Source organism: Aegilops tauschii, chromosome 2 (assembly GCF_002575655.3).
Source record: "Aegilops tauschii subsp. strangulata cultivar AL8/78 chromosome 2, Aet v6.0, whole genome shotgun sequence".
Classification (NCBI taxonomy): domain Eukaryota; kingdom Viridiplantae; phylum Streptophyta; class Magnoliopsida; order Poales; family Poaceae; genus Aegilops; species Aegilops tauschii.
In genome coordinates, this window is record NC_053036.3 from 115,916,987 (window position 1) to 115,989,075 (window position 72,089).

Genomic DNA, 72,089 nt, shown 5'->3' on the forward strand with positions numbered 1-72,089 from the left:
CTACATTCTGGCCGATAAGTGCACCCGGGATGAAGAGGGAAGGAAGTACCCCGGTGAAGACACCGGCGCGGAAACCGACTCCTCCGACGAAGACGCCGCCGCCCCGACGAAGAAGGGTCGGCGTCGCAACAGGAAACGCAAGGGCAAGGCCGTGCTTGCCGTTGAAGAATCTGACGACACCGGCGTTGCCAAGAAGGTCAAGGTAGACGGCCCCGGCAAGGAGATTGCCGGTTGCGCTGCCTGTCGGGCCTTGGCAGCTACCGACAAGCCAGGAAGCTCCGGCAAGCAATACTGCAAGATCCACCGCACCAAGGGCCACGACCTCCAGAACCGCCAACAAGTCGAGCTGCTTGCTGAGAAGCAAAAAGCTGAGTACGAGAGGCGGGACAAGGAGAAGGACCAGGATGGTGCCGAGGGATCCAGCAAGAAGCGTGGCGGCCAAGGAGGCCGCCGCGGCAAGGACAACCAACAGGAGAGGCCCGCCCGGGGCCGTGACAAGAAACAAGAAGACGATGATCACGACGAGGACGACGAGTCCGGTGAGCAAGAGTTCCAGAAGGCTACAGAGGCCATGTGCGTCGATGGTGGCGCCTCGCTGCATACTTCTCACCGCCAGCTCAAGCAGTGGGCGTGGGAGATTACAACAGCGGAGCCGTCGTTCGACGCTCAGAAGCCGCTAAAGTGGTCCAGCACACCCCTCATCTTTGACGCCGAGGACCACCCTGACCGCACAACCGCGGTCGGGTGTTTGCCATTGTTGGTCTCATCAACAATATGCAACCTCAAGGTGAACAAGATGTTGGTCGACGGCGGGGCCGGCCTAAACTTGATCTCGCCCGTCGTGATCAAAAGGCCGCAAATTCCTGATGGAGACCTCGAGGAAACGGGCACGTTTCAAGGGGTCAATCCGGGGAGGAGCCAGCCGAAGGGGAAGGTCACACTGCCCGTGACGTTTGGACGAGAGTTGAACTACAGGATGGAGAGGATCATCTTCGACGTAGCCGAGATCCCCTTGCCCTACAATGGGATCCTCGGCCGCCCGGCACTAGCCAAGTTCATGGCAGCGGCACACTACGCCTACAACATGCTAAGGATGCCCGGGCCGTTGACCATCATATCCGTCCCCTCCGACAAGAAGGACGCGCTGATTTGCGCCGACCAACTCTACCGGGAAGCAGTGGCGGCAGCTGCCGTCAAGGCACTTGCTCCTGCCGTCGAAGGCCCGGGAGGGAAGAAGAAGCCCGGCAAGACCTCTCGCGCCCACTCCAGCAAGCGCACCTCCTCGGAGTGTTGCGCTACCGTCGAGGATGTGCCAGAGAGCTCTACCGACAAGAGCAAGAAATCCAAAGCCGAGCCACCGCAGACCAAGAAGGTGTCCGTCGGAGAGGATGGCACGGGAGGGGCCTTCACCATAGGCTCCACCCTCGACAGCAAATAGGAAGGCGCGCTCGTCACCTTCCTGCGGGCGAATGTTGACGTGTTTGCGTGGCAAGCATCCGACATCCCCGGTGTTCCCAGGGAGGTGATTGAGCACCACCTAGCTGTCTGCCCTCATGCGCGGCCCGTCAAGAAAAAGGTCAGAAAGCAGGCTCTGGAGAGGCAAGAGTTCATTACAGAGGAGATCAGGAAGTTAGAAGCGGCAGGGCTGGTGAGAGGAGTGCTCCACCCGACGTGGTTGGCCAATCCGGTAGTAGTGCGCAAGGCAAATGGGATGTGGAGGCTGTGTATTGACTACACAGATATCAATAAGGCTTGTCCTAAGGACCCCTTCCCGTTTCCGCGCATCGACCAGATTGTTGACTCCACGGCCGGGTGTGATCTGTTGTCATTCCTCGACGCCTACTCAGGCTACCACCAAATCTTCATGACAAGAGAGGATGAAGAGAAGACAGCATTCATCATCCCATGTGGTACGTATTGCTTTTTACGGATGCCTTTCGGGTTGAAGAGTGCTGGCTCTACGTTTGCAAGAGCAGTCCAAATTGGTTTTGAACCCCAGCTCCATAGAAATATGGAAGCATACATGGATGACATAGTAGTCAAAACCAAGGACGGGGCAACTCTCGTGCAAGATCTGGAAGAGACATTCACCAATCTGCGCAAGATCAACCTTAAGCTTAACCCTGAGAAGTGTGTCTTCGGCGTTCCGTCCAGCAAGCTTCTCGGATTCTTTGTGTTGCAGCGCAGGATCGAGGCAAACCCAGACAAAATCAAAGCCATTGAGAAGATTGAGGCGCCCAAGCGGATCAAAGATGTGCGTTGGCTCACCGGCTGCGTCGCCGCCATGAGCCGATTCATATCCAAGTCCGCCGAGCATGCCCTTCCCTTTTTCAAAATCTTGAAGAAGGCAGGCCCAATGGAGTGGACCCCAGAAGCCGAGGCGGCGTTGCGGGATCTGAAGAATACCTTTCCTCCACACCAATGCTGGCTGTGCCTAAACCACAAGAGCCGTTGCTGCTGTATCTAGCGGTGACGAATCAAGTGGTCAGCACCGCACTAGTGGCACCGAGGGAGGTCGACGAGGAGGCAGTGGCGACGGCAGAACCTGCGGTTGGCAAGCCAAAGATTCCCCCGGCAAGGCCTGATGCCGGCAAGGCAAGGCCCCCGCAGAGTCTGATGCCACCAAGGCAGTGCTTGCGCAGTCAGGAGAGGTGGTGCGAAAGAAGAAGATGATGCAGCACCCGGTTTACTTTGTCGGCTCTCTCTTGCAGGGGCTAGGTCGAGGTACTCCGGTGTGCAGAAATTGCTCTTCAGCCTCCTTATGGCCTCGAGGAAGCTGCGTCATTACTTCCAAGCCCATGAAATCACTGTTGTCACCCGCCTCCCATTGCAACGGATACTGCATAACCCAGATGCAACCGGAAGGATTGTGGAATGGGCCCTCGAGTTGTCAAGTTTTGGGTTGAAGTTTGAAAGTACCTCGACAGTCCAGAGCAGAGTCTTGGCGGAGTTCATTGCAGAATGGACCTCGACGCCCGACGAAGAAATAAAGGAGACCGCTCTCCCCGGCAAGGAAGCAAATCGCGACTGGATCATGTACTTTGATGGGGCTTTCTCACTGCAAGGCGCCGGTGCAGGCGTGCTGCTCATCGCACCCACCGGAGAGCACCTAAAGTACGTGGTCCAGATGCACTTTCCGAGGGAGATGTCCACCAACAACACTGCTGAGTACGAGGGGTTGCTTGCCGGTCTCAGGATCGCGGCAGACCTCGGGGTTAAAAAGCTCATCGTGAGGGGTGACTCGCAGCTTGTTGTTAGACAGGTCAACAAGGATTACCAGAGCCCATTGATGGAGGCCTACGTAGATGAGGTGAGGAAGCTGGAGGAGCGCTTTGACGGTATCCAAGCGGAGCACGTCCCCTGAGCGGAGAACGACATCGCCGATTACCTGTCAAAGCGTGCTGCATTCAAGCTACCTGTGGAACCAGGTACCTTTTTGCTCCGGTTAACTCAGCCATCCGTCGAACCATCAACAGAGCAGAACAAGCGGAGGAAATCAGGCCCCAGCAAGTACTTTCCCGCGAGCCCCCGGGGGCTGCCGGCAAGGATGTTGCCGTGGACCCTGAGCCTGCCAAGGAGCAACTGGCTCCGGCCAGGGCGTCAAGCCCTGGCCGTAGAGACAACCGCTCCCACGACAGAGGAAATGCCTTTGGTCCTTGCCGTCGAGCCCCAGGCTCCGGCGTGGGCGCAGCATACCGTCCGATTCCTCCAAACAGGGGAGCTTCCTGAGGAGCAGAAAGAAGCGGAAAAAGTAGCCCGTCGGTCTGCCCTATACCAGTTCATCGATGACATCCTGTACAGGAGGAGACCGAACGGTGTGAAATTGAAGTGCATCCCCCGGGAGGAAGGACTGGAGCTGTTGGCGGAGATACATGGAGGCATATGTGGCTCCCACATAGGGTCGAGGGCCCTCGCCGGCAAGGCGTTCCGGCAAGGTATCTTCTGGCCCACCGCCCTCCAGGATGCAATGACACTAGTAACCAAGTGTGAAGCATGTCAGTTCCATTCAAAGAAGCTTCATCAACCAGCTCAAGCCCTTCAAACAATCCCTCTCTCCTGGCCATTCTCGGTCTGGGGGCTCGATATACTGGGCCCTTTCCCAACGCTGTCGGGGGCTTTGAGTACTTGTACGTTGTCGGCGTTCTGGGAACGGGGGTCCCCAGACTTGCCTGCCTGCGGCCCACAATGTGGCTAAGCTAGCAGGCCGTGCGGCCCATCTCCATCAACAAGGCATCCAAGACCCTCGCGAGGGGCCAAGCCTCGCGAGGCGGACGACGCAAGACCTCCTCAGGAGTGGCCTAGTCAGGCAGGCTCGCGAGGAGCGGAGATATCAAGGCAGGGTAAACCTCACGAGGCTCTCGTGACGTGAGCCGTGACGATCGGCACCAGGCGGGCGCCAGCGCGCGCAGCGTCCTTGTTTCCTCTTTGGTGCTAGGGAAGCCAGCGCAGGCGAGGAGTATCGACGCATCAGGCAAAGGTTGTTGTATTGGTGCAACGAGACCAAGACCAGGAGGACGGCAAGACGGAGGTCATCGTGGAGCCCAAGACGGCGTCACCACCAGAGCTTTTCGCAGGCGAAGACCACTTTTGTCAGGATAAGCTTGTACTAGCTGTCCCCCTTCAAACTTGCCCGCCGTTGTTGGCTCCCTTCCCGCTCATTATTTGGGAAGAGGACCAGGGCCTCTATAAATAGGTCTAGCCACCACAGTAGTAAGAAAGGAGAACTCGAACAGATCGAGAGCGAACACTAGCACAAGAACACCTCAACCTCAAGAGGCTGTTCTTCCCCCTTGTACTGTTCATCATCAGCCCAAGAGGCAATCCACCACCACCACACTGGAGTAGGGTATTACACCACGACGGTGGCCCGAACCAGTATAAACCTCATGTCTCTTTGTGCTGCGAGTTCGTCGAGTTCGTCCGCGAGATCTTAGTAAGCTAGGGCGTAGATCAGTAGGAGGGAAAGACTTCGCGCGCACCCCAGTGTTCGAACCTTAAGGGTTTGCCGGAACCCCACATCCGACATTTGGTGCGCCAGGTAGGGATGCGCCGTAGCTTCCCTTCCATCAGCTCGTCGCTCCGTCGCTCCGTCGTCTCCATGGCAGACGCTCGCCGTGCTCGAGCTGAGCGTCGGGCTGCCCTCACCGCCCGCGTTGCTCAGACGGCTCCCGGCAGCGGGTAACCTTGTCGTTCTCCGTCTCCCGCCGCCAACGCTGCCACCGGCCCGGCGGGGAACGAGCAGCAGGCGTCCTTGCTGCATCGATCGGTGCGGCAAGACGGCCGCACCGCCACTCCATCGTTGACCCCAGCCGGTTCTTCGTCTCATGCTCGTCGCGCTCCCATGGAGGCACTGGCCGCGCTCATCGCCGCAAACGAACTCCTGCGCTACCGCCCAGTCGACGACCTCTACGAGGAGTGGCTCGACCGCGTCGCCGAGCTTGTCCGCGCCGCAGGGGGCTCTCCGACGCCGTCCCTCTCTCTACCTCACCCTCAGCCAGCCACGGGCGATGAGGCTCATGGCGCGCCTCCGCCACCTCTGCCCCAAGACGGTGCCTTGGCACCAAGGTGTGTGGCCCCACGGCGTGATCCACCACGCCCGGTGCCCGCGCGCGAAAAGAGAAGCTTCCAAGAAATTCCGCGGGCGCGAGAAGCTGCACCTGCGCTCCTCGCGCCGCCTCATCAAGACCGCGTACAGCCCGCGGCGGCGCCGCGCGGACCTCGTCAAGACCAAGCTCCACCTCCGAGGCGGGCGCCAGCAACCACGGCTGGCTGCCGCGCTTTCACCCCCGAGCTGCGTACCGTTGCTTGACCAGGCAAGTTCAAGCCGAATCTGCCTCCTCGCTACGACGGCACCGCAGACCCCGCGGAGTTCCTACAGCTCTATGAGCTGAGCATCGAAGCAGCCAACAGCGATGAGAAAGTCATGGCGAACTATTTTCCCATGGCTCTCAAGGATCGAGCACGCTCCTGGCTCCTGAACCTGCAGCACGGCTCGATCTCCTCCTGGGGCGAGATGCGCGATCGCTTCATCACCAACTTCCAGGGCACTCGTGACCGCTCGCCGGCAGCGGGCGACCTGCGCCGCATCAAGCAACAACCGGGAGAGACCCTCCAGAAGTACATCCAGTGCTTTAACAACACTCGCCTCAAGATCCCTAAGGTCACAGACGAGGCCATCATCTCCGCGTTCTCCGACGGCGTCCGTGACGTCAAGATGAAGGAAGAGCTCGCTATCCATGAGGAGCTGTGCACATCTCAGGAGCTGTTCAACCTGGCGACCAAGTGCGCAAGAGCTGAGGAGGGGCGCCTCTCTCTCCTCGAGCTGCCAGCTGCAGGAGCAGAGGAGAAGAAGGCCAAGGCCAAGGACGTGAAGCGCAAGGAAGCAGCAGTGCTAGCAGCGGAGCCCGACACCAAGCGGGGCAGAGATCAGCCCGAGTCATCCAAGAACAGCCGACCGTTCTGTGCCTTCCACAACCTGAACACCCACAACACCAGCGACTGTCAAGAGCTCGGAGCCATACGGGAAGGACGCTTCGGTCGACGCCCCGAGCGCAACGACTGGGGCTACGGCCGTGGAGGAGGACGTGGAGGCGGACGCTGGGACGACCGTGGCCCGCGCCAGGAATGGCAGGACAGGCCTCGCGAGGATCGCTGGCAGGACCATCCTCGCGAGGGGGCCTGGAGGGACCCACCTCATGAGGATTGCCCCCAAGGAAACGCCGGTCTTCCTCCACTGTCCCCGCCAAGAAGGAACGATGACCACCATCAGGACGAGGGGGCTGGGGGCTTCCAGGAGCCGCGCGCAATCGCCTGCATCTTGGGCGGCGCCCAGGCCCCAGCCTCTCAACGCTTCTTCAAACAGTTCGCTCGTGAGGTGAACGCGGTGCTCCCCAAACTCGAAGCCACGCGCCCGCTCAAGTGGTCCCAATGCGCCATCACTTTCAACTCGGCAGATCAGCTCAAGTGCGCGGCCACCGCTGGTGCCCTCCCGATGTTGTGCTCCCCAGTCATCAGCAATGTGCAGGCTACCAAGACCCTCATTGATGGCGGCGCAGGGCTCAATGTCCTGTCCATCGACACGTTCGACAACCTCCAAGTGCCATATGAGTAGCTCCAGCCTACCAAACCCTTCTCGGGAGTGACCGACGGTTCCACCACACCGATAGGGCAAGTTCGCCTGCCTGTCACCTTCGGAGAACGCAAGAACTACTGCACCGAGCTCATCGACTTCGACATCGCGCACATTCGCCTACCGTACAACGCCATCATCGGGTATCCGGCCCTGGCCAAGTTCATGGCAGTCACCCACCACGGCTACAACGTCCTCAAGATGCCAGGAAGTGGCGGAATCATCACGGTCCCATGTGAAGAGAGAGATGCAGTGTGCTCCCTCGAGCGCGCCTTCCAAGCTACAGCAATCGACGACCCCGACAGCAGGAGTGAGGGCCCTCCGGAGGCCATCCCCAAGAAGAAGCAGCTGCGCCACGCAGGACCTCAGGAGGATGGCGTCGCGGGAGGAGCCTCATCAGGATCAGCGTCCGTCCCAGGGGCGCCTCCCTCCATCGCATAGGAAGGCGCGCCCAGCGCCCTCCTTGGACAGGGCTTGAGGGCTTTCTTCTGGAGGGCCTCAGACCTTGCCAACCTCACGAGGGAGGCGCTTGGGCAACACTTGGAGGCGTGCTTCACGGCACGTTTCCATCAGGAGAACACAGGGCAAGGAGTGCCCACCACTCAAGAGTTCATCACCAAGACCACTCAGGAACTGCAAGACGCAAGAGCCATGCGCGGCAACGGCCGCTCACGAGGCGCAGCTCCCCATCCAGGCGAGGATGCTGGGCTACGTGTCTGCATCGACGTCCCAAGGCTCAACAGGGCTGCATCTTAGGAGCGCTTCTGGCCTTCGCGTGTGGGTCGCTGCGAGGGCCCGCCACACAGCTACATTCGCATGCCCTTCGGCTTGCCGAGCGTGGCGTCAGCCTATCAACGCAACATGCGACGTGTCCTGGCATCTCAGGAGGCCAGGTACCACGCCGTCCTGGAGGAGATGGAGGCGGTCTTCAGGGAACCTCCCGAGCCCCCAGAGCCTCCCGAGCCCCCAGAGCCTCCCGAGGCTTAGGGCTCTGGTGGCTCATGAAGAGTCACTCCTTTGACACATGTCTTCAGCTGCACCAACTCTACTTCGTCTACAGAACCAGGTGACATCTTCCAAGCTCGTTTAGCTAGGAGCGCCCCTCGGGCTGCATCATTCCCAGGCCACATGGGTCCGTCCCTGTGGCATGTACCCCTTTTGCTTATGTCTTTAGCTTACCTTGTTGGGGGCGCCCCTCGGGCTGCATCGTCCCAGTGGCATGTATCTTCCTGCATTTAACCAAGCTGATCTGCTTTCCATACTTAACCTGCCCACGGCTATCGCCTGCTCGATCACCGCCCACCACGGGCATGTTCATCCGATGCAATTCGCTTGCACGTTAAAAGGGGGGCTCCTGATCATCGCGACTCAGGAGCTCTTACTGGCTCTCCAGCCCTCACCCCCTGGCCTTGACCACGGCATCGCGACCTGGCATACCAGCGGCGACTGAGCTCGCTCGAGGGCCGGGACCTGAGGACGTAGAGTGCTTGCATCTAACCGCCTTGCAGGAACATACAGTCACCAAGACTCAAGACAAGGCGCAACCCGCCTTGAGGTAGGGCCTCGTGAGTCCCGTGCTGGCTCACGAGTACCCAGATACACCTCGCAGCCCTGCCGTGCAAGCCACGTGTCAGGACGGGGCTGTACACGCCCCGGGGGCTCCTCCCGGAGGGGGCCCCCCATCCCACGCCCAAGTGGAAGCACCATGCTCCGCGCTGGCTGTCGACACTGCCGAGGAATGGCTATGCCCATGCACAAGCGGAAGCACTATGCTCCGCGCTGGTGATAAATAACTGAGGGCGGCCCCACGGTCGTACCAACCTCAGGGAGCCCAGAGCTCAGCGCCCAGCCTCACCACAACGCCTCCCCTCGGGAGAGCCGCACGAGGGGGCTGGGCACGGGGGCTGCGCTTGGGTCACGCCCAAGCGCACACCACCCAACCAGGTCTCCCGGACCTGGGCGTCGCGCGCCCCTCCCGAGGCCTCGGCGAGGGCAGGTATGTAAATTGTTTGCATGTCAAGGGGGACTCCTGAGCATCGCGACTCAGGAGCCTAACTGGTCATGTAGCCCCTCACTCCTTGGTCCGTCCTGGTCTCCGGTCAGCTTAATGGCGGTTGAGGTATGCGCGGGGCCGGGCTCTGCCGACGTAGAACATTAATCTATCCTCACGAACTCTCCCTATATGCTGTTTGCGCGTCAAGGGGAACTCCTGAGCATCGCGACTCAGGAGCCTAACTGGTCACGTAGCCCCTCACTCCTTGGTCCGTCCTGGTCTCCGGTCGGCTCAATGGTGGTTGAGGTATGCGCGGGGCCGGACTCTGCCGACGCAGAACGCAAAACAAATAGGAAGGAAATCGCAAAATCACGAAGCAAATATTACAAACACATTGTCCTCACGACATCAAATGAAAAGTCTAAACGCCTCCACAAGGCCTGATACATGTCGCGGGAACGAAACGGGAAGAATAGCCGCGGGTCAACCCTGGACATCGCCATCGCCTGCGGAAGGTGCTCCTCCGTGGGTAACGGGAAGAATAGCCGTGGGTCAACCCTGGACATCGCCATCGCCTGTGGAAGGTGCTCCTCCGTGGGTAACGTTGTTCTCACCTTCACCACTAGCCGCAGGATCGGCGGCATCGCCAGACAAAGGGGCGGAGACGAAGCCGCGGAACTTCTTCAGCAAGGCCTCCAATTGACCTTGTACAGCTGCGGCGGCGGCTTCGCAGTGATCTTCAGCCACAGGCTCCGGCAGGTCGTCAAGGCGAGCGTTGGGGTCGCGGAGGTGCAGATGGCGGAAGACGCCAGTCAGTGCAGCCGAAGACAGGACGCGAGCTTCTGCCACCGCCATGGGACCGAGGCCATCAACGACCTCCTCAAGCGCCTTCACCAAGAGAGGAAGCAGCCGGGCGGGGCCGTCCTCATCAATGGCCAGCGACTTCTCCAGGCCGTGCTCGTAGAGCGTCTTCAGCGCCTTGCGAGATCTCTTCTCGAGGTCGGCAAAAGCCGCGTGGTCTTCGGATAGGACTCGCGCCTTGGCGTCGAGATCGGCCTCCCTCGTCTTCGCCTTCCGCTCCAACTCTTCCAACCGGTTGCGTTTGGCAGCCTGCGCCTTCCCCAACTCCACCAGCTCAGCATCACGGTTCTTGACGGCTTCCTCCTGGGCCTTCATCTCCTCCTCCTCCGCTTGGTGGCAGCGTGCTTCTTCGGCATGCTTGTCACGCAGGCCCTGCAACTCGTCCTCCAGCACCCGACAGCGGTCACGGGCGGCCTCGACATCTTTCAGTGCCATCTCACGATCGGCCGCGGCGTTGGCGGCACTCTGCTTCTCCTTCTCAGAAGTCGCAGAGGCCTGGCCCAGCGCCGCGCGAACCGCCAAATCAGAGTGAAGCCAGCCAGAGGCCAGCTCCAGACGCTCGGCCACCAGGCACGGGTCCGCGCTCAGGAGATCTGCCTGCAGCTGGGTCATCTCCGAAAGGGCACGCTCCAAGACGGCAGCAGAGGCAGAAGAACCAGGAAGCAGGGGCACAGCAGCACAAGGAGGCGACACCGTCACCAGGCCGCGGGAAATTGCAGGTTCCGGAGCAGCTGGGACCTCATCAGCCGCGCCAAGCGCCGGCACCTCCGGAGCCAGCGAGGCCATGGGGGCTGACTCCACGCGGCGATGTTCCTCTTGGCCCCGCGAGGACGACCAGGTTGGGGAGACGCAGGCGCTGCTGCCTCCTTTCTCTGCGGAGGGAGGCACGGCTGCCGTACCCTCCTTCCTCTTCTTCGCCGAGGATGACGGCCTGATCAACCAAGGGCGAGCATCAGGAAACGGCGAGTACAGACAAGGCCAAGGCAAAGCTCAAGACACCTACCGGTCCACCGCGAAGTACTCCACCTTCTGCTTGGGGAGCTTGAAGCCTGAAAGCGTCGGGACCTGAGGAGTAGGCGTGCGGGCTTCGGCGGCAGCAAGCAGAGCAGTGGCAGGGCCGGAGCCAGCCCCAGGAGGCGTCGGGGCGGAGGCGGCATCGCGAGACACCAGCGACGACCTGCCCCTTGTCGGGATGAGGGGTTGCTCCCTCACCTCCTGGCGGGCGTCGACCTCGGCGTCGTCAGGCAAGGCGCGGAGGATCTCGGCTTTGCTCAGAGGGGAAGTCTCCCCCACCTCTTCTAGAGTCTTCTCCGAGTCCACCTCCTCTTCCCCCTCCCCGTGGGACTCGTCAGAGGACACCTCTACCGGTTTCGGCGCTGCAGGGGCCCCCGAGAGCGCCGGCGGCACCAGCCCGCGTGCATCAAAGGTCGGCCTGGAGGCGACAAATTCCTCCCGGTCCCTGCGTTGGAACTGGGGAACGAAGGCACTTGGCGGATACTCCTGGTTGTCCCCAACTATGAGACACAGAACAGCGGCCAATTCATCGTCAGGCCGGGCCCCCGGCCTCAGGCGGGTCTTGTTTCCTTCTTCTTCAAGCTCCCACAGGGGGTGCGCGCGCCTGGAGCGGGGCAACACGCAGCGTAAGAACTCCCTCAGGAGCATGACCCCCGTCACCTTGGCCGCCCTCATGTTGCCCGACTTCAAGTCGGTCATCAGCTACCCCAACACCAATGATGCCCGCTCATCGGTGAGCTCCGCCTTGGGCCACCCCCCGTTGGGGGAGGGCGCCGCTGTTGGTAATGTCAGACGCGGGTCGGCACGCTTGGCGTCCATCATGACCCATTTGGATCGAATGTTGTCGGCCCTCTTCCCGGTGCTCGAGATCGAGTTGGCCTTGCCGCATGCGATGAAGTTAGTGCAGCCGGAGATGTGACCCTCGCTGACATGAAGGAAGAAGAAATGGCGCAGTAACGCCACGGACGGCATCACGCCCAGGTACGCCTCACAGTAGTAGGCGAAGATGGACAGGAGGAGGACAGAGTTGGGATGGAGATGCAACGCCTGCAGACCGTAGTGGTCGAGGACTTCATAAAAGAAATCAAAGAAGGGAGGAACCAACCCGACAGCGACACCGCTCGAGAAGAAGGGGAAGAAGGTGCTTTCCTCGGGCTCCGGCACGTCGGAGGCAAGCCGCAGCTCGGTCGCTCCCCACTCATTGCTCTCGCCCGCCGTCAGCAGGCGCACGGAGGCGAGGCTTTTCTCCTTGACGGTGGGCGCCTCAAGGGCCGGCTCATACAAAGCCGGTGCTGAGGAAGTCTTGACCTTGCGCGGCACCATGGATTGTGGATGCAGGATGAGATTGGAGCGGATCTGGAGGTAGCGGTGGCGAGGAGCAAGAAAGGGGATCTGGAGCGCGGCAAGGACAAAGCAATGAAGGCAAGTGCTGCCTGCGCCAGCCTTTTGTCAGGTCAAGAAGTTGCCGAGGCAGCGTGGGGAAGCGGAGACGCCCACGTCCAATCAACCGGCACGCATCAACCGAGACCGCAGGCTTTTGGGGCCCGCGGTGCTCCGTACTTGACCCTTGGCTTTGCCGCGAAGCCAAGCCCGAGCGCACCTTGGGCCCGGGGGCTACTGTCAGCGTTCTGGGAACGGGGGTCCCAAGACTTGCCTGCCTGTGGCCCACGGCGTGGCTAAGCTAGCAGGCTGTGCGGCCCATCTCCATCAACAAGGCATCCAAGACCCTCGCGAGGGGCCAAGCCTCGCGAGGCGGACGACGCAAGACCTCCTCAGGAGTGGCCTAGTCAGGCAGGCTCGCGAGGAGCGGAGATATCAAGGCAGGGTAAACCTCACTTGGCTCTCGTGACGTGAGCCGTGACGATCGGCACCGGCGAGCGCCAGGCGGGCGCTAGCGCGCGCAGCGTCCTTGTTTCCTCTTTGGTGCTAAGGAAGCCAGCGCAGGCGAGGAGTACCGAGGCATCATGCAAAGGTTGCTGTATTGGTGCAACAAGACCAAGACCAGGAGGACGGCAAGACGGAGGTCATCGTGGAGACCAAGACGGCGTCACCACAAGAGCTTTTCGCAGGCGAAGACCACTTTTGTCAGGATAAGCTTGTACTAGCTGTCCCCCTTCAAACTTGCCCGCCGTTGTTGGCTCCCTTCCTGCTCATTATTTGGGAAGAGGACCAGGGCCTCTATAAATAGGTCTAGCCACCACAGTAGTAAGAAAGGAGAACTCGAACAGATCGAGAGCGAACACTAGCACAAGAACACCTCAACCTCAGGAGGCTGTTCTTCCCCCTTGTACTGTGTTCATCAGCCCAAGAGGCAATCCACCACCACCACACTGGAGTAGGGTATTACACCACAACGGTGGCCCGAACCAGTATAAACCTCGTGTCTCTTTGTGCTGCGAGTTCGTCGAGTTCGTCCGCGAGATCTTAGCGAGCTAGAGCGTAGATCGGTAGGAGGGAAAGACTTCGCGCGCACCCCAGTGTTCGAACCTTAAGGGTTTGTCGGAACCCCTCATCCGACATACGTTGCAATCGACAAGTTCACAAAGTGGCCGGAAGTGGAAGCAGTGAGAAAGGTGACTGCTCAGTCAGCTGTCAAGTTCTTCAAGGGACTGGTCTGCCGTTTTGGTGTGCCAAGCAGGATTATTACCGACAACGGCACGCAGTTCACGAGCCACACCTTCATGCAGTACATTCAAGACCTCAGCAGCAAGGTCTGTTTTGCTTCCGTGGCACACCCACGTAGCAATGGCCAAGCGGAGAGGGCAAATGCTGAAGTGTTGTGAGGCCTGAGAACGAAGACCTTTGACAAACTGCACAAGAGTGGAAGGCGCTGGATTGATGAGTTGCCGGCAGTTCTTTGGTCAATCAGGACGACGCCAAATCGAGCCACCGGTCAGACACCCTTTGCCCTAGTATATGGGGCGGAGGCAGTTCTCCCCACGTAACTCATATACGGGTCACCTCGAGTGCTTGCTTATGATGAGCTTGAGCAAGAGGAGCTGCGGCAAGATGACGCAATGCTCCTTGAGGAAGATCGTCTTCGGGCGGCTGTGAGAGCAGCACGCTACCAGCAAGCCTTGCGCCACTACCATAGCCGCAAGGTTCATGCCCGAAGCTTTGAGGAAGGTGACCTTGTTCTTCGGCGCGTTCAGTCGGCCAAGAATTCCAACAAGTTGACGCCAAAGTGGGAAGGCCCTTATCGGGTAATACGAGTCACCAGGCCCGGTGCAGTCCGCCTGGAGATTGAAGATGCTGTCCCAGTGAGCAACTCCTGGAACATCGAGCATCTTCGCAAGTTTTACCCATAAGGCGCGGCTTGCCGGGCCTCCCGGCAAGCCACCTTTTGTACAAGCTTTGCCGACAAGGCATGTAACCCTTTGTACAAAGCCAGGCGCAGACCCTGAGCATAAATAAATGAAGCGCTGGCGCCCTAAGTTATAGCATGCATGCTAGGTCGAGTCTCTTCCTTGGTTAGGGTTGATAGTGCTTAGCGGCGACTAACCCCTAGCCTAGAGGTCGAGTGCGCATCTCTCTGTTTCCTTTCTGTCCTCTTTTGGTTCGCAGGGCACATGAGCACTTCTGCTGAGCTACTTGGAAGAAAGGGCACGAACCGGCGTCCCAACCCCGGCAAACCAAAGTTGCCGGGGGGCTGCAAGTACAAGGACCCAACCGCGGCGAGATGAGGCTGCCGGGGGCTGCAGATCCAGATAAGTCTTTTATCCTCTGTCATGCATTTTGTTATGAAACTGGGATATGTGAAACCTCGCTTTATTTCCAGGCCACCGTGCTCCCCTTTTCTATACCCAAGGATTATCTCATGGGCCCGGATTTGGTTGTAGTCGCGGCGGCAAGGAAATAGAATGAGGAGCCTAAGCCCGTTTCATCCCTGCCTCCGCCAAGGGCGCGAGAATGGTCGAGCGAAGTGAGGGGACGGCAAGGCCTATTGCCGGGCGGAAAACGTTTATCTTAAATGGTAACCAGGATTCACTCCTTGTCGTGGGTTCCATCCACGAACGAAAACCCCGGCAAACACCCCTTTTTCATTAAAAACATCCCGTACAGGTACAGTTCATACGAAATGAAAAACATGAACAAGGGGGATTACAAGCTTTAAATTTAACAAGGCCCGATGGCTTACAGATTAAGAAAGAGAGGAGATGCCCGTAATCCCTTTCTTGTCCCTCTCCTCAGGAGGCAGGTCAAGGAGTCGAAAGGGCAAAAGAGGCGCCTGGGCGAGCTACGAGCAGCAGAAAGCACCAAGAGAACACCTCGGTGGCCGCCCACGGATGGGCCGGTGATGACGGTGCCGGGAAAGGAGCTGGAAGACGAGGCGGCAGGACCGGCAATACGCGACGAAGGCGTCGGTTCCCGCGTACTCCGAGTTGACGGCCTTGCCGCCCACCCTCTTCCTCTTGCGCAGCCTCCCGGAGCCAGCCGCCCAAGGAGATGGCCCCGAGAAGTTCAAGGAGCTGGCCCCTCCCCCGGCAAAACTCTGCCGGAGGAGCGGCCAGGTGCAGATGCTGCTGCTGCCGCACCCGCCCAGGCACGGGGCGTCCGACGCCTAGTCGGACTCGTCCCCGTCATCTGCCCCGCTGTCCTCCTCATCACTTTCGCTCGAGGAGGAGCTTCCATCGTCGGAATCTTCGTCGGAGGAGCTCTCCACGCAGCACTTCAGGCGAGTCCCGAAGTCTTCGAAGACCTTGACGGGGAGCAGTCCGTCCTCCATTAATTTGAAGTAGAGGACGAGCCCCGCCGTCAGGCTGTGGATGCGAGCGAACGTCTTCCATCCACGACGGAGGTACATGACCCGAGGAGCCGGGAAGTCGACGTCGACCCGCGTGCCCCATTCCCACAGCCCCTCATGTGCAACCTGAGGGATTGGGGCGGGTCACGCTCCATCTCCCAAGCAAACGGGGCGGGAAGACGAAGACGGCGACGCGGAGGCCGGCGCAGCCTGATGAAGAACTCACGGGGCTAGTCTCCAACATGGCCTTCCACCGGAAAAGGCATCACTGGCGAGGGCAAAGCCGGCGCGCCGCCCCGTCCTCCTCTTCCTTGAGCACCACGACCTCTGCCCCGGCCTCGCCCCCTCCCCCATCCCCTCGCGGCCGGCTGCACCACCGCGGGCTCAGGAGGAGGAGGCACGCGCTGTCGAGCGGCGACCCTCGCCGCCACCGTCGAGGGACCGGGATTCCCTTTCTCCATGGCGAGTCAAAGGAAGAAGGAGAAGCAGGAAGGGATGGATGACAGAAGAGTGCAGAATGCCATCCCCCCTTCCCCCTCCTTATAAAGGGGCGGCGTCGGGGCTCGGCCGCCCCGCTCGGCCAATCCAGTCACCAGAGGCACGAGGAATCGAGACCGACCCGCTGCCCCAACCAGCGATGGCCCGGTTTCCCGCCTCCACCACTTGCCACCCCAAGCGCATGGAGGACGCGTGGCGAGCGTGCAGAATCGAGGGGACGGGTGAAGCGACCTCTCCCCACCCCGTGATCGTGGGGTGTGGATGCCTTGGAGACCGCGACCCGGCCCCGCGCAGTAAATGAGCCGCGCCTCCACGCCTCCCTCTTTTTATGGGGAAGGCGCGAGCCGCCTCTTTACCATAATGTGACGCATGCATGCGGAAACCGCCCCACGCATGCCGCCCACGTCACACGCACCCCTCCACGTCACGCATTCAACACGGGTCATGGGAAGCGCGACGCGCGAAAAGTTTTACCGCGATAAAAACCGCCCCGCCTGCCCGCGCACCGTTTTGGGCCTGGCCCAACAACGTGTCGCGCTTATGTGTGGCCCAGGCCCGGGGGCTCCTGTCGGTGTACAAAAGTAGGGGCTCTCCTTTCGACCCCTTTACTTGTGCACGGGCAGTCGGAGCCACGCGCCACAGCTGCACTTGACGAGGCAGGGGAGGTGAACCGAGGTAAAACCGAAGCCCGAGGCAGCCAGAGCAACGCCAAGGCCAAGACCACAAAGAGCAGAGGGACGAAGCGGGTCCCCCCGGCAGGACCCTTGCTGGGGCAGCCTCAGCGGCCCCGGCAAGAGCCCACAGTTTCCAACACCATCAACCACGTTAGGCCAGGGCTCGGGAGGCACCTCCATGGTGGCATGCAGATCTTTGTGAAGACAAAGAACACTCAAGATCAGATGAGGATTAGAAGACGACGACCCTCGGCAAGATCCTTGCCGAAGAAGGCCACCAGACCCCCGGCAAGTTCCTTGCCGGGGACGACAGCGCGCCACGGCAAGACCCTTGCCGGGCCACCTGGCAAGGCCCTCGCCGAGGACGCCAGCAGGGCCACTTCCAGGCCCGCACCAACCAAGTCTCCGCCGCTGTTCGCATGCACCTGCCAGCTCAACCAGCTGAGCGGGCACCTGCGTGGCAACATGCAGCTCCCAGGCCAACTCATCAAGCGCCTGCGTAGCGGCATGCAGATCTTCGTGGAGGCTCCACCGCCACGCCACCTCAGCTGCCTGCCTGCCTACATGGCGCCGCACGCATCACTGGCCGGGGCGCGTGTCGAAGCAAGGAGGAGCGGCGACGAATGGGACGGGCCTCGCCCCCATCCCCGATAAAGCAAGGGGACACCTCAGCAGCGCATTAAATGCGTCTTGTCCTGTAATACGAGCGATAAGCTCGCAATACTGTACGCCTTTCCACCTCCTGTATGCCACTGTGGCAGCCCCTTTCGACTATAAAAGGAGGCCCATGGCATACTGGAGAAGGATTCGGCTCTTTCGAACCACGCATTCACCATAGCTAGTTCGAGAGCTCAAGCACTCTCTGAAATACACCCACCAAAGCAGGACCAGGGTTTTACGCATCCCCGCGGCCCGAACCTGGGTAAACGATCCTTGTGCTGAGTACTAATCCTGCTCTTCTCGCAACCCTGCGCCTCGGCAACAATAGTAGGGATTCTTGTGATCCCATAGGTGTCATTCCACACCGACAACGGTGATGGTTTGGATGAGATTTATCATGTAATCGAGTTTGTTTTGTTAGGGTTTGATCCCTAGTATCCACTATGTTCTAAGATTGATGTTGCTATGACTTTGCTATGCTTAATGCTTGTCACTAGGGCCTGAGTGCCATGATTTCAGATCTGAACCTATTATGTTTTCATGAATATATGTGACTTCCTGATCCTATCTTGCAAGTCCATAGTCACCTACTATGTGTTATGATCCGGCAACCCCGAAGTGACAATAATCGGGACCACTCCCGGTGATGACCGTAGTTTGAGGAGTTCATGTATTTACTATGTGTTAATGCTTTGGTCTGGCACTCTATTAAAAGGAGGCCTTAATATCCCTTAGTTTCCAATAGGACCCTGCTGCCACGGGAGGGTAGGACAAAAGATGTCATGCAAGTTCTTTTCCATAAGCACGTATGACTATATTCGGAATACATGCCTACATTACATTGATGAATTGGAGTTAGTTCTGTGTCACCCTATGTTATAACTGTTACATGAATGATTGCATCCGGCATAATTATCCATCACTGATCCAATGCCTACGAGCTTTTCACATATTGTTCTATGCTTAGTTACTTTACCGTTGCTACTGTTACAATTACTACAAAACTGCTACTGTTACCGTTACTATCATACTACTTTGCTACTAAATACTTTGCTGCAGATATTAAGTTATCCAGGTGTGGCTGAATTGACAACTCAGTTGCTAATACTTGAGAATATTCTTTGGCTCCCCTTGTGTCGAATCAATAAATTTGGGTTGAATACTCTACCCTCGAAAACGGTTGCGATCCCCTATACTTGTGGGTTATCATTGATCTTCCTGCGAGTGACAAACCCAGCCAGTGGTATCTCATCCATGCCCAAAGATGGCTCCTTGAACTTGCTAGCAGTGGTCTTGACATTGCGATGTTGGGCACTGGAGCCCTCTGGTGCCTCTTGATTGCAAAGCCGCTTGGAGCTGGTGTCGCGGCTGGGATTGGAGCACCGGACATTGGAACCGGAGCCACCACCTATGACACACAACACAAAAACGAGAAAAACCGAGAAGGATTATTGCGAAGACGAGGGCCAAAACCAAATGAAACAAGCAAACATGAGATTTGGAAGGACAAAGCAGCATAGTTTGCAAGTCTACGGTAGTACCGGACCAGCTTACGGAAGTAAAAAATTATAGCCACTCGAGTCACGGTAGTATTATGCCGGGGTGGCACGGTAGTACCGCGCCTGGAGCAGAAGTAATTTTTTACTTCCGCGCCCTGAGTGGTAGTACCGCTTCAGAGGAGCGGTTGTACCGTGCGAGGTTGTTCTTGGGCGAGCATGCGGTAGTACCGCTCCAGCGGAGCGGTAGTACCACACGCATTCGAAAATCACAAGAACAGTGGATCTGGATCTAGACATAGCTGCAAAACGAAAACGGCGCTACTGTTGATCAAACTATACTGTTGTATCACTCAAAATAGCATGCCTACCACACTAGCACTCTCCTACACTCCCTTCTTGCACAGATTTAGCCAAAAATCACACGAACTACACATGCATCTCCCCAAGACCTAGAAGCACAAGAACGGAACAAAAAGGGAAGGACTTGGGGAAATACCGAGGTCCATGGCAAGAGGGCGAGGTGGGGAACGATCCCACCGGTCGGAATGCGAGGAGAGCAGCCGGAGATGGAGATCCGGCGAGGTCCTCCGGTGCCGTTCTTGGGCAGGAGAGAGAGAGAGAGAGACGAGGTGGGGAAACGGAGTTGAATGGGTATGGGGGAGTTGGAACTCCCCCTGCCCGCTCTTAACCCCCACCCGCTCGCGACGGCGCGGTAGTACCGCGGGTCATCGTGGTAGTACCGCCCGGGCAGAAGTACCGCACGCTGGGCGGTAGTACCGCTCTTCCAGCGTCGGTAAAAAATTACTGCCACGATGGAAGCGGTAGTACCGTGCCTAGGATGCATCCGTGCACGCACAGAGCAGCCCACCTCCTGTGGTAGTACCGTGGCTTGCCACGGTAGTACCGTACCCCCAAGAAAGTGCAAGTTTCGCATAAGAGAGGGAAACGGCCTTTGCAATGCAACCTTCAAGCAACTGAACACACAAAAGAAGCAAACACAAGAGGCAACTCAAACACAAACTTGGCTAGAAGACAAAGAAAGGGAAAAACAAAACAAGGACCAAACACAAGACACAACCTCTCCAAAGAGAGGGCGGTGGCCGGAGCCACCTATGTTTGAGTCAATTGGTATGGCACCGCGAAGAATTCTCCTTGGGCCCATGACCAAAACTCGTCTTTGAAGCACAAGTACCATAAAAATGGCTAATGTGAAAGAGTTCATAAATTTATGCATAATTGGGGGAGGGAGAGTTCATTGAGAGAACAACACCCCCGCTATGTCCATGCCTACACCTAAACAAGACATCAAGATGAGTGGTGGGGTGTGCAAGGGTTCAAGCCACATTGCTCGAATCAATGATATTTAACTCATGCCTTAACTCGCGAAATATTGCTTCATCCAAGGGCTTCGTGAAGATACTGCAAGGTTATCATGAGTGTTGACATAGTTGAGCTCGATCTCCCCTCGCCTAATATAATCCCGGACGAAGTGATACGAATCTCAATATGCTTCGTCTTGAACTGTTCCACCGGGTTGAGAGAAATCTTGATGGCACTTTCATTGTCACACCAAAGAGGCACTTTGTCACAAATGACACCGTAATCCCTTAAAGTTTGCCTCATCCAGAGAAGTTGTGCACAACAACTACTGGCGGCCACATACTCCGCTTCGGTGGACGAGAGAGACACACAACTTTGCTTCTTAGAAGATGATACGTCTCCAACGTATCTATAATTTTTTATTGTTCCATGCTACTATATTATCCATCTAGGATGTTTTATATGCATTTATATGCCGTTTTATATGATTTTTGGGACTAACCTATTAACCTCGAGCCCAGTGCCTGTTTCTGTTTTTTTCCTTGTTTTGAGTTCTACGGAAAGGGAATACCAAACGGAGTCCAATTGATGTGCCAATTTTTGATGATTTTTTATGGACCAAAAGAAGCCCCCAGAGTAAAAGAGTTGGGCCAGAAGAGTCCCGGGCTGCCCACGAGGGTGGGGGGCATGCCCACCCCCTTGGGCGTGCCCCCTATCTCGTGGACGGCTCAGAGACCCCCCTGACGTGAGACCTACGCCAAAAATTCCTATAAATACAGAAACCTCCAGAACATAACCTAGATCGGGAGTTCCGCCGCCGCAAATCTCTGTAGCCACCAAAAACCAATCGGGACCCTGTTCCGGCACCCTGCCGGAGGGGGGATCCCTCACCGGTGGCCATCTTCATCATCCCGGCGCTCTCCATGACGAGGAGGGAGTAGTTCACCCTCGGGGCCGAGGGTATGTACCAGTAGCTATGTGTTTGATCTCTCTCTCTCTCTCTCGTGTTCTTAATTCGGCACGATCTTGATGTATCGTGAGCTTTGGTATTATAGTTGGATCTTATGATGTTTCTCCCCCTCTACTCTTTTGTAATGGATTGAGTTTCTCCTTTGAAGTTATCTTATCGGATTGAGTCTTTAAGGATTTGAGAACACTTGATGTATGTCTTGCATGTGCTTATCCGTGGTGACAATGGGATATTCACGTGATCTACTTGATGTATGTTTTGGTGATCAACTTGCGGGTTCAGTGACCTTGTGAACTTATGCATAGGGGTTGGCACACGTTTTCGTCTTGACTCTCCGGTAGAAACTTTGGGGCACTCTTTGAAGTTCTTTGTGTTGGTTGAATAGATGAATCTGAGATTGTGTGATGCATATCGTATAATCATACCCACAGATACTTGAGGTGATATTGGAGTATCTACGTGACATTAGGGTTTTGGTTGATTTGTGTCTTAAGGTGTTATTCTAGTACGAACTCTTGAATAGATCGATCAGAAAGGATAACTTTGAGGTGGTTTCATACCCTACAATAATCTCTTTGTTTGTTCTCCGCTATTAGTGACTTTGGAGTGACTCTTTGTTGCATGTTGAGGGATAGTTATATGATCCAATTATGTTATTATTGTTGAGAGAACTTGCACTAGTGAAAGTATGAACCCTAGGCCTTGTTTCCTAGCATTGCAATACCGTTTACGCTCACTTTTATCGCTTTTTACCTTGCTTTTTTTTATATTTTCCGATTACAAATACTCATATCTATCATCCATATTGCACTTGTATCACCATCTCTTCGCCGAAGTAGTGCACCTATACAATTTACCATTGTATTGGGTGTGTTGGGGACACAAGAGACTCTTTGTTATTTGGTTGCAGGGTTGTTTGAGAGAGACCATCTTCATCCTACACCTCCCACGGATTGATAAACCTTAGGTCATCCACTTGAGGGAAATTTGCTACTGTCCTACAAACCTCTGCACTTGGAGGCCCAACAACGTCTACAAGAAGAAGGTTGCGTAGTAGACATAAAGCTCATTTCTGGCGCCGTTGCCGGGGAGGTTAGTGCTTGAAGGTATATCTTTAGATCTTGCAATCGAATCTTTTTGTTTATTGTTTTATCACTAGTTTAGTTTATAAAAGAAAACTACAAAAAATGGAATTAAGGGTGCCTCAGATGCTTCATCTTTTTAATGTCTTTCGTGAAAATGATGGAAAGGAAAATTGTGCTCAAGTACTAGAAGAAGAATTACATAGAATGCTTGGCATAAAATACGTGAATGATGAGCATGATGGCAATGTTGTTAGTATGAATTCTTTGAATACCCATGATGCTAATGATATGCAATGCCACAAGCTTGGGAATGCTATGTTTGATGAAGATGATATGTTTAGTCCCACAAGTTTTGTTGAGCAAATTTATTATGATGAAAGCATGCCTCCTATTTATGATGATTATTGTGATGACACGTATGATCTAAAGAATAAAGATAACCATGAAACTTGTCATCATGATTTTAATTTTCAATTGGATTATGCTTCACGTGATAGTTATTTTGTTGAGTTTGCTCCCACTACTATTGATGAGAATAAATTTGCTTATGTGGAGAATAGTAAAATTTCTATGCAAGTAGATCATGAAAACAATGCTTTATGTGCTGGTTACATGGTTTAATTCATTCATGATGCTACTTAAAATTATTATGAGAGAGGATCATATGCTTCTACATATTGCAATAATATCATGTTTCCTCTCTATGTGTTGAAAATCTTGAAGTTATGCTTGTTTTGCCTTCCTATGCTAGTTGATTATTGTTCCCATAAGTTGTTTGCTCACAAAATCCCTATGCATAGGAAGTGGGTTAGACTTAAATGTGTTAGTCATATGCTTCATGATGCTCTCTTTGTGTTTCTATTCTTATCTTTCATGCGAGCATCATTGAAATCATCATGCCTAGCTAAAAAGGCATTAAAGAAAAGCGCTTCTTGGGAGACAACCCAATATTTATACCTACTGTTTTTGTGTGCTCACATGATTGAGCTACTGTGTTAATCATGTTTTATAGCTTTTGTTTCAATAAAGTGCCAAGTAAGACCTTTAGGATAGCTTACGGTGATAGTTGTGGTGATCCTGCTGAAAATCAGAAACTTTTGCGCCCAGTAAATTAGTTTTGATAATTCACATAAACGTGCTTTTGATTTGATTATTTTTTCTCTAGATTGGTACACCAATTGCTCAGGTTTTCTTAATTTGGTGGGATTTTTGGAGTTCCAGAAGTATTCGAGAGTTATAGATTACTACAGACTGTTCTGTTTTTGACAGATTCTATTTTCTATGTGTTGTTTGCTTATTTTGATGAATCTATGAGTAGTATCGGAGGGTATGAACCATAGAGAAGTTGGAATACAGTAGATATTACACCAATATGAATTTAGAATGAGTTCACAACAGTACCTAAGTGGTGACCTATTTTCTTATACTAACGGAGCTTACGAGTTTTTTGTTAAGTTTTGTGTTGTGAAGTTTTCAAGTTTTGGGTAAAGATTCGATGGACTATGGAATAAGGACTGGCAAGAGCCTAAGCTTGGGGATGCCCAAGGCACCCCAAGGTAATATTCAAGGACAACCAACAGCCTAAGCTTGGGGATGCCCCGGATGGCATCCCCTCTTTCGTCTTCGTTCATCGGTAACTTTACTTGGAGCTATATTTTTATTCAGCACATGATATGTGTTTTGCTTGGAGCGTCATTTTATTTTCTTTTGTTTTGCTTGCTGTCTGAATAATATCCCAAGATCTGAAATTCTTAAATGTTAGAGAGTCTTCACATAGTTGCATAATTATTCGACTACTCATCGATCTTCACTTATATCTTTCGGAGTAGTTTGTCATTTGCTCTAGTGCTTCACTTATATCCTTTTAGAGCACGGTGGTGGTTTTATTTTGAAGAAATAGATGAACTCTCATGCTTCACTTATATTATTTTGAGAGTCTTTATAACAACATGGTAATTTTCTTAGGTTATGAATTTAGTCCTAATATGTTGGGCATCCAAGAGGGATATAATAAAAACTTTCATATAAAGTGCATTGAATACTATGAGAAGTTTGATTCTTTATGATTGTTTTGAGACATGAGGATGGTGATATTAGAGTCATGCTAGTGGTGTAATTGTGAATTTGAGAAATACTTGTGTTGAAGTTTGCAAGTCCCGTAGCATGCACGTATGGTAAACGTTGTGTGACAAATTTGAAGCATGAGGTATTTCTTTGATTATCATCCTTTGTGTGGAGGTCAGGATCGCGCGATGGTTAACTCCTACCAACCCTTCCCCTAGGAGCATGCGTGTAGTGCTTGGTTTTGATGACTTGTAGATTTTTGTAATAAGTATGTGAGTTCATTATGACTAATGTTGAGTCCATGGATTATACGCACTATAACCCTTCCATCATTGTTAGCCTCTTCGGTACCATGCATTGCCCTTTCTGACCTTGAGATTTGGTGCAAACTTCGCCGGTGCATCCAAACCCCGTGATATGATACGCTCTATCACACATAAACCTCCTTATATCTTCCTCAAAACAGCCACCATACCTACCTATTATGGCATTTCCATAGCCATTCCGAGATATATTGCCATGCAACTTTCCACCGTTCCGTTTATTATGACACGCTTCATCATTGTCATATTGCCTGGCAAGATCATGTAGTTGACATTGTATTTGTGGCAAAGCCACCATGCATAATTTTTCATACATGACACTCTTGATTCATTGCCTATTCCGGTACACTGCCGGAGGCATCCATATAGAGTCATAGTTTGTTCTAGTATCGAGTTGTAATCATTGAGTTGTAAATAAATAGAAGTGTGATGATCATCATTAATAGAGCATTGTCCAAAAAAAGGCCAAAAAGAAGGGAAGGCCAAAAAAAGAGAAAGGCCAAATAAATAAAAAAGGAAGACCCAAAAAAAAGAAAAAGAAAAAAAGAAGGGACAATGCTACTATCCTTTTCCACACTTGTGCTTCAAAGTAGCACCATGATCTTTATGATAGAGAGTCTCTTATTTTGTCACTTTCATATACTGTCGGATCACGGGTTCTGGCAAAACCCTTGAGGTTTGAACACTGGGGTGCGCACGAAGATCTCTCCTCTTTCTAGCTCGCTCGCATCAAGATCTCACGGCCTAGCTCGACGAACCCAAAGAACAAAGAGACACAAGATTTATACTGGTTCGGGCCACCATTGTGGTGTAATACCCTACTCCAGTGTGGTGTGGTGGATTGCCTCTTGGGCTGAGGATGAACAGTTACAAGGCAAGAACAACCTCGCGAGGAGAGGTTTTCTTGTGCTCGGTGGGCTTGAGTGAGGCTATGGATGGAATGGTTCTCCTCCAAGATTTGTCTCTCTCCTACGGTGGTGGCTAGTCCTATTTATAGAGGCTCCTGTCCTCTTCCCAAATATTGAGCGTGAAGGGATTCCACAATGGCCAGTTTGAAGGGGGCCGGACAGCGAGTACAAGCTATCCTGACTAAAGGTTGTCTTCGCCTGCCAAAGGCTCTGGTGATGACGCCGTCTTATTGGGCTCCACGATGACCTCCACCTTGTCGTCCTTCTGGTCTTGGTCTCGTTGCACCCACATGGAAAGTTTTGCCTGATGCCTCGGGACTTCTCGCCTGCGCTTGCCCCTTTAGCACCAAAGAGGAAGCGAGGACACTGTGCGCGCTGTCGCCCACCTGGCGCCCGCCTGGCGCCCGCCTGGCCTTGGTCGTCATGGCCTATGTCACGGGAACCTCGCGAGGTTCCTCTTGCCTTGATCTCTCCACCCCTCGCGAGCCAGCCTGGTGAGGCTGCCCCCGAGGAGGTCTTGTGTCGTCCGCCTCGCGAGGCTTGGCCCCTCGCGAGGGTCTTGGATGTTAGCTGGTGAAGATGGGCCGTACAGAGCCTCCGGTGGAGCCATGCCGTGGGCCACATGCAGGCAAGTCTAGGCACCCCCGTTCCCAGAACGCCGACAGTAGCCCCCGGGACCAAGGCGCGCTCAGACTTGGCTTCGGGGCGAAGCCAAAGGGCAAGTGCGGAGCGCTGCGGGCCCCAACAGCCTGCGGTCCCGCTCGACGCATGGCGATTGATTGGACATGGGCATCTCTGCTCCCCCACGCTGCCCCGGCAACCGCCCGCCTGACAAAAGACTGGCGCGGGCAATGCTTGCCTTCATTGCTTCCTTTCGCCTTGCTCCAGATCCCCTTTCTTGCTCCTTGCTTCCGAATCCTCTAGATCTGCTTCAATCCGCTTTCGAGCCTCCAAACAATGGCGCCCCGCAAGGTCAAGGCTACTTCGTCGCCTGGCTGGTACGAGCCGGCTCTGGATGCGCCCAATGTCTCGGAGAAGAACCTCGCCGCCACGCGCCTGCTGACGACGGGGGAGAGCAACGAGAGGGGGGAGACCAAGCTCCGGGCCGGCTCCACCGAGCCTGAGCCCGAGGGCAGCACCTTCTACCCCTTTTTCATGAGCAGCGTCGTCTCGGGCCTGTTTCCCCCTTCTCCGACTTCTTCTACGCCGTCCTCCGCCATTACAGGTTGCAGGCCCTTCATCTCCATCCCAACTCCGTTCTTCTCTTGTCGATCTTTGCCTTCTACTGTGAGGCGTACGTCGGGGTGATGCCGTCTGTGGCTCTGCTGCGCCACTTCTTCTTCCTCCGGGTCAACGACGGCCATACCTCTGGATGCGCAAACTTCATCGCGGCCGGCAAAGCCAACGTGATCTCGAAGGCTGGGAAGAAGGCTGACGGCTTCAGGAGCAAGTGGGTCATGATGGATGCCAAGTGCGTCCACCCACGGTTGACGCTGCCGATGGAGATGCCCTAGTCCGGCGAAGGGTGGTCGTGCGCGAAGCTTACTGACGACCGGGCGAAGCTGGTGCTGGAGAAGATGACTGCCGACCTGAAGCCGGGCAACACGAAGGCAGCGAAGCTGACGGGGGCCATGCTCCTGAGGGAGTTCCTGATGCTGCGCGTGGCCCCGCTCCAGGCGCACTCACGCCCCTTGTGGACGCTTGGGGGCGCGGAGGACAAGCTTCACCTAAGTCCGACGGCCTTGCCCGAAGAGGAGCTGGCTGTGGCTCTCCGCCTCCTGGTCGGGGACGACCAGGAGTATCCGCCGAGTGTCCTCGTTCCTCTGTTCCTTCGCGAGGACGGGGCGCAAGTTGCGACCGCCATGCCCACCTTTGACGGGCGCGGGCTGGTGCCGTCGGCGCCCTCTGGGGCCCCGGTGGTAACGGCGCCGGTGGACGTGTCTTCCGACGAGTCCCGCGGGGAGGGAGAGGAGGAGGAAGACGAGGAGCGCGACTCGGAGGTGACCCACGAGGGGACAGGAGAAACCTCTCCCCCACGCAAGGCCGACATCCTTCGCTCCATGCCCGACGATGATGATGGTGCTGACGGCCGCTTGGGGAGGAAGGAACCGCCCGCAGCTGGGGGCGCAACGATGTTCGTGGCCAGCCCCCAGCGGGGGTCGCCATCCGTGGTTCCGATGAGGGGCAAGTCGGCACTGATCTCCCGGGACGACGCTCCCGCTCCGACTCCACCTGGAGCCGTTTCCGGCCCATCTGCTGCCCCTCCTTTTGCTCCTGGAGCCCGCGCGCCCGCGCCTCAGGCTGGGAGGCTCTCAGGCTTCAAGCTTAACATGCGGAGGGACTACGCCGCGGTGGACCAGTAAGTGTTCTTGCCCCGCCTTGTTCTTGCTTATGTTGCTGGTCTCTAAAGCCGCTCTATCGTGCAATTAGGCTGACGCCCACGGTGAAGAAGAGGAAGGAGGAAGCAGTGGTGTTGCCCGGGACCAATCTGCCTGTCGCGGCTGCGTCTCCCTCCGTGGAGAAGGGCAACGTTGGCGCCCACGCCTCTCCGGCTCGATCATCCTCGTGAGGTCTGGGGGAGCATACTCGGGAGGAGTCAGCCCCCATGACCCCGTTGGCTCCGGAGGCGCCGGTGCCCGGCTCGGCCGCTGGGGTCCCCAAGGCTCAGGAGCCCCCAGTTTTCCCAGGCTATGGTGACGATGTTGCCCCCTCCTTCTCCTATCGCTCCACTGGTTCCAGGTTCTTCTGCCTCCTCTGATGTCTTGGAGCGCGCCTTTTCTGAGATGACCCGGCTGCGAGAAGATCTTCAGGGCGCCGACCCCCACCTGGTAGCCGGGCGCTTGGAGCTGGTCTCCAGCTGGCTTCACTCAGACATGTCCGTTCGGGCGGCGCTGAGCCAGGCCGCGGCGACCTCCGAGAAGGACAAGCAGGCCGCCGTCCAAGCTGCGGCTGCTCGCGAGGTGGCGCTGAAGGAGGGCGAGGCCGCCCGGGATCGCTGCCGAGTGCTGGAGGCCGAACTGAAGACTCTGCGCAACGAGCATGCAGAAGAAGCTCGTGGCCGCCAGGAGGAGGAGGAGAAGATGAAGGCCCGCGAGGATGCCGTCAGGGGTCGCGACACCGAGCTGGAGCAGTTGGGGAAGGCGCAGGCCGCAGAGCGTGGCCAGCTGGAGAAGCTGAAGCAGGAGATGGAAGCGGAGAGGGCCGAGCTCGACGCCAAGGCGAAGGTCTTGGCCGAGGACCGCGAGGCCTTCCAGCTCCTCGAGAAGAGGTCCCGCGTGGCACTACGGGCGCTCTATGAGAAGGGCTTGGAGAAGCCGCTGGCCACCGACAAGGACGGCCCCGCCCAGCTGCTTCCCTATCTGGTCGAGGCGCTTGAGGAAGTCGTGAGTGGCATCAGCCCCATGGCAGAGGCCGAAGCCCGAGTTCTTTCCTCAGCCGTGTTGACGCGCGTCTTCAGCCACCTCCATCTTCGCGATCCCGCCGCCAACCTCGACGAGCTGCTGGAACCTGTGAATGACGAGCGCTGCGCAGCTGCTGCCGAGGCTGTGAAGGGCCAGGTGGAAGCTTTGCTGAAGAAGTTCCGCACCTTTGACCCTGCGCCCCCAACCGGTGGTGCTGCTTAGCCTGCAACTCCAGCGGGCGGCACGGGTGAGGGCGACGCTGCTGTCGAAGGAGCATCCCTTGCAGGTGACGGCGGCGTCCAAGGATGATGAGGTGACTTGCCGGCGGCTCCTTTCCTGTTTAACTCCTGCAACATGCACTATGCCTCGTGGAGGCGTTTAAACTTGCGTTTGGTATTGGGAGAACAATATGTCTTGTAATATTTGCTTGAGATTTTGCGATTTTCTCCCGTTTGCTTTATGTTCTACAACGGCAGGGCCCGACCCCGCGCATACCTCAGCCGCCGTTGGGCCGTTCGGAGACCAAAACGGGATCAAGGAGTGAGGGGCTACGTGGCCAGTTAGGCTCCTGAGTCGCGATGCTCAGGAGTCCCCCTTGATGTGCAAACAGCTTACGGGGGGAGACGCAGGGGCTGGTCTAGTGTTCTACGTCGGCAGGGCCTGACCCCGCGCATACCTCGACCGCCGTTGGGCCGACCGGAGACCAGGACGCGACCAAGGAGTGAGGGGCTATGTGGCCAGTTAGGCTCCTGAGTCGCGATGCTCAGGAGTCCCCCTTGACGCTCAAATGACCTTCGTACCTTTTCCCTCGCCGAGGCTCGGCTCGGGTGGGGCGCGCAACGACCAGGTCCGGGGGACCTAGCACGGCGGCGTATGCTTGGGCGTGACCCGAGCGCAGCCCCCGTGCCCAGCCCCCTCGCGTGACTCTCCCGAGGGGAGGTGTTGCGATGAGGCCAGACACTAAGCTCAAGGGCTCCCTGAGGTTGATACGGCCAGGGGCCGCCCTCAGTTGTTTATCACCAGCGCGGAGCATAGCGCTTCCGCACTTGCATGGGTATAACCGCTCCTCGGTAGTGTCGACTACCAGCGCGGAGCATGGTGCTTCCACTGGTGCGTGGGGGGGACTCCCTACTGCGGAGAGCCCCCGGGGCTTGTACAGCCCCGCCCTGACACGTGGCTTGCACGGCAGGGCTAGACGAGGTGTGTCTGGGCACCCATGAGCCAGAGCGGGACTCACGAGGCCCTACCTCAAGGCGGGTTGCACCTAGTCTTGGCTCTTGATGTCAGTGGCGTTCCTGCGAGATGGTTAGACAACCTGCGCTGAACGAATCTCCTGAGGTGATCACATGAGAAGGCCAAGCACCAACGACCCCAGGAGGTGACGTGAATGGGGCCGGCCCGCCAGACAGAGCTTAGCCGTTGGATTTACCGACGCTGCAGGGACGGGCCCGAGCACAGACGCCGTGCCTAGCCTTCTCATGCGAAGGATCCTGAAGAAAGGCGATCAATGCGCGGCTTCCATGGTGGGTGACAATCAAGTAGGTGATGATCATAGGTAAATTGCGCATTGGAAAAAAAGCTAGCTTAGGTAAACGCAAGAACGATATATGCCACTGGGTCAGGCCCGAGCGGCTTGGGGATGATGCAGCCCGAGGGGCACCCCCAGCAGAATAAGCTAAAGACATAAAAAGGGATACATGCCACAGGGACAGACCCACGCGACCTGGGAATGATGCAGCCCGAGGGGCGCTCCAGCTAAACAAACTTGGAAGATGTCACCTGGTTCCGTTGTCGAAGGGGTATTGGGGTAGCTGAAGACGCGTGGCGACGGGGTTGCTCATCACGAGCCACCGGGACCCTGAGCCTCGGGGGGCTCTGGAGGCCCAGGCGGTTCCTCAAGGACCGTCTCCATCTTCGCCAGGACTACGTGGTGCCTGGCCTCCTGAGCCGCTAGGACGCTCCGCAGGTGGCGCTGAAAGGCGGATGTCACGCTCGGCAGGCCGAATGGCATGCGAACGTAACTGTGAGGAGGGCCCTCACAATGCCCCACGCACGAAGGCCAGAACAGCTCTTGAGATGCGGCCCTGTTGAGCCCTGGGATGTCGATGCAGACGCGCAGCCCGCCATCCTCGCCTGGAGGGGGAGCCGCGCTGGGTGAGCGGCGGTCGCCGTGCATGGCTCTTGCTTCTTGAAGCTCTTGGGTAGTCTGGGTGATGAACTCTTGAGCGCCAGGCGCTCCTCGCCTGGTGCCCTTCTGAGGGAAACGTGCCGCAAAGCACACCTCCATGTAGTGCCCGAGCGCCTCCCTCGTGATGTTGGCTAGGTCTGAGGCCCTCCAGAAGAGAGCCCCCGAGCCCTGCCCAAGGAGGGCGCCGGGTGCGCCTTCCTATGCGCGGGAGGGAGGCGCCCCATCTGAGGGCGCAGGTCTTGAGGTGGTGCTGCTGGTGACGCCGCTCTCCTGAGGCCCTTGGCGGAGCAGCTGTTTTTTCTTCTTGGGGATGGCCTCAGGAGGGTACAAGATTCCTTCGCTGTCGGGGTCTTCGATTGCCACGGCCTGGAAGGCGCGCTCGAGGGAGCACACCGCATCCTTCTCCTCGCAGGCATCTGTGATGACACCGCCAGTCCCTGGCATCTTGAGGACGTTGTAGCCGTGGTTGGTCACTGCCATGAACTTGGCCAACGCTGGGTACCCGAGGATGGCATTGTACGGCAGATGAATGTGGGCGACGTCGAAGTCGATGAGTTTGGTGTGGTAGTTGTCGCATCCATCAAAGGTGACAGGAAGGCGGACCTGCCCGATTGGGGTGGTGGAACCATCGGTTACTCCTGAGAAAGGCTTGGTTGGTTGTAGCTGGTCATAAGGTACTTGAAGGCGATCGAATGTGCCGATGGACAGGATGTTGAGCCCTGCACCACCATTGATGAGGGTCTTGGTGACTTGGACGTTGTTGATGACAGGCGAGTAGAGCATTGGGAGAGCACCGGCAGTCGCAGCGCACTTAAGCTGGTCCGCCGAGCTGAAGGTGATGGCGTACTTGGACCACCTGAGCGGGCGTGTGGCCTCGAGCCTGGGAAGGGCCGCGTTCACCTCGCGAGCAAACTGCTTGAAGATGCGCTGAGAGGCTGGGGCTTGAGCCCCGCCCAAGATGCAGGCGATGGCACGTGGTTCCTGGAAGCCCCCAGCCCCCTCGTCCTGATGGTGGTCGTCGTTCCTTCTGGGCGGCAGCGGCAGCGGAGGAAGACCAGCGTTGCCCTGAGGGCGGTCATCGCGAGGCTGATCCCTCCAGGCTTCCTCGCGAGGCTGGTCCTACCAGCGGTCCTCACGAGGCCGGTCATGCCACTCCTGGCGGGGGCACGATCGTCCCAGCGTCCTCCGCCACGTCCTCCTCCTCGTCCGTAGCCTCGGTCGTTGCGCTCGGGGCGTCGACCAAAGCGTCCTTCTTGAATAGTCCTGAGCCCTTGACAGTCATTGGTGTTGTGGCTGTGTACGTTGTGGAAGGCGCAGTACGGTCGGCTGCTCTTGGACGACTCGGGATGATCCCGGCCGCGCTTCGTGTCCAGCTCCACCGCGAGCACGGCCGCTCCCTTGCGCTTCACGTCCTTGGACTTGGCTTTCTTCTCCTCCAGGTCAGTAGCTAGGAGCTCGAGGAGGGAAAGGCGCCCCTCCTCAGCTCTCGCGCACTTCGTCGCCAGGTTGAACAGCTCCAGAGCCGTGCACAGCTCCTCGTGGATGGCGAGCTCCTCCTTCATCTTGACGTCGCGGACACCATCAGAAAACGCCGAAATGATGGCCTCGTCCGTCACCTTGGGGATCTTGACGCGAACACTGTTGAAGCGTTGGATGTACTTCTGCAAGGTCTCTCCCGGCTGTTGCTTGATGCGGCGCAGGTCACCCGCAGCCGGGGGGCGGTCGCGAGTGCCTTGGAAGTTGGCGACGAAGCGGTCACGCATCTCACCCCAGGAGGAAATCTAGCCCGGGGGCAGGTTCAGGAGCCACGAGTGAGCGCCATCCTTGAGAGCCATGGGGAACCAGTTCGCCATGACCTTCTCGTCACCGTTGGCCACCTCGATGCTTAGCTCATAGAGCTGCAAGAACTCCGCAGGGTCGGGGCTACCGTCGTAGTGGGGAGGCAGGTCCGGCATGAACTTGCCCGGCCAGACGACGCCACGCAGGTCAGGGGTGAAAGCGCGGCAGCCGGCCGTGGCCACTGGGGCCCGTTGAGGGAGCGGAGCTTGATCTTGGTGTCCCCGCGCTGCCACGGCAAGTGGCGCGTGGCCTTGCCACGGCAAGCGATCCAGACGTGGCAGTGCTGGGAGAGGCGGAGCGTCTTCTTGCGGTCAGGGAACTTCTTGGCAGCTTCCTTCTTCTTGCGCGGGCACCCGTCGCGGTGGGTCTCGCCGGGGGACCACACACCTTGGCGCCAGAACGCCGTCTTGCTGCGGAGGTGGTGGAGGCACTCCACGAGCCGCGTCGCCCGCAGCTGGCGGAGGGTGAGGCAGCGAGAGGGATGGCGCAGGGGAGCCCCCTGCGGGACTGACGAGCTCAGCGATGCGATCCAGCCAGGCCTCGTAGAGGTCGTCGACGGGGCGGTAGCGCAGGAGCTCGTGCGCCATGAGCAACGCGGCCTGCGTGTCCGCGGGAGTGTGACAGGCGTGGGACGACGAACCGGCTGGGGTCAGGGATGGAGTGGCGGTGCGGCCATCCTGCCGCACGGAGGGGTGCAGAGAGGATGCCTGCTGCTCGTTTCCCGCCGAACCGGTGCCGGCGTTGGCGGCGGGTGACGGAGAACGACGGGGAGGCCCGCCGACAGGGGCTGTTTGAGCGGCGCGGGTAGCGAGAGCGGCCTGGCACTCAGCGTGGGCCCGGCGAGCATCGGCCATGAACTTGGTGGAGTGGCGAGACGCGGATCGGCGAGAGGAAAGCTTCAGCGCACCCCTACCTGGCGCGCCAAATGTCGGATCACGGGTTCCGGCAAAACCCTTGAGGTTCGAACACTAGGCTGCGCACGAAGATCTCTCCTCTTTCTAGCTCGCTCGCATCAAGATCTCACGGCCTAGCTCGACGAACCCCAAGAACAAAGAGACACAAGATTTGATGCGGAGCATCCCTCGACCATCACCATGGACGTCACGCCACCACCGCAAGGACGGAGAAGACCGATGACATGAGCACACGCGCATGTCACCGAAACCGAGGTTGACTCCTTCCTCTTCGAGCTCCACTCAAATTCATTTGAGAGTTGGGTCCTACCTCAGACAGAGGTGTTGTGCATGATTAGGTATCAAGGTGTTGATGATGGAGAAGCTAGCACGAAGACCCAAGCACCTACGGTCGAGGAGAAGGAGGAGAGAAGCGAGAAGAGAGAAGACGGAGAGGCTCTGGACACTCCGGGTGCCCGGGCGCTTTGGCCCCGGAGGCCCGGCCCCTCCATGGCGCTGCTCCCAGCCGGCCCCGGATTCCCTGCCTGCAGCTCCGGGTGCCCGGCCTCACTTGGCCAGCCGCGGCCCAGGCCACCCCGAGTGCCCGTCCTTGAGGCCCCGGGTGCCCGGCCCTCCCTCTAGCGCCACAGGCCGCCGGCCCGAGTGCCCGGCCTCTGGACACCGGGTGCCCGGCCCCTCCCTGGACCGCGCCCAGCTCGCCCCCGGGTGCCCGGGCCCTCAACCCCGGGTGCCCGACCTACTCCGTGCCAGCCACTAGCCCCGCCCCGGGTGCCCGACCTACTCCGTGCCAGCCACTAGCCCCGCCCCGGGTGCCCGGCCGGTTTGACCCCGGGTGCCCGCACCACTCCGAGGGCCTGCGTGCCTCTTTGGGTTTTTACCCTTGTATCCCCCCTCCTCCTCTTATTTGGTCCCTAGACTATATATACCCCTTCCCGAGCTCATTTAGAGGATAGGAAAGTATATGACATGATTTAGTGAGCTTTGCTCCTTGTATCTCCTCTTGAAAGAGAGAGAGACCACTCCATTGGAGTTCAAGACCTCCTATGGAGAAGATCCCCTAGTGGATTCAAGCCCCCCATCTAGGGAAAGATCCCCATCATAGGATCATCAAGACCTCTCTCCTCATAGGATTGGGATGAACTAGTACCTTGTATCTTTCCTTTGTTGTTCTTGAATCATTGTGAACTCTTGTATGTTCTTGGATCTAGCATATGTGTGATTGTATCTAGTCAATTTGAGTGTTTTTCCTCTCTTGTGTTCTTCGTGTTCTTGGGGATTTCCCCTCCAATTCGTGAAAGATCCCCATCTAGGGTTCCACCCTACAACATCTTGGTATCATGAGCCATGGTTTCTCATGAAATTGGAGCCCCCTTCTTGTTCTCTAGCCTAATTTTGTTGTGTTCTTCCCCAATTTCGAAAATTCCCCACCAAAAATAGCCCCAAATTTTGTTGTGATTTGTTGGTTTGATGAGGTTTTGTTGGATTTGATCCATGGATTTGCTTGGTTTCGAGTGGATCTAGCCTTTCCCCCATCCATCTCCACCTTTCCCTCCACGATATCCACCAGTTTCTCCCTTTTTTCCCACAATTTTCCGCCCAAATCCGATACCCCCGGGCACCCGGACCTCAAACCCCGGGCACCCGGACCCCCCTGCCCACCCCCGCTGACCACCCCGGGTGCCCGCACCCCAAACACCGGGCACCTGCACCCCCGAGCTGTTTGCCTTAGACCACCCCGGGTGCCCGCACCTTCCACCCCCGGGCACCCGCACCTCCCAGTTTCAGCTCAACTCCATCACCATTTCGGCCATAACTTTCACCTTCGGAGTCCGATTTTTGCGTTCTTTAGCTCGTTGAGTAGCTATTGACATCCCCCATCCATCTAGATAGGTTCCAACATCATTTGACTCCATAAAATTTTTGGCATTTTGGCATCTTTGCATAGGCCATCCACCATATCATCCGCCAAACCACCATAGCTTTCCACAACCTAACCAATTTTTGATCCTTATAGCATTTGTGGTTGCTTGAGTGGTGACTTGAGTCTCCTAAGGTGTTTCGACTACTTAGGGACGGTCGCTTAGTCATCAACCACCACCACCACTTCCGCATTGCTAACTCCGGAACCACCAACCCATTCCGCTACCACCATTTGACATTTGCCTTTGGAGATTTTGAGTTTGCGGTTTTTACCGTTTCCTAAGGTGTTTCGGCTACTTAGGGACGGGTCTACATCATCTTGGTATCTACATCAAGAACATCGCCACTCATCATCGCCACGAGGTCGTCTTCGACATCGACCACTTCACCATTTTGACACCCTAACCGTAAGCAAGAACGGTAACCTCTATATCATCTTGGTATCGTGGTATCCCATCATTGTACATTCTTGCCATTACATTGTTAACCCCTTAGCCCATTTTGCGTCACTTGCCTATCGAGACTAGCCATTGAGTATTGCCGGCCACGTTACTTGTGCACATCAGTGATCCATACCTTCCATTGCATACATACCATATCATATTGGTATCATCATATCATCACTTGTGTCACAAGATTGTTCCCGCATATACAAAATTGCTATCTTGGTTTGTGCATGTCGCATAGTGGCATATAAAAAATAAAAGAGAGAATAAGCTTTTAAGCAAAAAGGAAAAGAGAGCAAAGAGCTTGTAAGCAAGAGCCATAACATCGCCACATTGCATACCATACTACCATATTGATCATCTTGGATCATCGTGTGCGAAACACCGGGAACATCATACACATACCATACTTGGGATAGAAAGCTCATACATTTTGCATCTTATAGGTTGTGCACAAGTGTCGTATCCGCCTATTGAGCAATCGTGCTAGCGTCTCTCTAGAGTTGTGCAACACGAGCATTTTCCGTGGATTCCACATTTTGTGCTCATTCCTTGGTTGCACGACCCCATTTATCTATCCGTGCATGTGTTTCCGTGTGCCACATATTGCTATTGGTCTACTTGTTTCACTTGCGAATTTGTGAATCTTTTCCAACATTATTGACTCTTGCTAACATTTTGCATCAAATTTTTGTGCCACTATCCTCACCGAGCTCCACCATAAGCCTTACGTGTGTAGGTGTGAGAATTGACAAGATCCGGTACCAATTGTGCTATTTCCTTGTTACATTATTGAGTGATCATTGATCCATCTTCAACATTGCATAAGGTACATTGGTCTAGTTCTTTCCTTTCTTCCACTTTCATTTTCTCGAGTCTTGTGATGGATAGGCAAGGCATTTCATCTCCGGTCTTCCACGACAACGACAACGCGAACAACTACATCACCAAAACGTCCATGTTCGGACTACAACGAGCAATGCAAGGCATTGAGCAACTCACCATCGACATTCGCCAAAACGAAGCAAGGAAAAGGGACTACCTCGACACCAAGTTGGCCGAACAAAGGGATCAAGTACGAGACATGGTGGCCAACTACAAGTCTTCTTCCCCTTCGTCATCTTCAAGGCAGCGACGCTCAAGTGGCCAATCTTCGGAACGTCATCGAGCTCAAGCACTACAACACCATCAAGATGAAGATGCTCGTGATGCGTACACCTACAAGTCCCAAAAAGCTCTACATCAAGCTACGGCCAAACTTCATGAGCACAAGAGAAGACCGCGAGACAAGCAACACCAAGACGGAGCTACGACTACTAGGACCACTTCGGCATCTTTGCCAAGTGTCATCAAGGCATCTTCGCCTTTGGACGTAAGGCATCTTCGCCTACCTCCGACGAGTACACCTACATCGGCCTTCCTCCACGGCCACGGTGATGAGATGGTTGAGCATGGGATTTTTCCTTCGACCACGGCGACGTATGATGACTTGAGTGACTTGTGCCACCATATTGAGAGTGAGAGTGACTTCACCACTAGTCCCATATATGACGAGTTGCCCCAATTCACATGTGAGGAGAGTTACCACCACCACCACTTGAGTAATTTGAGTGACTCCACCATATGTGACATTGAGTGCACCTACCTTGAGGGAGTGAGTGAACCACCACATAGAGAGAGCGTCATAGTTGATTGGGCATGTGAGGCCACTATGATTTCTGACAACTTCACCTCTACCTCTATTGTGTCTTCTCCTTTGGTGCTAGGCCCCATATATGAAGACGCGCTGATTCGCGACGACTTCGTCCTTCCTTTGGACAAGATGATGGCCATGGTGGAATATGATGCACCCCCCAGATGGTTCCATCACGATGACGATGACCACCATTTGGTCTTTGCCACCTCACCTACACCACATGAACGGATTGAGAAAGGTAAAATAGGTGATGGTGTTTCTCTTGTCCCACTAGTGGACTATCTCACCAATGATTGCTCGCATGACGTTGACCCACCTATTCCCATGCTTCATGCTAGTGCGACTTCCTCATGTTATGACTTACCAATTTATGATGAATATGATGATGAGCATGTTGAATTGCCTAGTTGTGATGCTATGCTCCATAGGATATCATGTGAAAATTCTTTTGGTCACATGATGTTTGACAATCCATTGAACTTGTCCTATGCTATGAGTGAGATCTCCCATATTGCATCATTTCAATCTCAACATAGTAACTATACATGCCCCATTAAAATAAATCCCATTTGCACTTATGGCATAAAAGACGAGATGATGGTCATTGGCTTTTGTTTCTCTTGTGATGATATTGATATGCTCCCTTTGCATCATTTATCTCATATGCCATGCCATGACCACCTAGCTTCGGATATGCATTGTTTTGGACGTTGTTCATATTCTCCATATGATGTTTCCACTATTGCTCATGAGGAGACCCCCATAGTTTCCTCATGCATTTTAGGAGATTTTGATTCATCCTATCCATTGCATGATCCCACTACTTGTGTGCACCATATGCTCACCATGAATAAACATGCTAGTGATGTGCCATATACTTGCATTCTTAATTTGTGTCCCCATCGTGTCATACATAACAACTATTCTTTCATGATGGATGACATGTTCTTATACCATGCATCAAATTTCTTTGACGGATGCTTATCTTGTGCTAACTCACACATGCACATACACATCATGATGGATGATATGTACATTTACCACGAACACAATTTGTTTGGTTTGTGTCTCTTTTGTGTAGGCACCCGTGAATACTGGTCAACCTCGCAATCCCACGAGTTGACAAAACGAGCTCTAGAGAGCAATGATGACTTGGGATCCCATGGATCGTCTTTCCCAACACTCTCTTCGCGCAAAGACTTCGCGCATTTCTTCTACATGGCTCTCACATGGTTATGGGTTATCGTCCATTACATATCTTATGCCCATCTTGCCATGTTCACTTTGCATGATATGCTCATTCCTATGCCTTTGCAATGTATTTGTGACCCATGCTTTGCATTACACATGATGATTGATTCTACTACTTGTATGTGTATTTGCAAGCTTGGTGGAGATATTGCTTGTTCTTGCCATGTTTCCTTTGTGATCCATTCCTACGATGATACTATGATCTTGCTTTGTGCTCGTGCTCGCGATATGTCATGTGCACGTCCTATATCTATTATTTGCTCACATGACATGATTGCCATGATTTCCTCTAGTGTGTTGCATCTTTGCTCCACTAGTTTGCATGACTTGATTGCTATGCTTTCTCATATTGCATCCAATTCTTGGATTACTTTCTACTATCACATGTTTGGTTGCAACAATGTCATTACTTCACATATGCTTATGCCTACTATTTGCTCTCATGACTTGATTGCCTCGCACATGTTGCAAAATTGTTATATCATTTGTGTTGAGTGCCTCACTTTCTTCACCACACCATATGCACATTATGCTTGGATTGTCTTGCACTTGCCCCATGTGTTTAGACATTTCATTTCATTCGGTGTTGTGAATGACTCTTATGCCTACCATAGACCAATTGTCGAGCGCTTTATGCATGTTTGCTATGATCTTGAGGTCGATGCTTGCTATCTTGTCAGACTTATTTGCATCTCCACCTCCCATTTTCATGCTTGTTTCCATGATGTCTTTTCTTGTGCTCAATTTATATGCTTAAATGCCATGACACACTTCTTTGTCAAACCGTATGCTATGCTTGATGACAACACTTGTTAGGTGAATCACCTCTTGAATGCTTGGTTTTGCTTTAATGCCAACCACATTTGTTTTTCCAAGTGCTTGTTATCTTTGCTACTTTTGAAGGAATCACAAGATGGTGCGACATGGGAGAGTGACCATTTCGAGCTTCAACATGATAAGTGCTTGGTGGTCGTCCACTACTACACGGCGACGCCCTCTCTTTCCCATGGTGATGAAGATCACGATCCGTGGACGGATCTCTCCCAGGGGGGGAGATGATGCGGAGCATCCCTCGACCATCACCATGGATGTCACACCACCACCGCAAGGACGGAGAAGACCGATGACAAGAGCACACGCGCGTGTCACCGAAACCGAGGTTGACTCCTTCCTCTTCGAGCTCCACTCAAATTCATTCGAGAATTGGGTCCTACCTCAAACAGAGGTGTTGTGCATGATTAGGTATCAAGGTGTTGATGATGGAGAGGCTAGCACGAAGACCCAAGCACCTATGGTCGAGGAGAAGGAGGAGAGAAGCGCGAAGAGAGAAGACGGAGAGGATCTGGACACTCTGGGTGCCCGGGCGCTTTGGCCCCGGAGGCCCGGCCCCTCCATGGCGCTGCTCCCAGCCGGCCCCGGGTGCCCGGCCTCACTTGGCCAGCCGCGGCCTAGGCCACCCCGGGTGCCCGGCCTTCAGGCCCCAGGTGCCCGGCCCTCCCTCTAGCGCCACAGGCCGCCGGCCCGGGTGCCCGGCCTCTGGACACCGGGTGCCCGACCCCTCCCTGGACCGCGCCCAGCTCGCCCCCCGGGTGCCCGGGCCCTCAACCCCGGGTGCCCGGCCTACTCCGCGCCAGCCACTAGCCCCCCCCCCCCCCGGGTGCCCGGCCGGTTTGACCCCGGGTGCCCGCACCACTCCAAGGGCCTGCGTGCCTCTTTGGGTTTTTACCCTTGTATCCCCCCTCCTCCTCTTATTTGGTCCCTAGACTATATATACCCCTTCCCTAGCTCATTTAGAGGATAGGAAAGTATATGACATGATTTATTGAGCTTTGCTCCTTGTATCTCCTCTTGAGAGAGAGAGAGAGATCACTCCATTGGAGTTCAAGACCTCCTATGGAGAAGATCCCCTAGTGGATTCAAGCCCCCCATCTAGGGAAAGATCCCCATCATAGGATCATCAAGACCTCTCTCCTCATAGGATTGGGATGAACTAGTACCTTGTATCTTTCCTTTGTTGTTCTTGAATCATTGTGAACTCTTGCATGTTCTTGGATCTAGCATATGTGTGATTGGATCTAGTCAATTTGAGTGTTTTTCCTCTCTTGTGTTCTTCGTGTTCTTGGGGATTTCCCCTCCAATTCGTGAAAGATCCCCATCTAGGGTTCCACCCTACAACAAGATTTATACTAGTTTGGGCCACCGTTGTGGTGTAATACCCTACTCCAGTGTGGTGTGGTGGATTGCCTCTTGGGCTGAGGATGAACAGTTACAAGGGAAGAACAGCCTCGCGAGGAGAGGTGTTCTTGTGCTCGGTGGGCTTGAGTGAGGCTATGGATGGAATGGTTCTCCTCCAAGATTCGTCTCTCTCCTATGGTGGTGGCTAGTCCTATTTATAGCGGCCCCGGTCCTCTTCCCAAATATTGAGCGGGAAGGGATTCCACAACGGCCCGTTTGAAGGGGGACAATAAGTACAAGCTATCGTGACTAAAGGTGGTCTTCGCCTGCCAAAGGCTCTGGTGATGACGCCGTCATGGGCTCCACGGTGACCTCCGCCTTGCCGTCCTTCCGGTCTTGGTCTCGTTGCACTGATATGGAAATCTTTGCATGATGCCTCGAGACTCCTCGCCTGCGCTTGCCCCTTTAGCACCAAAGTGGAAGCAAGGACACTGTGTGCGATGTCGCCCGCCTGGCGCCCGCCTGGCCTTGGTCGTCATGGCCTACGTCACGGGAACCTCGCGAGGTTCCTCTTGCCTTGATCTCTCCGCCCCTCGCGAGCCAGCCTGGTGAGGCTGCCCCCGAGGAGGTCTTGTGTCGTCCGCCTCGCGAGGCTTGGCCCCTCGCGAGGGTCTTGGATGTTAGCTGGTGAAGATGGGTCGTACAGGGCCGCCGGTGGAGCCACGCCATGGGCCGCAGGCAGGCAAGTCTGGGGACCCCCATTCCCAGGACGCCGACATATACTAGTGGGAATTTTTCATTATAGAACTTGGCTTGTATATTCCAACAATGGGCTTCCTCAAATGCCCTAGGTCTTCGTGAGCAAGCAAGTTGGATGCACACCCACTTATTTTCTTTTGTTGAGCTAGCTCTAGTGCATTCATTGCATGGCAATCCCTACTCCTCGCATTGACATCAATTGATGGGCATCTCCATACCCCGTTGATGTCTGATGCGGCCGGTCACATGGCTAATCTAGATTGACTTGGTCAATGGTGGGACAATTACTGACAGATGTGAAACAAATTGGATTAAAATTGCTGGTCAAATCAACCAAAGCAGTACGCATGTGAAAACAAGGTCTGATGGAGTCCTATGCTCCTCCAAGTGAACACCCCTGAACTATTACAACTGTTACGCACACATGGATTCCAAAGAAGGATTTAAATATTAAAACTATATTGCTGTGGCCTAGCACGGGTTATTTGTCAAGCGTATGCGCGATCTGTCAAAGCTTCTAAGCCCAACATGACCCGGAGGGTCCATTCAGATCATCCAGCTCTGGTTCTGTTGCGGTCGAGCTTCAAGCCGCCTCCGAGTTGCCAAACTCCCCCACGTTAAGTCAGGCTCGAGCCATTGACCAATACCACGGCCACACTCCGTTTTTCTGCCAGAGTTTTGAGCCGCCCCTGCGAAAGCTGACCTCACTTCTGACTTGGGGCTTTACCTTCAAGTCACCAAAGATGCAGCGAGATGCCCTCATCGTTTGAGCTGCCGGTCTTCACCACCGTGGCCTTCTACCTCGAGCTGCTGGATATAAGCTCGTTGTGTTGCATCCAAGAGACATTCGGGCGGACGTACACACGGGTCATCTCTTGTCCGGGTAAAACAGGACAAGGGCTCATTGTTTATGGAGACACGACGAGGTCATCTCTCGTTCACAAGCATCAGGTGATATCCATCTACGTCTATTTTTGTATTAGCACATATTGTTTTGTCAAAAGAACAATTACTTTCGTTTATTTTGACATGCAGGATAATTATCCATTACAAAAGGTGGTATTATATCACGGTTACGGAGCGCGCTAGTATGATTCTGTACTAGCGTTCGTCTGTGTCATGCTGCTCAATGGATGCGTGCAAGCCGCCGTCTCCATAGTCCGGTCTGCATCAACATGCGGCCGGCTCACCCGTCTGCGCCGGTTTACAACACCACAGATAACTCACCTGTCCGCCTCCGTGGCCGACTCTCCTGCCCGTGCCGGCTTACAACACCATGGCCGACTCATCTGTCTATGCCGCCTCTGATGCTATGGTTGTCTTTACCGTCCGTCCCTCGCGGTCTGGTCTACATCAACACACCGGGCCGCGCCTCTGTGCACAAGTTGCTTAATGAGCGCGTTCAAGTCGCTGCTCCTGTTGCTCGGTCTATTACAACAACTCTAAAGAAGGTCATGGTATAGTGTCAGCCTCTGCCTTCACCAGATGGCTCATTGGATAGGCGTACAAATCACTGTCACTGCATTTTGGTTAAACAACCAGTTGGGATGAACCGCTGGCCAGGTTACTGACACAAATCATACGGGGTCATTTATAACCCGCCATGGTCGACCTCAAGTTTCCGTGGATTCACATCATGTTATCAACGCCAAGGATATATAATGAGTGTTGCGGAGATCATTAACTCGCCACCTTGCTTCCAGCTTTAACATATTACAGCGTTCCGCTGTTCAGCTATATGCCGATTTATATCACGGCCAAGTATGGAGAGTCTCAAGACAACTCCTCGAGTCATCTTAAGACTCGGGGGCTACAATGACATGACTCGGCAAAATTGGCCAGTATCAGTGAATCAAGAACTCTGGATCATTGGAGGGAAAAATAACCCGGCCCTGGAGACTACTGATGTATTGACAAAAATTTAAAGGCCGTCACAAAAATTTCCGACTTAAAAAGAAGGATTCCGGTTCAAAATCCAGTCCAAGGGAAATCTGTCTCCCACAAAACTCTGAAGCTCTCAAGTCCGATTCAAAATTCCGGCTCAAGAAGAATTATCTCTTGCAAAGTTCGAATTCTCAGGAAAAATTAAAGGTTGCCAAAGAGAATTTGCTGCCATGATGCATGGTTCAAACATGGGTATCCTGCCTTATTGGCTTATCTTAATGGTCATTTGGGGGCTTCCTGATCGTATCTGAATCATAGCTGTGAATATCCCTTTTGATCCGGCGCAATGCCACAATAATGGTCACTTGGGGGCTTCCTGATTGTATTTGAATCATATCATTACTACCCTCTTGATTGGCTCAACGCCACACTCGTCAGTATGTCACTTGGGGGCTTCTGTTCAAACATAGGCGTATTCGACCAAAGAGAACACAACGTTACTACCCTTTTGACCAGGTTATTTTTCAAACATAGGCGTATTCGACCAAAGAGAACATAACCTTTCTGGGTCATCCTACCTATAGCTAGCTGCTTCAACTCCATTGTGTAATCCTGATTGACCCGCCGAACTCTTAAACGATCAGTCTTTACGGCGTATTCGACCAAGATCTGAGCTCGTTAAGGTTCAAACGGCGGTTTGTCATGTGAGAGTACGGCTTACAGATAGTTAGGATAGACCCAGGCTTCATAAGCCGCCTTCCTTGAAACTTGGATAAATCGACCCGTGATGTATGCTGTTACTCTGGCCCCGTGCACTCCTGATAAGTCTTTGAGCAAGACCAGACTTTATCTAGGGTTCAAATGTCGATTGGGCAGACTGTGAGTCAGGCTCACGGAACGCACGAACAATCCAGTGGCTCAGGCTAGTTTCATTGAAGTATTCTGTTATCATACACATATATTGCATCATCATACATCATCATCATACATTGCATTATCATTGCATCATCATAGCATGCATCATATATGCATGGATATACTGGTTTATATTGCAGGAACCGGTTTTCAAACAAGGTTATATTATTCAAATCTTTAATAGCCAACATGGCTGGATGTTTATCATGGTTATCAATAACTGATATTATGGTTGAGGTTTTCAAAGTCGCTTTAAGCGCAATGGCTATTATCTTATCAATGGATATGATTTATTCTACAATGGAAGGAATAGTCCCGAGTCGCTGCAGGCTTACGACCCAGCACTTGGGGGCTACATTATTCAAGTGGAGATTACATCAAATATGGAAGTCCCATGTCACTGACCAGCATGCACCATGGCACTTGGGGGCTAATGCAAAGTCATTTTTTGCTCACTTTATTGAAGACCCGACTCATCACATTGTAATGAGCCGGCCCTTGGGGGCTACCAATTGCTCGTGTCAAAAATTCAAGGTACACAAGTCTTAATCCATTATATTGAAAGGTCCACTACTCAGTTGGTAGAGTATAAAGCTCTTAACCTTATGAACGTGGGTTCAAACCCCATGGTGAGGGTTACATCATATGATATTCTTTTCAAAGAAGTATATATAAAGTCCTGACTCATCACATCATAATGAGCCGGCATTGGGGGCTACACATTGCTATTCAAGTCTACATGATCATATTTACAAAGTCCTTGCTCATTATTGCATAATGACCCGGCACTTGGGGGCTATACATGGGAAGTTCATAATGTGCAGTTTATGATTGGCGGCTTACAGCAACAACCCGGATTTCTCCAAATTGTAGCATTTATATTAAAGCAAGTCTTAAGCTATCACTATGTTCTCTTCTTAAGACTTGGGGGCTACAGGTGATATGCACATAAAGGAGGAACATCTTAAAATTCTCAGTTTTGAGCAAACCAGGAAGATCAATTGTGTGACCCGGCGTTGGCAACAATCATGACCCGGCGTCACCAATAATTATGACCCGGCGTCGGCAATAATTATGACTCAGCATCATCTGTTTATAACCTGGCAGTTTTGGTAATCATAAATTGGCAAGATCTACATTTTCAAGCCGGTTGAAGATCAGATGAGTATATCAAGACCAATATTTCTTAAGCATTGGGAGCTGAGTCAAATGAATTGTTTTTCACAATTTTTCTCCGTGAGAAACCAACGTCAGCAAATTGATTATGAGGCTGGTCTATTGACCCGGATTTTCTACAAGAAGGAAATGACAAGGATTTAAGGATGATCAGGTGCCGGCTCAGGAGAGATTTTAACCCAGAGCACAACCTGTCAAATTTGTTCTTGTGTTTATTTTGCAGCATAAGTTTACCATGGATAAATCCAAGCTAAACTAGGGGCTAATGTCGGGGATATACCCCGCAGTGTAACCCGTCGGATGTATGACCTGGCTAGAGCGTGGCGACTCACTGGTGACCCGCCCGGAGCTTGGCGACTCACGGGTAACCCGCCCGATCTTGGCGACTCATTAGCAACCCGGCGGGCGGGTCAGACGGACAACAAGGCCCAAGGCCTGGAAGGCCGGCTCATGTATGGTGGGTCGGCTTAAGAGGAAAGGCATAAGGAATATTCTCCTACAAAGGAAGCAAGACAAGGACTCCGCTTGTAATAGAGTAATCCTAATCCTACTAGGACTAGTCATGTAACCCGCCCCTTCAACTTATATAAGGAGGGGCAGGGCACCCCAAGAAGGACAAGTAAGAAATAATCGTTAAGGCTAGACACAACTAGAGGAGAGCCGGTTGACGGCGACTCCCTCATGAGCATAATGAGACCTAGCCACAAATAGCATGTAGGGTTGTTACCGGATGATGTTTCCCGGGGCCCGAAGCTGTCTAAACCCTTGTCTTGTGTCGCGTCTCTCGATTCCGATCAACCCCTCTCAAGCGACCACATAGATGCGTTGGCCTCACGACTAAGTCCTCACACTAGGACATCTGTCGTGACAATCTCACGATAGAACACGAGAAAGAACTTCAACTCTCCCATCGAGGACATCTTTAACTTTGAGGTCATGAGAGCGGCAAATTCCTCATTGAAAGCTTTGTTAGGGGAACCAAAGATAATATCATCAACATATAGTTGGCACACAAACAACTCCCCTTTGACCTTCTTAGTAAAAAGAGTGGGGTTGATTTTCCCAATTTCAAACCCACGATCTTGCAACAACTCGGTAAGGTGGTCATACCACGCACGTGGGGCTTGTTTAAGGCCATAGAGTGCCTTATCGAGTTGGTACACATGATCGGGGAAATAGGGATCCTCGAACCCGGGGGGTTGTTTGACATACACCAACTCATTAATAGGACCATTAAGAAAGGCACTCTTCACATCCATTTGTTGCAACTTAAAGTTATGATGAGAGGCATAAGCAATCAACAAACGAATGGATTCAAGGCGAGCAATGGGAGCAAAGGTTTCACCGTAGTTGATACCCTCGACTTGGGAGTAGCCTTGTGCTACCAATCGAGCCTTGTTGCGAACGATAATCCCATGAGCATCTTGCTTGTTCTTGAATATCCACTTGGTTCCAATGACATTATGATTCCCCGTTGGCCTTGGCACCAATCTCCACACCTTGTTGTGCTTGAAGTTGTTGAGTTCTTCATGCATGGCATTAAGCCAATCCGGATCCTCGAGCGCCTCATAGACCTTTTGGGGTTCAACACAAGAGACAAATGCGTGATGTTCACAATAGTTTGCTAATTGTCTACGAGTGCTTACCCCCTTTCGGATGCTTCCAAGCACATTCGTCATGAGATGACCCTTGGTAGTGAGCTTGGATGCAATCTTGGCGGCACGACGCTCCAATTCCTCCTCAGGAGTGAGTTGAGGAGTGGTAACTTGATCATCTTGAGCGTTGTCTTGAGCTTGTTCTTGATCTTGAGGTTGCTCTTGATCTTGAACTTGCTCGGAGGAGAGAACTTGACCTTGGGCATCACTTGGTGCTTCAACACCATCTTGAGGTTGATCTTCCCCTTGATCTTGTTCATGAGGTTGAGGGCCTTCACTTTGTTCTTCGGAAGCATGTGGGTCTTGGGTTGGTGATGGTTCCACTTGAGTGGAACATTATCCTTCTCCTTCGGCCACAAGGGGTTCCTCAATGGGTACGATAAAACCAACACCCATTCTTCTTATGGCTTGGGGAGGAATTTCATCACCTACATCACAAGTACCACTTTGCTCCACTTGGGAGCCGTTATTCTCATCAAACTCCATGTTACACGTCTCCTCAATATGTCCCGTGGACTTATTGAGGACACGGTAAGCATGAGAGGTTGTAGCATAACCAACAAATATGCCCTCATGAGCTCTAGCCTCAAATTTAGACAAACGAACACCTTTCTTGAGAATGAAACACTTACACCCAAACACCCGAAAGTACTTGAGGTTGGGCTTGTTACCGGTGAGTATCTCATATGGAGTTTTGTTCAAGCCTTTGCGGAGATAGAGCTGATTGGATGCATGACACGCGGTGTTGATGGCTTCGGCCCAAAAGTTGTATGGAGACTTGAACTCCACCATCATGGTCCTTGCCGCATCCATCAATGTCCGGTTCTTCCTCTCCGCTACACCATTTTGTTGAGGGGTGTATGGTGCAGAATATTGATGCTTGATCCCCTCATCACTAAGAAACTCATCCAAGGTGTAGTTCTTGAACTCGGTGCCATTGTCACTTCTTATCGTCAAGATTTTGCATTGTGTTGGCGTTGAGCTTCATTTGCAAAATCAATGACGGTTTGTTGGGTCTCACTCTTCCTCTTGAAGAAGTACACCCAAGTGTATCTTGAATAATCATCCACAATCACCAAGCAGTACTTTCTACCCCCAAGACTATCAAAGGATGGAGGCCCAAAGAGATCCAAGTGAAGGAGCTCCAAAGGCCTCTTCGAGTAAATGATAGTCGTGGGAGGGTGAGCCTTCTCATGTAGCTTTCCTTCGATACAAGCACTGCAAGCACGATCTTTAGCAAAACTAACGTTTGTTAGTCCACGGACATGGTCCCCCTTGAGAAGACTTTGCAAAGATCTCATATTGACATGGGCTAAAAGGCAATGCCAAATCCATCCCACGTCAACTTTAGCCATTAGGCATGTTGCGATCTTAGTGGGTCGCTCCGAAGAGTTAATCACATAGAGACCGTTCTCGACATGCCCAACAAAGGCTACTTTAAGAGTCTTGCTCCACAAGAGGGCCACGGTATCAATATCAAAGAAAGTGGCAAAGCCCATGAGTGCAAGTTGACGAACGGAAAGTAAATTGTATGCAAGGGACTCAACAAGCATGACCTTCTCGATCGTGAGATCATGAGAAATGACAACCTTGCCAAGTCCCAATACCTTAGAAGACGAGGCATCACCCGACTCGACATTTGTGGGCATAGATGGAATCTTGTGCACGTTCACCACCAAATCCTTGCTTCTGGTCATATGATTAGTGGCTCCACTATCGAGCAACCATTATCCCCCACCGGAAGCAAACACCTACAAGAGATCAATGCTTGGTTTTAGGTACCCATTTTGTAATGGGTCCTTTGATGTTAGTGACAAGGGTCTTAGGAACCCAAATGGACCATTCAATGTACTCATAAGGTGAACCAACAAATTTAGCATAAACATGCCCATAACTAGCACGGCATAACACATAGGAAGGGTTAAAGTCGTCGGCTTTGTTGGAAGGGGTGGCATTGCCCTTCTTGACACCACCACCCTTTACATTGTTCTTCTCCTCCTTAGAAGCACCCTCTCCCTCTTTCACAAAAGTTTGCTTGAGAGGAGGAGGTCGTTTGGCCTTGTCATTCTTCTTCTTGTTCTTGGACTTGGGTGCGAACCCAATTCCCTCCTTGGCCAGAACTTCCTTTTGATTGCTCAAAAGATCGTTGAGGTTCTTCTCACCTTGTATGCACGACACAAGGCCTTTCTCAAGTTGCTCCTTCAACTTTGCATTCTCCTCAACAAGATGCACATGCTCACAACAAGGGTTAGTAGCATTTGCATTATCAATTAAAACCATATGAGGAAAAGTGGCCTTCTCCTTGGTTAGCTTCACTTGGAGTTGATCATGAGACTCTTTAAGACTAGCATGAGTAACCTTGAAGGCTTTGTGAGCCTTGTCAAGTATATCAAACTCTTCCTTGAGTCTAGCAAGATCAACCCCAAGTTTTGCCTTCTCAGAATTTAGCACACGAGATACAATAAGAGCATGATCGAGATCTTTCTTCAATTTAGCATGGTCATCGTTGTGTGACTCCTCAAGAGCCAAACGATGACCGTGCTCTTCCTCAAGCGCATTAGAGAGATCCGATATCTCATCGGCATAGTCACGACTATGCCCCTCCATCTTAGAGATGGTTTCTTCGTGAGCCTCGATCATGTCATTGGCTTCACCAAGTTGTTCCAAGAGAGCAACAAAGTGCTTCTTGGATTTACCCTTGAGCTTACTCATAAAAGACTCAAATTCATTTTCCTCCTCATTAGACCCCTCATTTTCATCAATGCAATCCGTCAAAGAAGGATTAGTAATGATGGTGGTTTTGATGTTGGGGGTTACCTTGTTGGTGGCTTTAGCCATGAGGCACTTGGCGGTGATGTTCTCATTGGGTGAGTCGAAGAGAGACTCCCGTGGAGTTGTCGCAATGCCAACGGAGGCCATGGCAACCGACTCACCGTCTTCATCATCATCATCCTCCTCATTGTACTCTTCTTGTGCCACTAACCCCTTGGGAGGAGTCTTCTTGATGAAGTTGCTTTTGTTGGGGAAGGACTTGGCCTTCTCTTTTCGGATGAGCTTGCTACCATTGTCTTCCCTCTTCTCATATGGGCACTCCGCAACAAAGTGGATCACATTGCCACAATTATAGCAATTCCTCACTCGTTGCTTGCCCTTCGCGCCACTTGTGTTGTTCTTGTTGAAGTTGGGCCTCGTGTTCTTCTTCCTCCAAAATTTCCTTGAAGCGAGAGCCATGTGCTCATGATAAGCATACTTTGTATCTTCGGGATTGCTGTCCTCTTCTTCCTCTTCATCCTCTTCTTCCATACTAAGCTTGGCCTTCAAGGCAAGGTTGGGCTTCTTTGCTCTTTGAGAACGCAACACCGCATTATCGGCGGTCTTGTCCAAGATCCTCATTGCCACAAACTCATCCAACACTTCACTTGAGGACAAGGTGTGGAAGTTCGGCCTTTGACGGATGACGGAGGACATGCCCTTGTGGTAAGGCATCATGGCCTTGAGGAACTTGCGCTTGATCCATTTGTCATCCGTATCCTTGCTCCCATGATCTCGGAGTGAGACCACGAGAGTGGTTAATCTCCGGTAAAGCTCATGAGGTTCTTCATCTTCATTCATTGCAAACTCATCGGCTTCATCTTGCACCACTTCATAGTTGTAGCGTTGAATGCTTGCGCTTCCCTTGTAAAGGGAAACAACATGGTGCCATGCTTCCTTGGCCACGGTGAAGGGTCGGAGATGTGCAATATCTTCGGAGGGAATTGCATCTTAGATGATGAAGAGAGCATTCTCGTTGAATTGATGATCTGCGGCTTCTCTAGGGGTGAAGTTTCTTGGGTCATGTGGATAGAAACCTTGCTCAATGATTCTCCAAAGATTAGTATTAACATGATTTAAATGACGTTTAAAGCGATAGACCCAAGCGTCAAAATCCTCATTCTTCACAATCTTAGGAGGAGAACCGGCATGATTTAAATGAGTGGAGGGAATCGGTCCTCCATAAGTAAGAAGAGGTTCCACATGGGCAAAGATGCCACTACCATTTCTACCACTAGATAAAGGAACTTTGTCACTATTAGCTTCCCCCTGGTCGGAGTTAGCATCCGCCACCTTGTTAGTGGGATCGACCACTTCCAACGGTGCGGTGGATAATTTAAGACCATCAAGAAAGTTCTTAAGCATGCCTTTGACATCGGTCGTCATGGAGGTTTTCAATGTGTCAAAGCCACATTGAACTCCTCACGTGAGACCGAGGTTCCCCCATCGGCCGTAGACGAGGACGGAATCACACCGGGGTGCTCCTCCTCACCGTCTATGGTGTCAACCATACTCTTCGGACGGCAAAATCCTTAATAAAGAGACGAGGCGCTGATACCAATTGAAAGGATCCATATAGTTGACTAGAGGGGGCTGAATAGGCAACTAACAATTTTTAGCTTTTCTTTACCAATTTAAACTTTGCATCGAAGTAGGTTGTCTAGATATGCAACTAGGTGAGCAACCTATATGATGCAACAACAACAAGTACACAAGCAAGCAAGGGATGCAACACAATATAAGCTTGCACAAGTAAAGGTACGAGATAACCAAGAGTGGAGCCGGTGAAGACGAGGATGTGTTACCGAAGTTCCTTCCCTTTGAGAGGAAGTATGTCTCCGTTGGAGCGGTGTGGAGGCACAATGCTCCCCAAGAAGCCACTAGGGCCACCGTATTCTCCTCACACCCTCACACAATGTGAGATGCCGTGATTCCACTATTGGTGCCCTTGGAGGCGGCGACCGGACCTTTACAAACAAGGTTGGGGCAATCTCCACAACTTAATTGGAGGCTCCCAACGACACCACGAAGCTTCACCACAATGGAATATGGCTCCGTGGTGACCTCAACCGTCTAGGATGCTCAAACACCCAAGAGTAACAAGATCCGCAAGGGATTAGTGGGGGAAATCAAATTTCTCTTGGTGGAAGTGTAGATCGGGGCCTTCTCAACCAATACCTAGAGAATCAACAAGTTTGATTGGCTAGGGAGAGAGATCATGCGAAAATGGAGCTTAGAGCAACAATGGAGCTTGGGGATCGAAGAGGTAGTCAACTTGGAGAAGAAGACTCCCTTTATATAGTGATAGGACAAATCCAACCGTTATCCACTTACTCAGCGCGCGACTTGCGGTACTACCGCACCAGATATGCGGTACTACCGCAAGGGACTGCAGTACTACCGCGGGGCACCGCGGTACTATCGTATGCGCGGCAGGGGCTAGACCAGCCCTGATGCGTTGAAGAAAGGAGCGGTAGAACCACCAGAGCGGTACTACCGCTCCTCCTTGCGGTAATACCGCAAGGCTGGGTTTGTCTAGGCTGGGAAGGCACAAACATAAAAAATTACATCCGTGACTACTTCCGCTAAGTTTCGATCTGTGCAAAAATCTGACGCAGTACTACCGCAAACCTGGAGCGATACTACCGTGTAGGGCGCGGATGTAAAAAATTACATCCGCCCCTACTTCCGCTTGTGCTGCTGTGCCCGGCCTGAGGCCACGGTACTACCGCGCCCGAGGAGCGGTACTACCGCAAGGTCCTGCGGTACTACCGCGTCCCTGGCCGGTACTACCGCAAGGGCAGGTACTACCGCTCCCATGAGCAGTACCACCGCATGCCCCAGCACAACAACACTAGGAGTCCTTCATTTTGCAGAGACACGGAAAACCGGAGGATGCTCCAAAGAGCCAAAGGAAAGGTGGTGCAAAAGAACAGACGTGTACGTGATGATTCCATCCAAACCTTTCCAAAGCGGACCCCCTCTTAATAGTACGGCTTTCCTACGACTCAAATCCATCGAAAAGAAACGTAGGGAAAACTCCGTCTTCACTAGACTCCGAGGGGCAACGAACCGTCTTGTGCCTAAACATGAGTTATCTGAAATGTTCAATGCACACGATTAGTCCGCAATTGCATTGTCATCAATTACCAAAACCACTTAGGGATAAATATGCCCTTACAGAAGAAGGCACGGCGAGGAGTGGGCAACGTCATGGTAATATCTTCTCCAACCTCCCTTCTTGTATGCTGCACCTAAATCTACCTGAATTCAGTTTTGTGGTCTCGTGAAAAATAGAGAACCGGTTCATCTATATATTTGCTTTTCCCAAAAAAAAGTGTTTAATTGTTCTCTTTGGTAAATGCCAAACTATAATTAACCATGTTAGGATTATAATCAAGGTTTGTGGATGAAACACCAACAATCATTGAATCTATCATGCGTGTGCTGTTTATTTAGGCTCAGCTTTCTGATGCAGTATGCTTACTATACAACATACAGTGAAAAAATAGACAAATCAAGAAAATAAGTTGTTACTAAAAAGGTAAAATATGCAAAAGGAATCGTTAGCTCAACAAAATTATCATAATCCTCCTTGATGTGAAGCGAGCTCTAGTCAATATCGAGCGCCAATGACTTATTTAATAAAAGCTTTTATCTAATGCATTGTTTTATTTTTTTAGAGAAAAGATGATAATGCCTGACTAAAATAAATTAATAAAGCCACAAACATCCGAAAGATAAAAGATGCTGGACGAAACAGCTTAGAACAGGACGCACACTTCCTTTGATGATTTGAATTCAACTGTATCACATATCAACCGCTTATATTTAATGATATATTTTTCAAATAATACAGAAAAACTGCATGTGAACTTTATAGATAGGAGAAGAAAAGAACGGAAGCTCGTACAAAGTTCTGAACAGCAACCGGCCAACTCAGGACATGAAACAAATAAATCTGACTACAAAACAGAGGGCGAGGTTGGGGATGGCGGTGGCGGAGGCTCCCTCCCTTCCCACGCAGGTTTGGGTGATGCAGGGCATCCATGGGCGTGGGGGCACCTGCCCAGATCCGGATCGCTGGCGGACGGCGTCTCTCCGGCGGCGGCACGTGGCGGCGGCACGGTGGTGGGCAGTGGCGGCGGTGCTGCAGGGTCGACGGGGAGGACTGGTGGTGCGGCTGTTGGCGGCGACATGCGGGTTGGCGATCCAACCCGTACATGTGGTCGGCCGGCGGCTGCATGGAAGGGCCAGCGAGGGGCGCTGGAGGCCTCTGCTGGCGATCCGGCGGAGTTTCTGGATCGGATCCGGTCATCGTCATGTCTAATCCGTCCGGCCGTTTGGGATACTGCGGGTGCCCGGCGGTCTGCTGCCGGATCTCCTCCGGAGTACCGACGGCGACGTACGTCTTCGTGGCTCGGTTCCGCTCGGTTCCAGCCAGCCGTGAGATCGGGACGACGTGGCTTCCGGTAAAAATCGCGACTGACTGCGGTCTTGGCGGATGATGGCGGCGTCTCGGACGTCGTTCCCTTCTCGAGGCATCGTCGTTGCAGGTCACGTCAACCTGATCGGGAAGTTCCGGGGGAAACCCTAGATCTGGGTCTACCGGATTGGACGATGACGGCGCCTTCGGTGTCGTTCTTCCTCCTGGGGGCATCGTTTTGGAGTAAGTGCTGGTTGGAGGGGACAAGAGGAGGAGCGGTGTTTCATCTTGCCCATTGATGACGGCGGATCTTGGCGTCGTGGCGCAGTGGAGACTCGGCGCCCGATGCGCGGAGATGGACTCGCGCAGGAGGATGACGCTGTCTGGCGGCGTGGTGGCGTCGGCGGCAGCTAGACCAGGCAAAGGACATGTAACAGTACAGCTCTGAAGATGGATTGGTGGCAGGTGGCTGCGGCGGCCTCATACCCGGCAGGCGTTCTGGTTGAGGAGCACGCCGGACTGGTGGGTGCCCATACCCGGCAGGCGTCCTGGTTGGGACCTCAGGTCTTAGATGTTAGGTTTGGCCGCGATGTCTGTTTGGTATTAGACCCAGACTATCAGCGCCCCTTCATCAACTGGATAGGAGTTGCGACAGATATTGCGTAGACGGTGGCTTTAGTCTTATTGTTGTATGACTTTGTAAGGTCTTGTGTTAATAATTAATAAAATGGCTGTATGCATCGTCCAGATGCAGAGGCCGGGGTCTTCCTCCATTTAAAAAATAAATAAATAAGGCGAACCCAGCGAAACCCCACCCATTATCATTTGTTCGCAGTAATTTGACCATAGTAACATCAGTAGCGTACTCAGGTTCCCACCGTAAGTTATCTGACGGTCTCCAAGTTCTTGAGTTCAGAGGTCTGTTGAACATTCAATTAGCAAAACAAACACCGGAAGGTTTACAAACATACTGGGAAACCATCAAGGATGGCAGATATCCTTCTTGCACTGCAGTCATCAGCACGAGGTAATTTTAACCGTTCAGCTCACTATCTGAATAGCAACACATACTTCATACCAGTTGATAAATGGTAATTGTAGAGGTTCTTCTCCATGACAGCAGTGTGCCTACAAAAGTCAAATGTAGTGATCACTACCTACAATCATAATCATCTCAGGCAACACTTTCAGTACGGAGAAGAGTAAGTACTCCAGAGAAGCAATAATCATTGCATCATAGGAACCTCAAGCATACACAACCTCCAGCTAAAACAGGGCCATCACATTCTGTCATCTCATTTTTTTAAACTTTATTTTTGAAAAATCTGTTACCTCGATCTTGCAAGTATTATACTTCAAAGGACTCCTAGTATGCAGCACTAATGGGTCAACTTTGTGCCTCTCTGGCTTAATATACCGCCAGGAATCTATCACATGATAATGAATTAATCCTGTCAAAAGTCATAATAGCTGCAGATAGGGAAAACTGTGGCTGTGTGGTCAGGTTGCTACACCTCTTATGTAGGCCATCTATTCTTGTATCGAGGCGTCCCCTCCCCCTCTCTCCCCCGAGGCGGCGGCGCCGCGCCGCCCCTGGGGAGTCCCCGTCCACACCGCTCTCAGCCCCCCCCCCTCATCACCTCCCACTACCGCCGCCGTCGCTGAGGACGCCGAGGGGCGAAGCTCCTGTGGTGAGGCGGCGGCGGCGGCGCAGTCCTCGGCCGGCGGTAAACGTGGGGGCAGCGGCGTCCATCTCCCTCCTCCTCCAACGGCAGTGCGCAGCGGGTTGGCGGTGGCCTGGAGAACTCCCGCGGCCATTGGCGGATGAGATTTTGGGTGCGATGAGATCTGATCTGGGCCCGAGGGGTTTAGATCGAGATCCACTGCGGCTGCACCTCGTCTCGACAACGGCAAGAGGAGATCCCCCCTGGGTTATCTTCGTGGCACGAGGACGTCCGGGTCTCTTGGCCCGGGCATGGTGGTGGTGGCTGCCTTCTCCACCGAAGGCGGTTGGCCAGGCTCATAGTGACGGATCTTGGATCCCACTATTAGCATCGGCGGCGAGTTGGGGAGACATAGTCGCCGGTGAAAACCGAGCCGACTCCGGTCATGGCGGGAGATGTCGGCGTCTACGTCGTTACCTTGATGAAGGCATCGTCAAGCAACTATTGTCAACCTACTCGTGCCGCTCTGGGAGAAATCCTAAGATCACCGGATCGGACGATCGCGGCGCTGCGGTGTCGTGTTCCCTCTTGGCAGCATCGTTTGTGGAGCGGTGCCGGATGTAAGAGGTGTGAGGTGGTGTGGCGTGCCTTCTCTCGCGTCGACGACGGCGGGTCTCGGCGGCATGGAGCAGCGGGGTCTCGCCGGTGGGCGTGTGATGATGGACGGGCGCAGGATGGTGGCGTTGTCTGGCGTCGTGATGGCGTCGACGGCAGCTAGACCGGGCAAGGTAGATGCAGCAATACAGCACTGAAGATGGATTGGTGGCAGGTGGCTGCGGTGGCCTCATACCCGGTAGGTGTCCTGGTTGAGGAGTGCGCCGGACTGGTGGGTGCCCCATACCCGGCAGGCGTCCTGATTGGGACCTCAGGTCTTAGATGTTAGGTTTGGCTGCGAGGTCTGTTTGGTATTAGGCCCAGACTTTCAGCATCCCTTCTTCAACTCGATAGGAGTAGCGACGGATGTTGCGTAGACGGTGGCTTTAGTCTTACTGGTGTATGACTTTGTAAGGTCTTGTGTAAATAATTAATAAAGTGGCTGCATGCATCATCCAGATGCAGAGGCCGGGGGTCCTCCTCCATTTCTAAAAAAAATCTATTCTTGTATCAAAATTCGTGCATAGAAAATTCTCTTTCTTGTTTCTCCCAAATAAGAAAACATTTGAACCTGAAACTTTGAAGGTCTACATCACACAAGTACTACCATGTGCATATTTTTTCCCGAATTTTTATGCACAACATAAACATATAAAATGATAAAATTAATTCAAAAATATAATTTGACAAAATTGTGTTGCATAAGAAAAAACGGAAACATTTTATTGACAGAGTGGTACATGTGTGGTGTTGGGTCAAATGATCTCTTATTTGAAAAAAAATATGTAAAGATAGCACGGATCTTGATGTAAACTGAGCAAGAAGGTATAGCTATCTGGTAGGATAGAAATTCCACGCTCAGATATTAATTGTGATACTCAGTGGGGGAGCTTGAGAAGAATGTATTGGGGGGGGGGGGGGAAGGGGGCAGAATTTTTTTAACCACGGCACTAAATTAGAACTGATACCCTTCAGAAAAATATATTAAAGTTACCTTTTTTAAAACCACCTCATATATTAATTAACCAATAGAGTTATTACAATCACTCATTACAAAATTCACCACACAAGCCGGAACATCATTAAGAAGAATACCGTCTGACCTATTCTCAAAACTATACTTAGCAATAAGATGAGCCACCACATTGGCTGAACGGTTAATCTTTGAAATTTTGACCATAGGTAGCATCTTGGAGATACTCATTGCTTCCTTCTTCAAATCAAATAGCGCTGACCTGTCAAAACTTTTCTTTGCAAGAGACGCAGCAACAAGCACACAGTCAGTCTCTAAAATTATAGGATTGTGGAGCGTGATACCTATATAGAGACTAGCAATGCAAGCCCGGAGTTTCGCTTTCTCCGCGCTTTTACAATGCCCAATGAAATTCCAAGAGGAAACAATGACATTTCGAGAGGAGTCCCTAGCCACCACACCCACACTTGCAGCACTAATGCTCTCCACAAAGTTTGCGTCGACATTTATCTTGATATAATCCGAAGGAGGGGGTTGCCAAGCCACCTGAGTTCCCAAGGTATTAGGAACAGATCTTAGACCAGCAGCGGTACCTTTACCTTTATTCTTCGAGTCCACCAGTGGATAGGAAGGGGACAACTTATATGAGATCAGGGTTCAGGTGAGATCATGTGATCCAGTAATATGGGCCATTGGATCTCCATCCAGTGGTACAAACAACAAAAGGGGGATAAGATGGTACATTTTGCATCTGGATCCTTGAACGTATATGATATACCATTTAACAGCAGCCCGTCAGTACATTGTAATGCAGGATAAATGGATTTGACACACAATACTGCACATAAAACATATATTTTGTTCACCTAAAAATGTGCATGTACAACAAAAATATTTTTCTCTCCTACTGTATACACACTATTGTCATAGAAACATATCCAAATTGTGCCATAACTAATGCACTGAATCCAATTCATTTACAACGACACCAGGAACACAAATTTGAAATGTTATTTCTGCGTTCAGTAAGTATGCTCGTTTGTAAATCTAAAAATTGTACTACACAGTAGCATATTTTTGCTTCAAAACCAACATAATCAAAGTGTTCTCTGCGTCAAGAAAACCATCCTGATAGACCCTGAATCAGAAGGCACAAAAGAGAAGGAGATTTCGCTAGATCAAATACAGCAGAAAGAAGATTCGCTAAATTGACAAAAACGTGTAAATGAAAGAAGAAACCACTAGATATCATGTACACGAACTTCTATGAGAGAGAAGAGAATACATCCAGGTACACGGAGACCAGATCAGGAGCCAAAAAGGCACCCAAGAAAGAATTTACAGGTTGGAGATGTGATCCACTTGCGATCATGCCGCCTAGGAGTACAGGCTAAACGAATGCAGAGTTGATGGCGAACGACGACATTATGGACGAGGCCACAAGAGGGCAAAAGGAAGCAGATCTGGCCAGGATCCATGGAAGTTGCCACGAGGAAGTAGTCCAAACAATGAGTGAGCTCAGCATCATCGGAGATAGCAACGACGACGTTTGGAAAGGTCCGGCGGCGGCGGCGGTAATCTGAGAGAAAGAAAGAATGGAACAGGATTTTTACTATCCCGGGTGGATACACACGTGAGATGAGAGGGACTTGGTGCGGCATTGAGAAATGAAAAAAATGGGGTTTTGTGCAAAATGTTCACAAGTGGACCGCGTTGCTACATCTGGATAGCTCATTTTCCATCCAAGAGTCCAAATGGTTGGATGGTACGATCGCATCTGCAGGTCTGATCGTATACTAGTCCTCCCCTGGATAGGAATGGCAAGCAACAAACTACGACCAGTAATTATCCACAAAACTAGCAGAGCCTGTGACGGATTCCTTCCCTTTACCAAAAATCAAATCATTTCTCAAATGCCAGGCTCTTCAAAAGATGAAGATAATTCTGTCACGCATTAGAGGACTCAATTGATCCAGAATGATAAGAAACCAATCACTCCCAGTATACCTGAACACCTCCTCGCAGGTAATTCCCAAGTGTCCCTCATGGCCATACGCAAAGCATAAGCCTTTGGATAGTGGACAAGCGCATGAAATGTACTTTCATCCTCCACTCCACAAATTGAGCAAGTACTAACCGTAGCTTGGTGATACACCACTCTGTTTATCTGGACAGCCAAGCTATTAGTAGCTATCCGCCATGCAAAAATACGAATTTTCTGAGGAACATTGGCTTTCTAGATCAAATCCAAAAAATTTCTCTCCCCCTCATAGCCCTACTATGTTGCCCCTCATCTTCTTCTTTTTCCTTAAGATTGAGCGCAAGCTTGTATGCACTTTTAACCAAGAACAACCCATTCTTCTCAAAATGCCAAGCAACAAAGTCACCATCCCCTACTGATTGAATGCGCAAACTAAGGATCTCCTCCGCATCATGCGGGTAAAACATATGCTTGACCAAATCCTCATCCCATCTCCTAGGACCACTCAAAATCAAGTTAGATACCCATTTAATTCTGGTCTTATTCTTCCTTGCAGTAACTTTAAGCCCAGAGGTTCTAGGGAGCCAGCTATCTCTCATGCGAAGCAGCCATCGGGGCATAAGCCGGTGGCGCCCGTGTCGGCTGCGGCGCCTAGACCGCCGGTCCAGCAGCTGCGTCCGCCGGCTGCGGGGGCCTCGGCCTAGCAGCCCCGTGCAGCGCCGGCCGCTGCGGGACGCAGTGGCGGCCAGCTGGGGCCTAGGCCACCGGCGCAGGGACCGGCTGCCATCGCTGTCGCGGGTTGGGGCGGTGCTGCCCCGGTTGTGGTGGTTGCTGCGGGACGCGGCGGCGCTGCGCAAGGGCCAAGGCCGCCGCCGCCTGGGCCTGCCGTCGTGCCTCCCCGCAACCATGTTCAGGCGCACGGGCAGCAGCATCGGGCTACGCCGCCGCCCCACTATGTCGCGAGGCCGACGCAAAAATGGCCTGGGCCGGTGCAGATGCATGCACCGCCTCAGTCTGACAACGTGGGTGCTGGAGGTGCGGGTTTGTCTCGTCGCCCGGCCAACCGTGGAGCTAATGGACTGCCCTGGGGACAATGAGGTGACAATGCCTACAATGTATGTGGTGATGGCCAACACCGCGGTTCGTCGTCGTCGGGTGGCGGCCGTGGATATTCTTGGCAGAGCGATGGTACTACTGAGAGACCGTTTCTCGGCCCTCCGGGTGGCTTTGTCGAGGGGGCATCTGGCCCAGACTATTGGCAGCGAGGTGGTTACCGCGGTCATCGTGGCGGTCGAGGTGGTCGGTACAGGCACCGTCAGCCTCCTCCGCCTGTCGTCATTGAGCCAACGGCCTCCGCGGAGACGGCCGATCCCGGCCAGACGTTGGAGCTATCTGGTCAGGCTATGGAGGTAGTGACTGCGCTGGCTACTGCTGAGTTACCTAGGACTGAGACCACGGTTGAGGCTGTTGATAGGGCAGAGTCTGATAGGGCGTCCAAGTGGGCCCGCAAGAAGGAGAAGATGTTGTGCTATCGTTGTGGTGACAAGGGCCACTTTATCGCGGAATGCGTGACTGAGCTTTGTGATACTTGCCTCAAGCCAGCACATGACTCAGGGGAATGCCCGATTTTGCATGATAAGGTGCCGTCCATTACCATCTATGGAGTGTATTGTGCTGAGTTGATGTTCTTTGAGTCTCCTAGTGCGAGGGAGATCCCATAGGAGACCGAGAGCATGACCATTGGGATTGTGAAAGTTACCAAAAGTGATGTCTCTGAGAGTCAGATTGTGCAGAGGCTTAAGGAGTTAGTTCTAGGTGACTACCAGTGGGATCTTGTCAGTCTCGAGGCCAACATGTATAAGGTTGACTTTCCTTCTGTTGAGGATTTGCAGAGACTTCTGAGTTTCGGGTTATGCAGAGTGCCTGGCATAGAATGTATCCTGGAGTTCCATGAGTGGAAAAAGGTTGAGCCACAGGGCAAGCCTCTTACTCAAGTCTAGTTACGTTTCTCCGGGGCTCCCTCGAAGCCAATGCAGGATGCTCGTGTCGTTGCGAGCCTGGGTATCTTGGTGGGGGAAACTGAGAGAGTGGATATGGCCTTTACCCGAGCTCACGGGGTGGCCCGACTGTTGGTGAGTGTTCTTGAGTTTGTGCCTGATGTGGTTAAGTGGACATATTGGGGCGAAATATTCAACCTCGATATTGAGTTCGAGGATACCGAGCTTTTCGCCGAGGCCATCGCTGGAACTGATGTAGACATGCACGAGGGAGATGACACTTCTGGTGCTAAGGAGGCGCTAGTGGATGATGTTGGACGAGAGTTGTCCAACGATTCGGGGTCCGTTTCTCAGACGCCCGGGGACGGGACGGCACCATCCTCTTCAGTGCTGATGAACGCTCTGAGATTTGGGTCGTTTGAGCCAGCTTCTGCACCTCCCAAACTCTGGAGTGACCGGATGGAGTCCAATGACGTGCTTGAGCGCACGCTACCTCCTCTGGATTTTGATGTTGCTGATGGTCCCGTGCTCGGGGTCTCGGACGTTATTGTCTCTGTGATGATCTCGGTCGATGGAGGGGGGAGGAGCTTGGGCAGGAGGCCCCTCTTTCTCCCATTCTGACCGTTGTCTCATCCGAGGCGACGAAGCCGTTGACGATGGTTGAGCCTAGGGGAGGTGGCCTCGGCTCCTTCTTCTCCTCCAGCGGCTAGGGTGGCCACACCACTTGAGGCGCTGGTGACCCCCTCTAGCCAGAGGGCCGTGGCGGGCGGGGAGTACGGGCAGGCAGCCCACGTATTCCCCTCCCCTAGTGCACCTGCGCCCCAGGGCGTCGGTTTGACGCCGACGTCGACGGGGCCTTGGAGTTCCCCTTCGCTGCTTGCGGCTGCTCCTGCGGTCTCCCCGAGGGGTGCAGCCCTGCAGTGTGCTCGGGGTGAGGCGGGAGGCCTTACTTCATGCGGGGCCACTCGGGAGGAGGTCATCGCGTTTGGAGGGATTCCGGATCCGGTATCTGTGGGGCGGCGGATGAGCTGCCGCCTCCAGGATCTTCCGGAGGTTGACGACATGCAGCAGCGGTGCGCCATGCGAGCGGCCAAGCTTCGTGACATTGAGGTCACTACTGGTATGTCGGTCAACACTTCTAATTCCATTTTGCATTTTTCTAATAATGAGATTATTAATAATGCAAATCAATTAGGAGTTTCACTAGGTAGTAATGATAGTGAAATCTCTAACTCGGTAAATGATATCCTAGATTTGGAAGCGGAACGCGCTTTAGAAATGATCCGAAACTTAGCAGCGGTCAAGCCCATGAATGACTCCGATATTGATGCATTGGGAGTTAGGGTGCTCGATAATTTCTATGCGGATCTTGCACCATCCCTTCCTGAGTCAGAGGAAGAGGATGACACTTTCGAGGCTGAAGTAGTTAGATCCACGGAACCCGGTTGTGAGGACCGGGTGGAGGATCAAAACAAACCTAAACACAAGTGGAAGCGGAAGATTTGCCCTGCTTCGGCGGTGCGCAGGAGTGCTAGGATCCGTACTACTAAAAAAAATCATGACGAAGTATGAGAGGAATATTTTGGAATAGCAGAGGTCTTAAAGACTTGGCTAAAAGAAGGTTTCTTGTAGATGCTTCCATCGAGTATAGATTGGATTTTATTGCTCTATCGAAAACTGGTAGAGACAATTTTTCTCCACAATTTCTCAGTACTTTATCGGGCGGTGTTGATTTTGATTGGCACTGCCTTCCTCCGAGAGGAAGATCAGGTGGGATATTACTTGGAGTTAGATGTGAATCGCTGGAAGTGCGAAGCGTAGTGATGGGAGATTTCGCAGTTAAATTTCGGGTTAGGTCGAAGGCCGATGAGTTTGATTGGGCACTGGTGGCAGTATATGGTGCCGCACAGCCCGAACTCAAACCGGAGTTTTTGGCAGATCTAGTTCGATTGCGGTTCTGAGCAGCTTCCAATTTTGGTTGGGGGTGATTTCAACATAATTAGAAGGAGAGAGGAAAAGAACAATGATAATTTTGATGGCAGGTGGTCGTTTATGTTTAATACCATTATTGAAAGCTTGGATCTGAAAGAGATAGAGCTTTCGGGTAGAAAATTCACCTGGGCTAATACCTTGCCCAACCCGACGTTTGAGAAGTTGGATCGAGTCCTTGCGAGCATCGAGTGGGAACAGAAATTTCCCTTGGTAACGGTCCAGGCGCTTTCGCGCGGAATTTCTGACCACACGCCTTTACTGGTGGACTCCGGTGAGGCAACCCACGTGGGGAACAAAAACTCTCTTTCATTCGAACTAGCGTGGTTTGAAAGAGAAGGCTTCTTCGATCTGGTAGCCAGGGAATGGGCTAAGGATGCAGGAGGTAGGACTTCGGTTGAGCGCCGGCAGAATAAGATAAGGCACTTGAGGAGTTTTTTGCGTGGGTGGGCTAAGCATCTTAGTGGGATTTATAAGGTTGAAAAGGAAAGGCTCCTTACACTTATTCAGTCCTAGATTTAAAAGCCGAGTCCACAATCCTTCAGACTACGGAGCTTAAAGCTAAACTAGAGGCGGAGATGCGATTGAAAGAGCTTCTCCGTGAAGAGGAATTGAAGTGGGCGCTGCGGGCTAAGGTTCGCAAAGTTGTCTAGGGGGACGCGAACACTCAATTCTTTCACATGACCGCTAATGGCAAGCACAGAAAGAAAAGAATCTTTCAGCTTGAACAAGATGAAGGATCGATTTTAGGACAGGAAAACCTAAAATTATAAATAGCTGAATACTACAAGCAGTTGTTTGGGCCTCCGGAGGATAATTGTGTATCCCTGGATGAGTCTAGGATTGAGGATGTTCCTCAACTGGCTGCAGATGAGAACGATATTTTGACTGCCCCATTCTCGGAGAACGAGGTGTTTGATGCCATTTCACAGATGAAAAATAATAAGGCTCCAGGGACGGATGGATTTCCGGCGGAGTTCTATAAAAAGTGTTGGCATATTATTAAGGGGGATTTGTTACCGATGTTCCATGATTTATTCTCTGGACAGCTTCAGTTATTTCACCTGAATTTTGGAACGATAACTTTGCTTCCTAAGAAAACAGAGGCTGTGAGAATTGAGCAGTTCAGGCCGATCTGTCTTCTTAACGTTAGTTTCAAAAAAATTACCAAGGTTGGGACTAATAGGCTCACACAGATTGCGCATTCTGTGGTACAGCACTCCCAAACTGCTTTCATGCCGGACCGAAACATCCTAGAAGGGGTTGTGGTCCTTCATGAAATGCTCCACGAAATTCACACGAAAAAACTGGATGGAGTTGTGTTCAAGGTGGATTTCGAGAAAGCGTACGATAAAGTCAAATGGCCCTTCCTTCAACAGGCCTTGCGTATGAAAGGTTTTGATGAAGCCTGGCGACGACAGGTAGAATCTGTTGGGGAACGTAGCAATTCAAAATTTTCCTACGCACACACAGGATCATGGTGATGCATAGCAACGAGAGGGGAGAGTGTGTCCACGTACCCTCGTAGACCGAAAGCGGAAGCGCTAGCACAACGCGGTTGATGTAGTCGTACGTCTTCACGATCCGACTGATCCAAGTACCGAACGTACGGCACCTCCGAGTTCAGCACACGTTCAGCTCGATGACATCCCTCGAACTCCGATCCAGCCGAGCTTTGAGGGAGAGTTCCGTCAGCATGACGGCGTGGTGACGATGATGATGTTCTACCGACGCAGGGCTTCGCCTAAGCACCGCTACAGTATTATCGAGTTGGACTATGGTGGAGGGGGGCACCGCACACGGCTAAAAGATCAAACGATCAATTGTTGTGTCTCCAAGGGGTGCCCCCCTCCCCGTATATAAAGGAGTGGAGGAGGGGGAGGGCCGGCCCTCTCTATGGCGCGGCCTAGGAGGAGTCCTACTCCCACCGGGAGTAGGATTCCCCCCCTTCCAAGTAGTAGGCGTAGGAGTCAAGGAAAGGAGAGAGAGAAGAGAAGGAAGGAGGGGGCGCAGCCCCTCCCCCTAGTCCAATTCGGACTCCACCTTGGGGGCCTCGCAGCCTCTCCTCTCTCTTTCCCCTAAAGCCCAATAAGGCCCATATACTCCCCGGCGAATTCCCGTAACTCTCCGGTACTCCAAAAAATACCCGAATCACTCGGAACCTTTCCGATGTCCGAATATAGTCGTCCAATATATCGATCTTTACGTCTCGACCATTTCGAGACTCCTCGTCATGTCCCCGATCTTATCTGGAACTCCGAACTACCTTCGGTACATCAAAACTCATAAACTCATAGTATAACCGTCATCGAAACTTTAAGCGTGCGGACCCTACGGGCTCGAGAACTATGTAGACATGACCGAGACACGTCTCCGGTCAATAACCAATAGCGGAACCTGGATGCTCATATTGGCTCCCACATATTCTACGAAGATCTTTATCGGTTATACCGCATAACAACATACGTTGTTCCCTTTGTCATCGGTATGTTACTTGCTCGAGATTCGATCGTCGGTATCTCAATACCTAGTTCAATCTCGTTACCGGCAAGTCTCTTTACTCGTTCCGTAATACATCATCTCGCAACTAACCCATTAGTCACAATGCTTGCAAGGCTTATAGTGATGTGCATTACCGAGAGGGCCCAGAGATACCTCTCCGACAATCGGAGTGACAAATCCTAATCTCGAAATACGCCAACCCAACAAGTATCTTCGGAGACACCTGTAGAGCACCTTTATAATCACCCAGTTACGTTGTGACGTTTGGTAGCACACAAAGTGTTCCTCCGGTAAACGGGAGTTGCATAATCTCATAGTCATAGGAACATGTATAAGTCATGAAGAAAGCAATAGCAACATACTAAACGATCAAGTGCTAAGCTAACGGAATGGGTCAAGTCAATCACATCCTTCTCCTAATGATGTGACCTTGTTAATCAAATGACAACTCATGTCTATGGCTAGGAAACATAACCATCTTTGATCAACGAGCTAGTCAAGTAGAGGCATACTAGTGACACTCTGTTTGTCTATGTACTCACACATGTATTATGTTTCCGGTTAATACAATTCTAGCATGAATAATAAACATTTATCATGAAATAAGGAAATAAATAATAACTTTATTATTGCCTCTAGGGCATATTTCCTTCAGTCTCCCACTTGCACTAGAGTCAATAATCTAGTTCACATCGCCATGTGATTTAACACCAATAGTTCACATCACCATGTGATTAACACCCATAGTTCACATTGTCATGTGACCAACACCCAAAGGGTTTACTAGAGTCAATAATCTAGTTCACATTGCTATGTGATTAACACCCAAAGAGTACTAAGGTGTGATCATGTTTTGCTTGTGAGAGAAGTTCTGTCAACGGGTCTGCCACATTCAGATTCGTATGCATTTTGCAAATTTCTATGTCAACAATGCTCTGCACGGAGCTACTCTAGCTAATTGCTCCCACTTTCAATATGTATCCAGATTGAGACTTAGAGTCATCTGGATCAATGTCAAAACTTGCATCGACGTATCCTTTACGGCGAACCTTTTTGTCACCTCCATAATCGAGAAACATATCCTTATTCCACTAAGGATATTTTGACCGTTGTCCAGTGATCTACTCCTAGATCACTATTGTACTCCCTTGCCAAAATCAATGTAGGGTATACAATAGATCTGGTACACAACATGGCATACTTTATAGAACCTATGGCTGAGGCATAGGGAATGACTTTCATTCTCTTTCTATCTTCTGCCGTGGTCGGGCTTTGAGTCTTACTCAATTTCACACCTTGTAACACATCCAAGAACTCTTTCTTTGACTGTTCCATTTTGAACTATTTCAATGTCAAGGTATGTACTCATTGAAAAAAACTTATCAAGCGTCTTGATCTATCTCTATAGATCTTGATGCTCAATATGTCAGCAGCTTCACCGAGGTCTTTCTTTGAAAAACTCCTTTCAAACACTCCTTTATGCTTTGCAGAATAATTCTACATTATTTCCGATCAACAATATGTCATTCACATATACTTATAAGAAATGTTGTAGTGCTCCCACTCACTTTCTTGTAAATACAGGCTTCACCGCAAGTCTGTATAAAACTATATGCTTTGATCAACTTATCAAAGTGTATATTTCAACTCCGAGATGCTTGCACCAGTCCATAGATGGATCGCTGGAGCTTGCATATTTTGTTAGCACCTTTAGGATTGACAAAACCTTGTGGTTGCATCATATACAACTCTTCTTTAATAAATCCATTAAGGAATGCAGCTTTGTTTATCCATTTGCCAGATTTCATAAAATGCGGCAATTGCTAACATGATTCGGACCGACTTAAGCATAGATACGAGTGAGAAACTCTCATCGTAGTCAACACCGTGAACTTGTCAAAAACCTTTTGCGACAATTCTAGCTTTGTAGATAGTAACACTACTATCAGCATCCGTCTTCCTCTTGAAGATCCATTTAATCTCAATGGCTCGCCGATCATTTGGGCAAGTCAATCAAAGTCCATACTTTGTTCTCATACATGGATCCCATCTCAGATTTCATGTCCTCAAACCATTTCGCGGAATCTGGGCTCATCATCGCTTCCTCATAGTTCGTAGGTTCGTCATGGTCAAGTAACATGACCTCCAGAATAGGATTACCGTACCACTCTGGTGCAGATCTCATTCTGGTTGACCTACGAGGTTCGGTAGTAACTTGATCTGAAGTTACATGATCATCATCATTAGCTTCCTCACTAATTGGTGTAGGAGTCACAGGAACAGATTTCTGTGATGAACTACTTTCCAATAAGGGAGCAGGTATAGTTACCTCATCAAGTTCTACTTTCCTCCCACTCACTTCTTTCGAGAGAAACTCCTTCCCTAGAAAGGATCCATTCTTAGCAATGAATATCTTGCCTTCGGATCTGTGATATAAGGTGTACCCAACAGTAACTTTTGGGTATCCTATGAAGACGCACTTTTCCGATTTGGGTTTGAGCTTATCAGGATGAAACTTTTTCACATAAGCATCGCAACCCCAAACATTAAGAAACGACAACTTAGGTTTCTTGCCAAACCATAGTTCATACGGTGTCGTCTCAACGGATTAGACGGTGCCCTATTTAATGTGAATGCAGTTGTCTCTAATGCATAACCCCAGAACGATAGTGGTAAATCGGTAAGAGACATCATAAATTGCACTATATCCAATAAAGTACGGTTATGACGTTCGGACACACCATTATGTTGTGGTGTTCCAGGTGGCACGAATTTGTGAAACTATTCCACATTGTTTTAATTGAAGACCAAACTCGTAACTCAAATATTTTTCTCCGCGATCAGACCATAGAAACTTTATTTTCTTGTCACGAAGATTTTCCACTTCACTCTGAAATTCTTTGAACTTTTCAAATGTTTCAGACTTATGTTTCATCAAGTAGATATACCCATATCTGCTCAAGTCATCTGTGAAGGTCAGAAAATAACGATACCCGCCGCGAGCCTCAACACTCATCGGATCGCATACATCAGTATGTATTATTTCCAATAAGCCAGTTGCTTGCTCCATTGTTCCGGAGAACGGAGTTTTAGTCATCTTGCCCATAAGGCATGGTTCACAAGCATCAAATGATTCATAATCAAGTGATTCCAAAATCCCATCAGCATGGAGTTTCTTCATGCGCTTTACACCAATATGACCTAAACGGCAGTGCCACAAATAAGTTGCACTATCATTATTAACTTTCCATCTTTTGGCTTCAATATTATGAATATGTGTATCACTACGATCGAGATCCAACAAACCATTTTCGATGGTGTGTATGACCATAGAAGGCTTTTATTCATGTAAACAGAACAACAATTGTTCTCTAACTTAAATGGATAACCGTATTGCAATAAACATGATCAAATCATATTCATGCTCAACGCAAACACCAAATAACACTTATTTAGGTTCAATACTAATCCCGAAAGTATAGGGAGTCTGCGATGATGATCATATCAATCTTGGAACCACTTCCAACACACATCGTCACTTCACCCTTAACTAGTCTCTGTTTATTCTGCAACTCCCGTTTCGAGTTACTAATCTTAGCAACTGAACTAGTATCAAATACTAAGGGGTTGCTATAAACACTAGTAAAGTACACATCAATAACATGTATATCAAATATACCTTTGTTCACTTTGCCATCCTTCTTATCCGCCAAATACTTGGGGCAGTTCCGCTTCCAGTGATCAGTTCCTTTGCAGTAGAAGCACTCAGTCTCAGGCTTAGGTCCAGACATGGGCTTCTTCACTTGAGCAGCAACTTGCTTGCCGTTCTTCTTGAAGTTCCCCTTCTTCCCTTTGCCCCTTTTCTTGAAACTAGTGGTCTTATCAACCATCAACACTTGATGTTTTTCTTGATTTCTACCTTCGCCGATTTTAGCATTGCGAAGAGCTTGGGAATTGTTTTCGTCATCCCTTGCATACTATAGTTCATCACGAAGTTCTACTAACTTGGTGATGGTGACTAGAGAATTCTGTCAATCACTATTTTATCTGGAAGATTAACTCCCACTTGATTCAAGCGATTGTAGTACCCAGACAATCTGAGCACATGCTCACTGCTTGAGCTATTCTCCTCCATCTTTTAGCTATAGAACTTGTTGGAGACTTCATATCTCTCAACTCGGGTATTTGCTTGAAATATTAACTTCAACTCCTGGAGCATCTCATATGGTCCATGACGTTCAAAACGTCTTTGAAGTCCCGATTCTAAGCCGTTAAGCATGGTGCACTAAACTATCAAGTAGTCATCATATTGAGCTAGCCAAACGTTAATAACGTCTGCATTTGCTACTGCAATAGGTCTGTCACCTAGCGGTGCATCAAGGACATAATTCTTCTGTGCAGCAATGAGGATAATTCTCAGATCACGGATCCAATCCGCATCATTGCTACTAAGATCTTTCAACATAGTTTTTCTCTAGGAACATATCAAAATAAACATAGGGAAGCAACAACGCGAGCTATTGATCTACAACATAGATATGCTAATACTACCAGGACTAAGTTCATGATAAATTTAATTTCAATTTAATCATATTACTTAAGAACTCCCACTTAGATAGACATCCCTCTAATCCTCTAAGTGATCACGTGATCCATATCAACTAAACCATAACCGATCATCATGTGAAATGGAGTAGCTTTCAATGGTGAACATCATTATGTTGATCATGAAGGAAATATGCCCTAGAGGCAATAATAAAGTTATTATTTATTTCCTTATTTCATGATAAATTTTTATTATTCATGCTAGAATTGTATTAACCGGAAACATAATACATGTGTGAATACATAGACAAACAATGTGTCACTAGTATGCCTCTACTTGACTAGCTCGTTAATCAAAGACGGTCAACTTTCCCAGCCATTGACATGAGTTGTCATTTGATTAACGGGATCACATCATTAGGAGAATGATATGATTGACTTGACCCATTCCGTTAGCTTAGCACTCGATCGTTTAGTATGTTGCTATTGCTTTCTTCATGACTTATACATGTTCCTATGACTATGAGATTATGCAACTCCCGTTTATCGGAGGAACACTTTGTGTGCTACCAAACGTCACAACGTA